General features: G+C 43.6%; 1 protein-coding gene and 3 pseudogenes across 1 annotated transcript; all 4 read right to left on the reverse strand.

The window, feature by feature from the left end:
- Positions 1–21928: 21928 nt before the first annotated feature.
- LOC147702714 (protocadherin gamma-A1-like) lies at positions 21929–25931 on the reverse strand. The gene is made up of 2 exons (XM_086929437.1): positions 23628–25931; positions 21929–22018 (listed from the first exon to the last, which is right to left on the reverse strand). Exons 1-2 carry the CDS (start codon positions 25929–25931, stop codon positions 21929–21931), a joined length of 2394 nt encoding a protein of 797 aa, XP_086785563.1.
- A 626-nt stretch (positions 25932–26557) lies between these two features.
- LOC147702715 (protocadherin gamma-A1 pseudogene) lies at positions 26558–35739 on the reverse strand (annotated as a pseudogene).
- Positions 35740–64573: 28834 nt separating this feature from the next.
- Positions 64574–67080, reverse strand: LOC147702716 (protocadherin gamma-B5 pseudogene; annotated as a pseudogene).
- A 1651-nt stretch (positions 67081–68731) lies between these two features.
- Positions 68732–71095, reverse strand: LOC147702717 (protocadherin gamma-A12 pseudogene; annotated as a pseudogene).
- Between the last annotated feature and the right edge of the window lie 994 nt (positions 71096–72089).

Raw genomic sequence — 72089 nt, forward strand, 5'->3', positions numbered from 1 at the left:
ATCACAAGACTGAATATAAGAAAGGTGCTGAGGAGATCAGACGCGGGCACGCCTGCCTGTGTTACGCCATTGGCACGGTCCCTGCTTTAATCCACCTCCATGTGGGACCTGGAACTGTTGAATCTCCTGCATACATGGGGGTTCTCATTTTAATCTGGCGGTACAATGAGGAAACCAAAAATCACGCAGAACCTGACTATACCCGAGACTGCTCCGGAGAACCAGCCGAATACCTGCACATTGGCTAAGCTGGGAACTATAGCCCACCAGATCCATGGGAACTTCTTGCCGATCTACCTTCCCCCTACCCCTCCTCGCTCAACTCCTCTCCACTTTCCTGCTATTGACCTCTGCCGTCACCTGTCCTGGCCCTTAGTCCCCACCCTGTCTATCTGTGAATTTCCCCTCATCATTTGAGATCTAGCTATTTTGTCCGATGCCCGGTGGAGCTACCTGGTTTAGCTATAGGGGAGACAGGTCGGGGATTCCCTCCTTGGACGTCACCTACCCAGTCGGTCTTCAGCCAGACTTCCTTTTCATCCCTCCTGTCGTCTCGTCCCACACCCTCCCTCTATTTTTGTCTCTCCTTCTCTCCTCTCTCAATGTATTGAGACTGAACTTTTTTGTCGAAAGCCCGATGGTTTAGCTATAGGGGAGATGGGCCGTGGACTCCCTCCTTGGTCGTCACCTACCCAGTCGGCCATTAGACAGATTTCATTTTGTCTCTCCCCGTTGTCTCTTCCTCCATCCCCCCCCTTCACTCCTTCCATGCCTCCTCCTTTCTACGCTCCATTTATTTTGCCCCCCCATGTTTCTTTAATTGTTTTTCCCATTGAGACCGAGCTATTTGGCCAATGCCCGGTGGAGCTACCTAACAGCTATAGAGGAGATGGATTTTGGGACTTCCCCTCGACCGTCACCTACCCAGCCGGACTTTGGACAGACTTTCCTTTCATCTCTCGGCCGTATCTCCCTACTATCCCTTTACCCTTATCCCTTCCCCTCTACACTTCAATCATCTCGTCTTCTATGCTCTTGCATTTGTTTGTCTAGCAACTGATGTTAATTGGAACTGATGTAATCTTGTAATGTAACTTTTGTGGAACCTCATGTAAAGCGCTCTGAAAACTCTGGGTGTAGCCAGATCTATATAAAACTCCTGAATAAATAAATAAATAAATTTCTTCATGCGCACACTTAAGAACTTGAACAGCATCCCCATTGACATCAGAAATGCAGTCACTCTCCTGCAAGTCATACAGAAACTAAAAACACATCTCATCAAAGAGCACTATCTCCCAACATGTTTGTTCAGCTCTGTTACTTCTCAGCGATGTTCACGCATACAAAATACCACTACATTCACTTGCATAAATAAGAATGCCACTTACCACTAAAAATAGTCAAGTCAAACCAGCTGCGGCAGGGGGCACAACCAAGAATACATGTTGAAGAGACAGTCAACAAGTGACGCCAAATGCAAGTCTACCCCAATTTGAAGCACACTAGTCCCAGTAACGAGTATAGGTAACAAACCTTATATTCAATACCACATAATTTTCGAGTGACCCACATTTGATATTGTCTTAAGCTTTCACAGTGGTACTCGGCAGCACAAATCCTATGGAGGAGGGGACGAAACACCACGATCTGACTTTCACAATAGGAGACCACACATTTGCCTGTTTCTAAACACGATTAATGTTACAGTCCTATGAATAAGCAGACCAGAACAGTAAAATGCATACGCAAAAAAGGATAAGGCAGACACTGCAGGTCTAGATGACCCTTTGATGATACATGCAGTCACAGAAGAGGAATGAGTACTCAGAGAAGAGTGGAAAGACCAGACAACTGTTTGAGAGGTAGCATTTGTGGAATTCCAAGAGGTACTACAGGAAGATGGGACAGTTTGGATGAAAAAGAACAGTGAGCAAGCTTTATACACTACCAGGACATAATAGAAGACAGGGCCTTGGTCCAGTTATTGGTTGTTTTTTATGCTTTTGAACTTCGTGCACGATTAATAAAACCCATTGCAAAGTGACCTTAGAAAACAAAGACAGATTCCTGTGGTCCAATAAATACAAAAGGTAAAGTTAGTCCAGTCCTTGAAAGAAAAGGAATACAAGGACAGAAAACGCAGAAGAAACATCAGATTCACCACCTGCCTCCTGAATAGTTTAGTGAGTAGATCTTCCAGAAAGAAGCTGGTATCTGAGAAAACCCCACTCTACTTGATGTGCAATCAATCACACAGAACCATGGAAATAAGCACAAGCAATGACGCACATAACTACAGAGTGAATTCAATTAATACAATTTGAATGCTTGAATACATTAGCACATTTGAAGGAAATAAAGAAACATCACAAAGATAAAAAATATATATACCTCTTACTAAAATCTGGAGGGATGACAAACAGAAAAAATGTGAGAACATTTAGGGGGAATGTCAGAATCACAAAGGTTAGGATTAACAAATCCAAACTATAAAATGATGCAAGGCCAGACTGATTTGAGCCAATAAACTGGAGACTTGGTATCCCTATACAGTCAGAAAGGAGGGGAGATAACGTCAGCTCCATCACAGAACTGTTCTTCTCTTAATGGGTTTGATATGTGAAGGGTAGCCATTATAAACAATGGGGTATTCCCAAATGGTTCCTGGGCATGGGTATCAGTTATTATAAAGAAACAATGGTCCTGGACCAATTATTCAAGGAGGAATTAGATTAACAGAATTATCAACGTATTTGAGCTTACATTATTCAGCTCACAAACGTCTGTAAATCGTGACGTCCATTGTGGAGTAATGACATTGATCAGATCATCTCCAGTCGTATTAATTACGCTGTACCCCGGATTGCCTGATTCGTTCAGCAAACTCTTGCCACACATATATACGGGCCTGAATATTACGTTCCATGGATGGTCTGGGCAGGACTCCAATGGAGCACTGCAAGATTGATGAGGGTCACTTCACCTGTCCCCTTGTCTTGAGGAAGATCCGAATGGCTGAGGTATTGAAGTTCCTCGGTTGCCAATAAGCCAGATCGAAATGTCGACGCTACCCCCTACCGCACCTGGACCAATTCCCCGTCCCCATTACCCCTGTTTACAGCCTTAAGGTAACTCCCCTTATAGCTTTAGAAAATATAATTCAAAGGAATAATTTGCATGTGGCCAGGTTGCATCTAACTGTTTATTGGATTTCAGTTTTTTACAGTCTTGTAAATACATGCGCTTTACTTTTCTACACACTTTGAGCTCTCTTGACTCCTATATATATATATATACACTTGAGCACTCTTTCTTACACGTTCCCTATAACATTCTCCTACCTTCTTGACCCTCTAATGATTGTTCCTTTAAATGACTAAATAAATATATTGTAATAATACTTAGTGGTTTTTCTGCACATCTGTTTGTTTTAATTATTTTCATGATTTACAGACGTGACGTTTGGGAGCTGATTTATGTAAGCTCAAATAAGTTGATAATTCTGTTAATCTAACTATTCCTTGAATAATTGGTCCAGGACTATCGTTTCTTTATAATAATATGTAAAGGGGGCATAATAGGATGAATATAACAGAGGAGAAAATAATTAAACTACCTTGGTCCCAAAAAGATGCACAATACACCGTGGCGTAGTGAGGTGGGGGAAGGACTGCCCCAGGCAGCACGAGTTTTTGAGGTGGCGGTATACCCCTCTCCCATGCATTTCCAACCAGTCAATTTAAAATTCTGTGTATAGAAGGGTTTTATGGTTTTAATTAACCAAATAAAAAACTTTTTGACTGACTGACTGGCCACCAGACAGCAATCTGGGGATATTGCCAGCATCCCCCACCCCACTCTTACGGCGGCTGCCGTGGGGCGGATAAGGAAGGGACTGCCATGGGCAGCAAAGTGGCTAGCTATGCCACTGACAATACAGTGTTTAATCATCTTATATGCCAAATTTCATACATCTATTTGACAAGTCAGCTGCATTAGGTCCACAGCTTGATTGGTGCAGTATAGTCTCAAGATCCCAGTAGCCCTACCAATCTTTTGAAAGACAAATTTCTCGCATACTCCTTCACAGCTGCATCAAACGTAAGCACTCACCGTGTTCCAAGCTTGACATGTACATAGACATTGCTTTGACATCACTCCTATGCTTACCAGTGAGTCTTCCATAACTCAATAAATGGCAGATGTATACATGAGCATACGTCTTCTAAAATTCAAGGGTTGTACTCAACTTTAGTTTTGCCAGGATGTGCATTTAAACTGAAGGTATTAAACCCACCGTCTGAGATACTGCTGAAAGAGTGTGTGATGTTTTTATTTGAACATTCATCTTTCTCTGTGGATTTCATATGAAGCACCACTGACTTATTCCTGTCCCTTCAGTACTGACGCCTCTAAGTTTCCTGATGAAACACTGACATTCTCATTTACACCAAGAATGTTACTACTAAAGTCTACAGTGATGGATGTGAGTGGATCCAGAGCTGTCAGGACCACATGATTGTGGCTTTGTATTTCACAATCTAAAACATTTCCTAGAACTCTGCAGATGTGTTATCTTATACGTTCAGTTTCTGAGATCAGCATTGTGTTTCGGGTAGCCAGGTTCTTACAAGCTTAGGCCTCAAACATCAGAACTGTCCCCCAGATTACTCAGCTCTCATGCTCTCAGGCTTTTGTCAACAGAACAGTTACTAGGCTAACACATATAGTAAAAGCTTTCCATTTCTGTACCCTGGTTTACCAAGGACCGGATACAAATAAAACGGCTAGCCCTCAGATTGCACAAAATGCATGGGCCAAATACTCAGATACTAAACCCTTTACTCATGTTTCACAGATCTCACAAGTGCTTGATAGAAACAGCATAGTCATCTACCAATTTACACAAACCCTACAATGAGAACATCAGGGTTATTTTCCCGGTTATGAATATTGTAGTGACTTGGGCAGCAGGGCACACAGTTTGCAGATTATAGCAACAGATATATCTCAGGTTACGCAGTAATCATCAGAAATAGAATCAAAAGATCTAACCTTATGTTACATAGACTTCCCGGAGCCATGGTTAGAACTTGGGAGTGTGTAGTTTTACAGGCAGAAGAGCTACTCTATCCAAGAATGAATGAAGGAATAATTTAATGAACATACTTTGAAGAGTGTAAAAATGTAATGCTACAAGAGGGTATGATTCATGAAACACAAAGTTACAGCAGATAAAAAAGGCCAGGTACATCATCCTGGTAGGAAAAATATATGTGGGACCTTCCTCAAAAACACCTTTACACCAACAAATAAGGTTCTAATTTCTGCATCAAAATAGCCCTAATAATAGTCACAAATACCAAACACACACTTTTCTCTGATTAGAACTTCAAATTCATAATCAGCCCTGATAAATAGAGGAGTGATGGGGAGTGTCTTGCCTCCAGGAAAGCTTCCAATCTGTTAGGCACCATTACAGAATAATGTAGTGTATAGGATGCACAGGCCATAGACATCCTGTATACTGCATAGTCTTTTAAAGCACCCAACTTTTCTGTATCCATTGTTCCGTGAGGCTCAATATGCATAGTAAGCTTGACACAATCATTCTTCTGAATATCGACTTACATTCAAATATAAAAAAACACATATCTACGAATCGAAGAATCAACATTATCTGGCCATGTGCTAATGGCTATGTGACCAAGCGACATTATCGCACCATAGGTATCAAAGGCACTTTGACTAAATCTAACACTATAGCTCAATCATTAGGGGCAAGAAGGAGATGGGGAATAGGAGGAATTAAGGGATGATGGGTGGAAGGGTCGCTGAGGGGAGAAAGGCAGACACTCTACGAGACTAGGTCTGAATAGGTGCCAGCATTTCATATGAGAGAGGACGCTAAAAACTCGGCCTGTGATTATTGGCAGGGGAACATGATAAATATGTAAGTGAAAGGAGTCCTAACTGTGGTTTAACAATGGCCTTGCTAACAACTTGGGACTAAATTAAGAGAAAATGTCTGGCAGGTTTAGGTAACAGGGGAAATCGTTTCATTCTCCTAGAGACTCAGTGAAGGTAGTAGAGAGAGGGAATCTAGTGTCTGGGGTTAGTCAGGAGAGAATTCAACAGAAGATCAACATTAACAAAAATAGACACTGTGCAAATTTAAAGAAACCTGACTCATATCAAGTAGAAATACAACAGGCCTGGTGAAAGAGCTATCAGACCCCGGGGCTTAAAGGTCAGGCACAAACAAATCACTGACAAAGTTAAAATACACAATCTAAAATAGCAACACAGAATTACCTCACAAGTTGCCAATAATTTTAGTGGAACAGACACACACAAGTACCTGCAAGTGTAATGCACAACCAAATATAATACAGGAGCGTGACCAGAGAAATAGAGTGAAAACAGACAAAGGGGAAAAAAGGGGAAAGAAGGAGATTGAAAAGATGGAAAACCTGCCTCAAAAGGATAAAGAGTGAGAGTATAAGGCAGCGAGCGTCAAGAAGTGCACTAGAGAGTCACAAGATAGATTGAAGACTGCTTAGCCTTGGAAATGGCTGTGCTGACATTTAATAGTACCAGCCGGGGGCTTCTGAGCAGCGCTTTGGGCACCCACACTCATCATTTTACACATTAAGCACTGATCTATAACATTTGAAGTATTACATCAAATCAACAACGGTGATGGGTGGAATGCTCGCAAAAGTCTCATCCATTAGCAATAGCTCAGGCTGCATCAAAGGGTCTCATTTTTTGCCCACGTTTTCAATAGCACTACTGGCACCAAACACTTTACAAAACGATTTACATAATGCATTTGGACAAAACAACTAATCACTGGTACAGGTAAACTGGACGACATCTAGGCCATTCACAATCATGTGAAGCAGTGTTGTTATCTCGTCTCCATGTTTGTAATCTAGGTCCTAACAGAATCTACTTTCTAGAGGAAAGATATCAATGCTGGGAATATAGATATCAGAATTTCCTCACTGTGCAGACATCCCGCTACACTCAATTCACAACCAGGCACAATTTAAATTAAATTGGCACAATTTGCATGCATTTGGGAAGTTTGTGTTATACTGGTAACACAAAATTCCTGAAATCATGCTATTAAGTGTAATTTAGCTTCTATTTGCAGTATGCTGTTATTGTGGAAGTATCAGAACAATGCAGCAAGAGGCTGTTGTTCATGAGAATTGAGTTTTTTTTTCCATTTTTTAGCACAAAAAGCATCCTTGTGTAAAAAATGTATGCCCTGGTTCATTTTGTGATAAAATATACTGCATTTCACATAATTAAATGTAAAGCTGCATTTTTTCAAGAAATTTCATTTAGTTACACAAAAGCAAAGTATGACAATTTCACAAATCCGCCGTCAAGACCACAGAATATCAAAGATTTCTATCATCACTGCCTGTACAGCAGACACATTATACAAACTAAATGCTGTCAAAAATATAATTAAAATGCATGGTAAAAGCCGGCAATTGCCTGAAAACTGAAATAATCAAAATTGACAACAAATAATATGCTACGTTATTTATTTTAGATATTTAGGCACAATCATCATGCCAAAGTCAATAGCTGTTCGCTCCAGAAAGAAACAGATGTACGTTTAAATGGATCACATGAAGACTTTACTGCTCTAGAGAGAAATTACAGTGGGTTTATATGGATTAACTAAGCACAACAACGCAGAAGTCATTATTGAAATGCCATTGTTTCCTGGAAGTGAGGTACCTATGGATTTCAGTCCTAAGGAAGGGTAGCCGCCTTTAAATGCAGCCGAGGCCTGCCCACACGTGCCTGCGTTAACACCCATTGGCTAATACATTCAGCTGAAGCTATCAGCTGAGGCAGGCACCTTAGACTGTGTCCCAAGTCTTGATCTGCCAGCGCACTTGCTAATGCTCTGCTCTCTGTGCCACCATACACCCCAGACTGGCTTGTACCAGTGCCTCTGGCACACCCAACCTGCATCCCATCGAAGCAGCAGGTTGTGCATGCACCACTGAAGGCTGCTTTAGCTCTGCCCACGTCCATTTCTGGCCTCAACAAAGTAAGATGGCAGCCATGACGAACAATGCCTGACCCCATGGAAATGAGTGAATCACTTTGCCTCCGAGTGTGCAATATTATGGACATGTGCGGAGAGGCAGACAAGCTTTTAGAATGTGCACTGACAGTGTGCCACATGAAGGTAGTGGACCCCTGGAGAGTAGCACTCTAAAAGGTGGCCGGAGGTCCCAGAGACTCCTCCACCCCACACCCCACTGCCAGCAGGTGCAGTCACTCACTGCACTCACCTGCAGGAGGATCTCTGACCCCTGAATAAAGTGCAGGCAGGTTGCCGCCTGCACAGAGAAAAGTACAGAGCAGCTCTGAAACAGTCGCTCTGTGTTTCACTGAATTTGCTGATCGGAGAGAAGCACATGTTCACGGCTGCCCTGTGGGCAGCACATTTATCATAGGGTAACTTTCCTTGTTTGAGGACCGGTTAAAGGTGTGCCCGGAGCATACAATGATATTGTGTCTTGGCTGTTATATGGTACCAAGCAGCTTTGTCAACAAGTTTTATAGACATTTAGCCAAGCGTGACACCTCATCTTCTTGCATGTAGCTGACAAGGGTTGGGGGATTAAAGTGTGTCTTTTTCAAAACTGTTGAAATTTCATGACCGTTTAAGGGGTTCCATCATAATGCCATTTTCAAAGGGTTTACATAAAATCTCTGCTACTATAAGAACAAATAGCCCTGAATTGCATGACTATATGCTAGATTGAATAGGATCCCTTTAGCAAGCAGCTGGCTTGCATCCATGAATAATGTTTACAAGGAATTCGACTGACTGCTTCCTTGAAGCTTTTACAGGCCTTTTTAGTTAATAGTATTTTAAATTATGTTTTAAGAAAATTTGTGTCTCAGAACCACAAGGAAATAAATGCCAATTCTTGAATACATCAGATAATTTCTTTTAATTACTTTTCAGTTTAGCTTACAATCCTTATTTTTTATGTTCGTCAACAGAGGATGAGGCATCTGGTTCAATCTTGTAGGGGGAACTCAATCAAGTCATTTTTTCTGTCTCCTGTATTCATATAGACGATATTATTTTGTTGCCTGCAGATGATTTGGTTTAACATATACCGTAGAAAAGGGACTATGAAGAAATGCACAGAGGTATATAAAACCTTCACATTTTTCAAACACAAGCATTCTCACTGATTTTGGATGGGTCAGGTGACACAAATCTACTTAAATGGCTGAGTCAAAGGAAAGATTGTAACGTAAACATGTCTCACCTGATTCAATGTGTCATTTTCAAGTGTTCCTGCAAGGGAATCATTTCCTATTCCAGAATCATTTGCAGAAAAAAGAACATCCGTGGAAACCTCATGACCTGACTTGAGAAAAGTGAACTCATTGTTCCCAGAATCCAGGGCTACCGCAACCTCGTAAGAGTAGGGTAGGGGCAGGGTTCCATTTTGGTAGTTGGAAGAAATTCTTGGATCCATGTGTGAATAAAGAGCAGGAGTCAAAGTCTCAAACATCTTGGGTTTCTTTGAATTTTTGCATCTAAAAATCACAGCGAGCATCAAGGTGAAAATAAATAAAAATGAAATTAAAGTTAAGGCTACTACTAAATATATCTTTAAGTTTGATTCTAAGTCCGAGTCACCTGGTTGGTTTGTTTTCTCAGGAAGTGCTTCCACTAGGTACTCTGCAAAAACCATGGTTAGAGAAACCGTAGCTGAAAGAGGTGGCTGTCCATTGTCCTTCACTAATATGGCCACTTTTTGTCTGATAGGATCTTTCTCCAAGAAAGCCCTTGATGTCCTGATTTCTCCAGAGTGGAGGCCTATTTTTAAAAGGGAAGGTTCCTGGGTCTGAAGTAGATGATAGGAGAGCCAAGCATTGTGTCCAGAATCAGCATCCACAGCCACCACTTTTGATATCAGGTAACCTGGATTTGAGGAAGGAGAAACCATTTCGAACAACACAGAACCATCTGGACTGAGTGCAGGGTACAGAATTTCAGGAGGGTTGTCATTCTGATCCACAATAAATACCCTCACTGTGACATTACTGCTGAGAGGAGGCGATCCAGAGTCCTGAGCCTTCACCTGGAACTGAAACTCCCTGAGCTGCTCATAGTCATAGGAGCGCTGGGCGTAGATCACACCGGTCTGGGCGTTAATTGAGATGTAGGACGACAGAGGAATGGACTCCTTGTTATTGTTTAGTATGGAATATGTGATACGTGCATTTTTTTCAAAATCAAGATCAGATGCTTTTACGCGGTAAATGGAGGCACCAGATGGATTGTTTTCTTGAACAAAGACCAGGTAGGAAGATGCGTCAAAAACGGGTGGGCAGTCATTTGTGTCGGAGAGCTCTAACCTAATAGTTCTGCTTGTAGTAAGAGGTGTAGAGCCTTTGTCTGTGGCTGTAACTGTGATATTGTATCCTGACAATGTTTCCCTATCTAGGGCACCTGCTGTCACAAGTTTATAATACTTTCCAGATGATGACATTAATTTAAAAGGCACATTTTCTTGAATGCTGCATTCAACCTTGCCATTATCTCCTGAATCTAGATCTTGAACATTGATTAATGCTAACACCGTCCCTGGAGCGGAGTCCTCTGGAACAGGACTGGAGACAGATGCAAAAGTTATCTCTGGAGCATTATCGTTTTCATCAGTAATATCTATAAGTACACGGGACTGTGCAACATGCCCCCCTCCATCCTTGGCTTCCACCACCATTTTGTAAGAACTGGTCTTCTCAAAATCCAGGGTCCTCTTAACTTTAATTTCTCCACTCTCTGCATCCAGGCTGAAGGTTTCAAAGGCACTGTCTTCTATGCTGCTGAAAGTGTAGGTGATTTTTGAATTTGAACCTTCATCGAGATCTGTGGCTTTCACCTGAAGCACCACTGTGTTGCTCGGTGCTCCTTCACTGATGCTGGCTCTGTAGCTTTGTTGACTAAACAATGGAAAATTGTCATTAGCATCAAGAACATTAATATTAATGTCCACGGTGCTGGATCTGATTGGATCGCCTCCATCTGATGCAGTGAGGATTAAGTGGTGGTGGTGTTCCTTTTCACGGTCTAAAACGTTCTCCAGCACCAGTGCAGCATATTTAAAGCCATCGCTGCTTTCCGTTTCTTCTAGGATAAAATGTGGGTTTGGGCTCAGCTTATACCCTTGAAGGGCATTGATGCCAATATCAGGATCTCGAGCGTTTCCAAGTGCAATGTGCGTTCCTGGCAATGCGGCTTCAGTAATGTCTAGATCGATTGACTTCTTTGAAAAACTCGGCGCATTGTCATTAATATCCTGGATAAGGATTTCTACGTGAAAAACATTCAGTGGGTTTTCTACAAGAGCCTCGAGTTTGATGGGACAGCTGGGTGAAGACCCGCACATGTCTTCTCTGTCTATTCTGTCACGTATGTGCAGGTTCCCAGTTTCGGGGTTTAAAGTAAAATACTTGTTCTCAGAAACAAAGCGCAGATTCCTGTTAGTCAAATGCTTGATAGTTAACCCCAAATCCTTCGCTATGTTCCCAACAACGGAGCCCCTTTTCATCTCCTCAGAGATTGAATATTGTACCTGTCCAAAGACTCCCTCGCAGACCCAGAGAAACAACAAAGACGCCAGTACTTGCCGTCCGCCTCTCGGCGCTCCTGCTCCGCGGTAGGCGCTCATCCTGTCCGTACTCCGGTATTATTCTTCAGAAAACTCGAGTTTTTCGCGCGTATTCCAGTATCAGGGGCATAAAAGAGCCAAATGCGAATCCACGTCTTGGTCGAAGAGGGTGCTTCCCTTGTAGGCAGACAGTCACTGTTCAGCCGGTTTCTGTGAAGAGCACATACCCGCGAGAATGCTTTCCTGACGAGATTCCGCTTCTCTTTAAAGTGACTGTGCAATGAGATAGCAGGAACCTCCTCTGGAGCTCCGACTACTCCAGCACATTTGACAACAGCGGCACCGTGTGGCACAATCCAGAACTATGGCAGACTGCGTCGAACATTCTGAATCATTCCAAACATCCCAAAAGCACCAAGCAAGAAACAAAGATAAAGAACATAAGTATTCATCAATACATGAAAGAAGACAGTAAGGTCCCGCTGCATGACATCACACATAATATATATTTATTTCTGTTGCCTTTTGAATGAATAAAACGAAACAGGGTGACAGTCTTTTTGATCTGCGCTGTTTCACACGCCAGCAGTGCATACGGATAAACCATTCAGTGAAAGTAGGCATATGCAGAGTGAGAAAACTGGTGCAGTTGTGGTAGCAGACCCCAGGTGACATCTAACTGTACAAACAAGCACGCACCTCCGTGCTGTGGTGTCCTCAAAGGCGAGCGGGTAGGCAAACAGAGGCAGGATCTCGTGAGAACAGCCTGCGGGGGTTCTTCATTGAGAATGCAGTCAGCGGCTGCAGGGACTCGCCATGCCTTAACATCCTGACCCAGATACAATTATCAGCAGTTGCCCATTGAGGAACAAACATCTTTTAATTGAAAGGCATTGGTGTCGTTAACCTCAGTAGAGGTCGGCGTTTACGTTTAACTAAAGGTAGGGTCTACAAACAGTGACCCTACTAACAGAGTTACACTACCCCCCCCCCCCGCACCCCATATCAACGTAACTCGGGGTAAATGTGTGAGGTGGAGTCTTGGAAATATATTCAATTCGGTAAAGCTAATGCATCGTTCGATCACTTTCGAAAAACAATCTAAAAGAAAAAAACTCGAACTTTGGTTTTATTGAGCAAAATTAACTCCTACCTGATAGGTGATGGTGCATAAACACATGTTTGGGGTGACTGCCACTGCAATCTAGGTCGAGTTTCAGCATGCGATTTAGAGAGATTTTACAACTATAAAGTTCATATTAAAACAACTGTGACTGAATGTGGTATTTCGACTAAGCATGAATCCGAGGTTGAAAACACTACCACTATAGGGGACAATACCTGCAATGCTTACACTTGAATATTAGAATGGCTTCCTCCCAATTTACTTTCTCTGATCCTCGTCAATTGGAGCTAGAGTACGCATATTAGCCTATCTAAATGCTATCATTTCAAGTCCAAGCCCCAAATAGTGTACAATTTCCGACGCATATTAAAGTTTAAATCTTCTCGTATTCTGCGAGTTGGCACATTATAGTAAGTTAACTGTGTAAGGAATGACAAGAGCCTGATATTGACAACCGAAATACAAGAAGAGTCGCTGTAGCATGCATTAAAAAAAAAAACAGGTAAACAGATTAATAAATAATATAAATGTACCTGAATGCATAGATTTTCTTCTTTATCAATATTTAAAAAATCTTCAATGAGGAGGGGTCCTTGTTTTTCAACATTGTGTTCTTCTGAAAGGGTATTTGAGTGGCTAGGATTGTTGAACTGAAAATGGCTTTTCTCTGATTTTGCAGTTAAACATACATCATGAGTATATGGTTGAAGAAAAGCTCTAACACCGTCAATGCCCACAAATTGAGAGGCAGGAATTGAACTGAAGTTACTCCCGGATGACTCACAGAGCTGAGATTCCCTCCAGTGTTGAATCCTGATGGCCAAAACAAGAATGATCAGGAAAAGGAACAAGAAGGAAACAACAGCAACAGCGATCACCAAATACAGTGTGAGGTTAGACTCCATGTCTGCGGGAGCTGAAGTGTTACTGATATCATGAAGCATTTCTGGCAAACTGTCTGCCAACACTATGGTGACTGTAACAGAAGATGAGAGAGGTGGATCCCCATTGTCCTTCACGAAGACCACCAGCAAATGTTTTATTACATCTCTTTCCATAATGGGACGGGCTGTTCTGATTTCTCCAGTGTGAAGACCTACAGTAAATAGTCCCTGGTCTGTGGACCTCAGCAGCTGGTAGGAGAGCCACGAATTCTGCCCGGAGTCAGCATCGACCGCTACCACTTTAGTGATTAGATAACCTGGCTCAGAGTTGCGAGGAGCTACTTCCACCCCATTGGAACCATCTGTAGGGACTGATGGGTATAATATTTCGGGAGAGTTGTCATTCTGATCCTGTATGTAGAAGGTCACAGTGACATTACACATGAGAGATGGGGATCCACCATCATGAGCCTGCACTTGGATTTCAAATTCTTTCAACTCCTCAAAGTCGAAAGCATGAAGTGCATAAATAACACCAGATTCAGAATTAATGGAAACGTAAGAAGACAAAGGTACATCCACAATGCGTCCATCCATGATAGAGTAACTAATCTTGGCATTCGTATCCAAATCTAAATCAGTTGCCTCGGCTGTAAAAAGGGAAGTGCCTTGAGCCATATTTTCCATTATATATGCGCTGTATGACAACTGCTGAAATACTGGTGGGTTGTCATTTTCATCTGTAATCCAAAGGTGGATGGTTTTGGTTTTAGACAGTGGCGGAGTTCCTTTGTCTGTGGCTGTAATTGTTATATTATATTGGGGAATGTGTTCCCTGTCCAGAGTACTATCAGTAATCAAGCTGTAATAACTTCCAACTGATTTATGCAACTGGAAGGGAAGATGTGGCGAGAGAAAACAAACAACCTTCCCATGCTCTCCTGAATCCTTGTCATATACCTCCAGAAGAGCAATGACTGTACCTAGCGGGCTGCTTTCTGGTACTTGCTCGGTCAGAGATGATATAAAAATCTCTGGGCTATTATCATTGATGTTGATTACTTCCACCAAAACTCTGCAGAGTGAGGAATGACTTCCATCACTTCCTCGGACTTCAAATTCATAAAATTCTGACTCTTCAAAATCCAGATTATCAAGCAAATATATTTCTCCAGTTTTAGAATCCAGTTTGAATTTTTTCATAATATTTTCGTTTATTTTGTTAAAAGAATATTTTACTTCTGAGTTTGATCCCTTGTCAATATCAACAGCTCGGACACTGCCCACAACAGTCCCATTGGGCACATTTTCAAACGCATTGAATTTATAGATAGACTGACTAAAAACGGGTGCATTGTCGTTGAAATCCTGCACATTGATCTGTATCTGCAGTGAACCTGATCTGACCGGATTCCCTCCGTCCGTGGCTGTGAGGATCAAGCTGTGAACTTCCTGTTCCTCCCGGTCCAGTGCTGTTTCTAATATCAGTTCTGCATACTTTGTGCCATCGGTTCTATTACTAACATGCAGAGTGAAGTGTTTATTGTTACTGAGGTCATAGTTCTGCAGAGTATTTATCCCCACATCCACATCATTCGCCTCAGGGAGCATAAAGCGAGTTCCTGGTGCAATAATTTCAGGCACCTGCAACATTACATGATCATCAGTAAACACGGGGGAATTGTCATTAATATCTTGAATCTCTACTTCAACGGCAAATACTTTCATAATGTTCTTGGAAATAATCTCTACATTTAATACGCAGAGGCCGACAGGTCCACATATATTTTCTCTGTCAATCCTTTCATTAATATATAAATGCCCGTTGTTTGGATTAAGAGCAAAATGCTGCTTCCTACCTCTGGACACAATCCGGGCTCCGCCTTCTGATAACTCCTTTATATCCATCCCCAGATCCAGAGCCACATTCCCAACAAAAGCGCCTTTCCTAGTTTCCTCGGGAATGGAATAACGCAGCTGCCCAGAAGCGGCTCCACAGACTGACAGCAGAGCAACAAGAAGCAGCAGAGGAGCCCCGGGGTAACAGCGCCTCGAAGCCTGAGCCCCGGAGGAACAGCGCCTCGATGCCTGAGCCCCGGAGGAACAGCGCCTCGATGACTGAGCTCCGGAGGAACAGCGCCTCGATGAGTGATCTTCGGAGTAAGAGCGCCTTGGTGAGGGAGTCCCGGGGTAACATCGCATCTGGGTGTTCGCCATGCCCGTCATGTGGGATTGGCAGGAACAATGTTCTGTGCTCGTCTGTGAAGAACTCTCAGTTTTGGACGTCACCGGGTGAGAGCTTGCAATGCACTGCGGTTTTCGGAGATCTTCCCCTCTGCCTTCCACCGCCTGAGCTATGCTATAACATGTGGTTTATCTTTTTGTAATGTTCTATTTCGGATTGGTGAACAGCGGCGCTCAGCGTCCTAATCAGTAACTACAGCTGTTCAGATACAACAGAACACCACTGCAGAATGTATGGAAGAGCGGCTTTTGCTTTTACTTTGTGAAGAATCGGTGTTTGAGCAGAAAGCAGGAAATACGAGACGATGCGCCTCTCATTAACTTTTACTCACCATTAGTTTTTTCGCGGAAAGTGTTGACAATGAACACCTTGATGCAAATCTGTCTAAAGAAATAAACTTCTTGGCGGCCGTATTTTAGGCAACGTTCTAGTGGCTAACTCAGAGATCTCTGGCCTATTCAAGGTCAGGACGAGTAAGCAGATAGACGAAAACGTAAAAATAAATATCCCCTTCTATTGTTAAGGCAGTGATTTCTGCTTGTACTCAGAATGTACCAACCATGGCTTCATGGACAGGCCTCACATGTTCCGGGCCAAGACAGTGAATCCCCTTCCACCACAATCACACACACATTGTTAATTACGGACTGCAGATCGAATCTAAACTGTGAATAAGCCACAGGTAAATTGCCGGACCTCTGATGTTATACAGTGTTTATACTTTTGGAACTTGCACTTAACAGTAATCTGTTTAAGATTTCGCATTAACTTACTGAAGTGCCATGACCAATACACGCATATCTAGAATACTGCCTCTTATTAGATTACAATACTTGTTCTGCTAGGGCCCCCCCCCCCCAAAACCAAATACAACACACAAAAAAAACGATAACGTGTGCAGTTGGTGCACAGACCTTCATAGGCTATTAAGGACGTGTCTCAAGAAACCTTAGTATTCTTCCTTAGAGAATGACTTAATAAACTAAGGCATTCATATATCTAGCAAGAACCAAGGTTTTGAAATCCCTGGTCTGGTGTTGCAGAGAGATGGCAAACACTTTTGATTAGGCAGGATCGATCAAATACTGTCAAAACAACTTTAGTAATGTTCTGAATGTAGACAAACTCACTGTTGAATTTGCCTCCGTAGTCATAACATTTTCATGACCTGTATCAATGCTAGGTTAGATTAATTCGGACATTGTGAAAAAGGGAGAAAAGTTTATCCTAGGTCCATTGTACTTGTTTTTCATGGAAGACATTAAGTTTCATATGACAATCAATGAGAAGTTCTCGAGTAGACCATCTCAGGATGGTATTTGGTGCTGGACTTTAGATAACAGTTTAAAGTTACGCAGCCATGATTTTAGTTTGCCCTAGACATTGGCACATTGTTGTGCATACATTATCATACAAATAGTTCAGAAGCATAGACGAAGTCTAGGAAGCAGTGGAGTGACACGTAGTAGAACAGAAAGCAGGTTTGTTACAGTTTAAATGCTGACCAAGGTGTGTTTGAGATATGTGAGCGTTTATTCCTGTCAACGGATTAACTTTGTTGTCATTCACAGTAGTCATCGTACAAATGCTGAAATGCTGCTCCCTGAAAACACTAAACAGAAAAAGAACAGTTCATCCCAGAACACTCAGAATCATCAAACTTATATCCTAAAACCCCACTACACCAGGACACTCTAAAAGCAGCAACGCCATATTTAAACCAAAAACAGCACAGCACAATGGATAACATTCTCTTCTACAGTGCCATCCTCAAAGGCAGATCCTCAGTGCCTACAATACACTCTGTGATCCAACTGAGCCAGCTAAACATACTACATTGAACATACCATCACAAACATCAGTGGCGGTTCTTCCTTGGGGGCGTTTGGGCGCCGACTCCCCTGCTTTCTCGCCGTTATTTGTTTCTGCCTTCTCGCACGGTGAGAAAGCAGAACTAACTTCCTGGTTTAGAGTGGGTGGTGTTCGAGGGCAGGGGGAGTGGCTTGGGGGAGTGGCTTGCCCACTGTTGTTAATACTGACTGTTTGGGCAGCCTGAGGCCGCCTAAACAGACAATATTAACAATAGTGGGAAAGCCACTCCCCCAAGCCACTCCCCCTGCCCTCGAGTAACACCACCCACTCACTCTCCCTGTTCTCTCTGTATGCTGCAGGGGCAGCATACAGAGAGAAAATGACGTAGCCTGGGGCAGTCGGCCGCATCAATCAAAAACGCGGCGGTGGAGAGGGAGGCTGGCTGCCTGCCGCGCCGCCTTCCTGATGACGTGCTGCAGGACTTGAAATCGAGGACGGCGGGATTCGGGACGGAGTCTCCGGACTGTAAGTTTACTTTATTCTATTTTATATATTTGTTTTGTTTTCGTTTCCAAACCCCTCCCGCCTCCCCCCTCATCCTCTCAGGTTGTTGCGAGTGGGACCCCATTTCCAAACCCCCCCACCCGCCTGTAATGCCGGCCGCGACTGCATATAAATAACTTGGGGTGTGGAACGGTGCGAGGAAGCACTGGTTGACACCGTAGTTGGTGCCACCATCGTTTTGGCAGAAATGCAGCGTTAACGAGACATTTTGGAAGAGGGACCAGAACACCAGTCTTTTCGGCATTCTAAAATCATGATTCCAGGTCAATTTGGGGAACTTTTGCAGGGTTTTCTTTGCCGTTGAATATGCCTTGTTAATTGTAAACTCTTTGCTTTGTATCTGGCTCGCATAATGGGCTGCTGTTCATCGAGAAAGGCAGGAAGATGTGACGAAAAACAGCGGCTTCTAACTGAATTGTCATAGTCTTTGAACCAGTGGCGGTTCTTCCTTGGGGGCGTTTGGCCGCCGCCCCCCCCCTGCTTTCTCGCTGAGCGAGAAGGCAGAAACAAATGGTAGTTATTTATAACTACCATTTGTTTCTGCCTTCTTGCACGGCGAGAAAGCAGAACTAACTTCCTGGTTTAGAGTGGGTGGTGTTCGAGGGCAGGGGGAGTGGCTTGGGGGAGTGGCTTGCCCACTGTTGTTAATACTGACTGTTTGGGCAGCCTGAGGCCGCCCAAACAGACAGTATAACAATAGTGGGAAAGCCATTCCCCCTGCCCTCGAGTAACACCACCCACTCACTCTCCCTGTTCTCTCTGTATGCTGCAGCAGAAGCATACAGGAAGAAAATGACGTAGCCTGGGGCAGCCGGCCGCACCAATCAAAAACGCGGCGGTGGAGAGGGAGGCTGGCTGCCTGCCGCGCACCTTCCTGATGACGTGCTGCAGGACTTGAAATCGAGGACGCCGGGATTCGGGACGGAGTCTCCGGACTGTAAGTTTACATTACTCTATTTTATATATTTGTTTTGTTTTCGTTTCCAAACCCCTCCAGCCTCCCCCCTCATCCCCTCAGGTTGTCGCGAGTGGGACCCCATTTCCAACCCCCCCCCACCCACCCGTAATGCCGGCCGCGACTGCACATAAATAACTTGGGGTGTGGAACGGTGCGAGGATGCACTGGTTGACACCGTAGTTGGTGCCACCATCGTTTTGGCAGAAATGCAGTGTTAACGAGACATTTTGGAAGAGGGACCTGAACACTAGTCTTTTCGGCATTCTAAAATCATGATTCGAGTTCAATTTGGGGAACTTTTGCAGGGTTTTCTTAGCCGTTGAATATGCCTTGTTAATTGTAAACTCTTTGCTTTGTATCTGGCTCGCATAATGGGCTGCTGTTCATCGAGAAAGAAAGGAAGATGTGAAGAAAAACAGCGGCTACTAACTGAATTGTCATTGTCTTTGAACTATCAGGCCATTGAGTGAACCGGGGGCCACTCGCACCGCACCTCTGAAGGCACCCGCCGGACATCGAGGGTGCTCTCACCCACCTTTTCAAGTCCACATTTGAGATGTCAAGATGCAGCAGAAGCCTGGGGGATCTGAAGTTTGCCCGGCGGTCACCAGGTAGGCCACAGGGGCAGACTCTTGACCGAGCGAACCACGCTGGTCGTGCCACCCTGAGGTAGGCTAGCCGGCTTTGGAAAAACAAATGGATAATATTTCTGAAATATTATCACGTTTCTGGCTGGTGACACAAAACGGCGCAACTTGTGTTTTGGATCAAAAAAGTACAACTAAAGCAAAACGTTAATGAGAAAGACAGAGACAAACTAATATTCTTGAAGCAGTTGGAAGGCGCCCCCAGGTCAGAACGTGTCTAAAGACACCATCGCAGCAATTGGTATTGGCTGAGCTATACTCACACCTGCATGAAAGTCACGCTCTCTTCCAAGCATTTACCATTGCTCGTTTGAGCTCTATCCGGAACCCTTGACATTAACAGCGATTAAAGGAATACCACAAAACAGCTACATTTCCCACATACAACAGAAAACTGAAAATACCGTACATAAGCTGACGGCACAAAGGAAACAAATATTCGCATTTTCCAAATGCACTTATCACACAGCCTTCTGTAGCACTCGAGGGGCTTGTTCAACAATGCTCTTTTAAGAGCTGGATTGCCCCAAATTCAGTTGGCAGAGAGGGCATAAATCGGTGCAAGTAATATGAACGTTTAAATAGAATATGGATACCGTGGCAAGTGAGAGAGTGTCAGACCAAGTCTCTGTTTCCATTGCAGCCACTTTCCGTACCTTGTACCACACGGTGTGTATTTTGTATTGTGTGCTTGCGAGCTTGTCAGGCTGCTTTCAGTTTTTTCTTTCGGCTTTGATGCTCATGAATCCGTTTATTCTGCGGTGCTGGACCCACATTCTGTAAGTGTGCAGAGTAAATCATGAACCTGGCTGTGCAGGCTTTCCAGTGAGTGCTTGAAATCACTAGACCTGCCGTTTGTTATCTTCACCGGCCTCTGCCTGCATGTTTCCCTGAAATGAAAATGAATCGCAGAAGAGGAGGCTGGGCGCGAGCGGCTTGTTGGTAATGTACAGAGATGGGAATCAGACGCTTCATTTTCTGCTTTCATGCTCGTGGTCAGGCTTGTTTTCCTCCATGTTCCATGTGTACGATGTTTGCATTGCTAATTCCGTGCACGCTCCTGCACCTTTCCAACTTGCCAGACCAAATGAGATGCCATTGTCTATGGCCATGCAGGGCAGTGCAATAGAAAGCCAGTTTTATGCCAGCGCCTAGCACATAGTTGAATTTCAGTTGTTTCTCTTGGCTAACGTTTTGGACTGCTGAGTAGTTGAGCCCTGGTAAAGTGCTTGGGTGAGATGTGAGGTGTGGGGTAGCAGAAAGCGGATTCTTTGAAAATGAATGATACCAAATGGCAGTGCTATGTACTAATAACTGACCTCATCCACCAAATTCTGCAAGCTTCAAACAAATGCCCCTCCTTCCTTGCTTAGTTTGACAACAGTTCAGAATGGCTACACTGATTGATGCTCGTGAATAATAATTCAGAATATGTTTAATTGCGTAGAAGCATGGAGAATTCTACCTATTCCAGCGCTATCCACATTGAAATTGAATTAGCAATGTATATATAGTATCTGAACTGCGCATGGACAAATTGAATAAAGGATTTGAGTACGGCTATTGTTTTACGCCCTACCACTTTCAAATGTCACCAGCCACCACTGACAACATATATACATCGAGCACAGCACCAAAAGTAATATATATTTCATTCTGGAACAGAGACAAACACAGAGACATCAACATCTTAAATAGAACTCAAACGATTCAACTGAACACGCTAGACAAACCATCCAACACCCAGATGCATCCAACGCTGAACAAAAAGCCATATATATTGCAATTAAGTGCTCTCCTACAGCACAATCCACAAATAGACCTCATCACCCAATCAAACTACGAAATAGCGTGCAAAGTTTTAAAGATTCACCTCTGCGAACTTTAAGACTTTTTTCGAAAACTTTGCAAAATCGGTAAAGTTTTACTTATGTTTCAAAGTTTTATTTTAGGAGAGCAAGTCACAAACAGTAGATTTTGAAGAATTTCTAGAATTTTTCCTCAAAGTTCAAGTGTTGCCAAGTTTATCTTTGTGAGGCTGGAGCTTGTCGTCCTCACAAAAGTTTGGGGCCAAAATGTATATTCCATGTAACTGTAACTATAAGAACACAAGGTAACATAATAAACCCACATCAGGATGCAAGCATTGTTCAGCACCCAGACACATCAACAATATATTTCAAGGCACTTATATTTGGCCCTAAAACAATTATAAGATGTCACACAATGCAGCAAATTCCCTTATGGAGTTACTTAAAAGGTTACTAATTCTGGGCCTATGCCGGAATGTCTCACTATGGTCCAGCCTTGTCCCACATGAAAATAATGTTGTCAAAAACACAAAGTACGGTACCTCTCATACTGTAAATACAGGCCAGCTGAGCAGTGTTAACAAATCTTAAAGTATGCTGTTCTGCATTAAAACGCTTCAGAGAACCTGGAGTTCAAATAAAGTGGCAGAATATGTTGCTCCTTCACTAATGCTAGTTCGGTACATCTGTTGAGTGCACACTGGGACATTGCCATTGGCATCAAGAACATTAATATTCAAAGCATTCGATGTGACAGGATTTCCTCCATGAGAAGCAGTGAGAACCAAGTGATGGTGACTTTCTTTTTCACAGTTTATTGGGTGTTTCTAGCACAAATTCTGTATATTTAAAGCCATCAACGCTCGCTCTTTCTTCGAGGAGAAAGTGTGGATTTGGACTCGGCTTGTATCTCTGCAGGACCCTGATGCCAAGATCATCATCATCTGGGGCACTGTCGAGCGCAAACACCAGCTCCTCGCAATGCGCTCAACAATTTCTAAATGAGCTGCATGCTCTGAAAGCTCAGGCGGCTGTGGTAGATCTCCACAATAAACTCTGTGTAACTTCTACCACTGCTTTGAGTTGATAAAAGAGCTGGGTGATTCCCTGCAGGCAATTACCCGCACATTTCCTTCAGTCTATCCTGTCACTCATGTGCAGGTTCCCATTTTGGGCTAAACGCAAAATAAAATGTCTCAGTGTTGGAGGAGACGGGTAGATTCCTTCCAGTAAAAAGCTTGAAATGAAAGCCTATATCTGATGCAAGTGTTCCCACAGAAGAACCACTTTCAATTTCTTCTGCAATTGCATACTGTATCTGTCCGTACATGGTCCCACAGAGTTCATGTGAAATGAAACCTGCTGCTTCTCATGCATTTTAAATTCTCCCTAATCGGGAACAACTGGCTAAAGCACATAGCTGTGAAGAAGCACTTTCTGTTGAGTCTCGGTTTCACAACAACAGGCTGTTAAGTGAGACTGCAGCACCCTGTGGCTCAACCCGGGAACTCCAAGCAGACTGCACAGAACAGCAGAGACATTGAACGTTAAGACTCCTGTGAATACAGCGATCATTCCTGTAATATTTGAAGTCAAATATTTAAATGACTTCGCTTCAAAATTCTCCCCCCATTTTAATTTCCAAAATAGCTGAAGTTATGCAAAATGCTTCAACACCAGCCACTTCTTTTAAATTCTAAATGGCGAGGCATGTATTAACACGATGCATGGTTTAACTATTTTTATTTTCTGACATTTGGGCTTATTTTAAGAAAGAGTGAAGCATAATGAAAACAGAACTTTCCTTCTCTGCTATTTGAAAACTGACAGAAAAAAAATATTTTTTAAATTTACTTGAAACATTAAAACAACAGAATGCAACATAAGTAAACTTACTTGAATGAATGGCTGGTCCTCTTTGTCAATGCTTAAAAAATCATCTATGAGGAGTGGCGGTCCTCGAGCCTCAATATTTTGACTTCCTGAAAGAGTATTTGAGTCGCCTGAACTTGGGAAGTTAAGTTGTTTTTCCCCTGAATCTGTTAAACAGACATCATGGGAATACGCCTGTAGAAAAGCTCTGATGCCATCGATGCCCACAAACTGAGAGGCAGGAAGTGAACTGAAGTTAACACTTGATGACTCACAGAGCTGAGATTCCCTCCAGTGGTGAAGCCTGATGGCCAAAAGAAGAATGATCAAGAAAAGAAACAAAAAGGAAACAACAGCAACAGCGATCACCAGGTATAGTGTAAGGTTTGATTCCGTGTCTGCGGGAGCTGAAGGGTTACTTATATCATGAAACATTTCTGGCATACTGTCTGCCAACACTATGGTGACTGTAACTGTAGAAGAGAGAGGGGACTGCCCATTGTCCTTCACTAAGACCACAAGGAATTGTTTTATGGCATCTTTTTCCGTAATGGGGCGAGCTGTCCTGATTTCTCCAGTGTGAACACCTACTGTAAACAGTCCCTGGTCTGTGGACCTCAGCAGCTGGTAGGACAGCCATGCGTTCTGCCCCGAGTCCGCATCGACAGCTAACACCTTAGTAATCAGATAACCTGGCTCAGAAGAACGAGGAGCCATCTCTACCCCAGAGGAGCCATCGGTGGGGGTTGATGGGTATAATATTTCTGGGGTGTTGTCATTCTGATCTTGTATAAGGAATGTTACAGTGACATTACTCATAAGAGATGGAGAACCACCATCTTGTGCCTTCACTTGAATTTGAAATTCTCTGAACTCTTCAAAGTCAAAAGACTGTAGTGCATAAATGACACCAGATTCAGAATTAATGGAAATGTAAGAAGACAATGGTGCATCTCCTATAAAGTCATCAACAATAGAGTAACTGACTTTGGCATTCTTGCCCCAATCCAGATCTGTTGCCCTGGCTGCAAAAATGGAAGTTCCTTGAGCTATATTTTCCATTACGTAGGCGCTGTATGACTTTTGCTGAAATATTGGTGGGTTGTCATTTTCATCTGTAATCTGAAGGGTTATGGTTTTGGTGTTAGATAACGATGGAGTTCCATTATCTGAGGCTGTTATTGTTATGTTATATTCTGGAATCTGTTCCCTATCTAAAACACTATCAGTTACCAAACTGTAATAACTCCCAACTGATTTATGCAACTGGAAAGGGAGGTTAGGCGGCACAAAGCAAGTAACCTTCCCGTATTCTCCTGTGTCCCGATCATATACTTCTAGACGAGCAATCACAGTTCCTGGTGGACTGTTTTCTGGTACTTGATTGAGGAGAGATGAGAACACGATTTCTGGGCTATTGTCATTCACGTTAACGACCTGTATAAAAACCTTGCATCGTGATGATAGACTTCCATCACTTCCACGGACTTCAAATTCATAAGATTCAGTCTCTTCAAAATCAAGATTTTCAATTAAAGATACTTCCCCAGTTTGAGAATCTAATCTGAAGTTCTGCACAACAGTTTCCTTCATTTTGCTAAAGGAATAGGTTACTTCTGAGTTTGATCCCTTGTCATTATCTATGGCTGTGACGCTGCCCACAACAGTCCCCTTGGCTGTGTTTTCGGGCACACTGATCTTATAGACAGACTGACTAAAAACGGGTGCATTGTCATTCACATCCTGCACATTGACCTGTATCCGCATGGTGCCTGATCTGACCGGTTCCCCTCCGTCCGTGGCTGTGAGGATCAAGCTGTGAACTTCCTGTTCCTCTCGATCCAGTGGCTTATGCACGACCAGCTCTGCATACTTTGAGCCATCACTTATGTTATTTACATCCACAGTAAAATGTTTATTGTCACTGAGCTGATAGTTCTGCAGAGAGTACACGCCCACATCTGCATCGTGCGCCTCGGGCAGCACAAACCGGGTGCCGGGGACAGTGTTTTCAGGCACCTGCAGAACTACATGGTCATCGGTAAATGCGGGGGAATTGTCATTAATATCTTTAATATCTACTTCGACCGCATACACTTTCATAAAGTTCTCTGAAATCATTTCTAAATGTAATAAACAGTGATTGTTGTTGCCGCAAATAACTTCTCGGTCAATCCTTTCATTAATATACAAATGCCCGTCGTTTATATTGAGAGCAAAGTACTGCTTCCTACCTCTGGATACAATCCGGGCTCCTCCCTCTGATAACTCCTTTGTATCCATCCCCAGATCCAGAGCCACATTCCCAACAAAAGATCCTTTCCTCATTTCCTCGGGGATGGAATAACGCAGCTGCCCGGAAGCGGCTCCGCAGACTGTCAGCAGAGCAACAAGAAGCAGCAGAGGAGCCCCGGAGTCACAGCGCCTCGATGCCTGAGCAGCGGAATAACAGTGCCTCGATGCCAGAGCCCCGGAGTAACAGCGCCTCGATGCCAGAGCCCCGGAGTAACAGCGCCTCGGTGACTGAGCCCCGGAGTAACATTTCATTGTCCGAGCCCCCGAACAACAACCTCTCGGTGTCTGGCCCATGGCAGGCTCAGCGGTCCCTCGGATTTCCAGATTCTAATTTAAAGGTTTTGTGCGAATCTCCAACGCAGGACAGCCAGACGTGTGCTGAGGTTTCAGAGACTGTCTCAGACCGGTTATCTCGGCTGTATTTATACCACACCGTCTCTCCCGGGTTCGGTTTACTTGGTGGGGGAACAGCGGCGCTCAGTGTCCTAATCAATAACTGCAGCAACCCATACACCGGGACTACAGAGCCGATACTTTCACTTTCATTAGTTAACTCCTCACTCGGCGGCACAGAAACAGGATGCAGAGACATGCACTTCTCTTCGAGCCTGATGCGTTGTTAAGTTGGATGCAGGCTGCGGGAATGGCGTTTGCTAATTTTACAAAGCAATAGCATTAACTAAAATGTTCTTGGTCATATTCATATGAAGAGTTTCCCGCACACGAATTGAGCTCACGTACAGCACAGCAAACACCTTTGGTTTTAAGGAACAAGCGATGGGACCCTGGCGCATCTTCGTCTTTGGTCGTCCATGGAGAACCTTCAATAGTTACAGGAATAATTTAAGGCTTTGGGCGCTGACGATAGTGACTGCCCTTTCTGGGTGTTGTTGCATTGCTGGAAGGACTGGCAACAGGCGGGCACCTCAGCTAAAGCACCTGCAACATGCATGGGGACCATGTGCAGTGGATCTTTGAAAAGAGATTAGACACTGCGTTTGACACCACATAGGGACAGTGAACAGGGCTAGAGACAGAAGGACTGCTTTAGATTTTCAAATTATTCCACAGCTATTTATGCAGGAGACAGACTATACAAGCACAGGGGCACATCTCTCGCACAGCTGGACTGTGATTCCTAAGTGTTATTCATCACAGACATGGCTTGGCTCGAGAGAGAGTGCAGAAAGAGTCGCAGGAAAGAGGTCCAAGAACCACTGCTCTAACAAGTGGCATCTGACAGTTGTGACATATTTATAACAGCTTATAAAAAACAATCAGTTTTCATATGTAGTCATTTACCGTGATGCCACTGGCATTTTCCATGTTAGAAGATGAGGTATACATTAGCACTTAGGTCTTTGTATTGGGTAATGCCTTGTTTGTGTTTGATGTTCCAGGGCACAATCTACCTAGAGAGGAAGCCATCTAAAAAAAACTGTTTTTCGTCAATGGACAAGACACTAGTAAGAAGAGGTTCAATAAGGTAAACATTCATGCAGAAGAAGATGCTAAAACTATTGGGCTTACATCTGAACCCTGGGACTGAGTGAAGGAAAGGTAAAAATACAATCTAGAGTCCCCCTATAACAACTCGTTTTAGAGGCCCAACAGAGAGGTAAAGCGGACATAGCATAGTTTTCTGTTGGTCCCTACAATGAAATTATTTGAGACGAAGCTCACTTCAATAGAAAAAAGTGTTCAAGAATTCTAGGCATATAAATTCAATTTTTTCAGTTTATATAGTGTAAAATCTCACCACCCACATAGTATAATACTATTTCTTCGACATTACTAGAGTAATACAAAAAAAGATTGGGACATACAACACTTGTTTGAGGCAACACAGATTCTTCTTTTACCTAATTTGTCAGATAACAGCTGAACTCTGCCTTAGATCTCAAACACTGAAGAATGTTTGAACATGAGGCCAGAAAATATCTACATTAAATTCCTGGAGGGGCGACACACAATTCTTTACACAGATTCCGGAAGACCTATAGGTATATATGACCAAGGTTTGTTTGGTTGGCTTCCTTAGCAATGAAACTCCATTAGAACGATAGTGAAAATATCAACCGGAACTCCCCAAAGGGCAAAGCCACCCCATACAAAGCAACTCATGAACTCCCACCTCTATAAACAGCAACATAAGTTCTAAAACGGGTTATCCCAAGGGAGCAAATGCGCCACTCAGGGAAGAGCATCCAGATGACCAAAGTGGGGGACTACATGAAGCAGGATATATGTCAACGTTAAATCAAATAAATGGCAGTACCTTCAAAGAAGAGCGGGACCACACGGTGTGGGCAGGACACTCCATCTAGTGTGCATGATAGATGCAACAGAACATACTGGCTGTATGTGAATTAAGAGAGCATACTGAAGATCGAGGGACTGCTTTGTGCATGTGACAACAAATGTGAGGCTCAAAAGTGTCCAGTAAAAGAGTGAGGCCACCATTACCTCAGAATGACACAACTGGTGGCTCAGCAGCAATCACTACCAGGAGACATTACTTCGATCCCTGACGCCAAAGAACAGGAGGCCCTAAAGGCATCTCTATAATGGCGGGGAAAGCAAGACTATAGTAATATAAATGCAGATATTGAACTGTCTTCACATTTCCTAAATTAGCTGATTTTAAAGTGGTCTAAGTCACGGACATGGAAAGGATAGGCTTGTGCATCCACCACAGTCGCATCACGTCATATCAAATGTATTTACAGAGTGGCTAAACCCAGGAGTATCCAGGCATTGGAAGCAGCAGGCCACTCAATGAGATTCCTAATTTTAAAAAAATATATACATATACTATTTCCAATCAGCTTCTAAATTGGAGAAGGGCATGCACTTTTGAAGGTCAAAAGGCAATTCATTACACAGTTGGTTCCCACTATTCGAAAAAGTCCTCCTCCTATGTTAAACACTAGAGAGAGAACCTGAATTTAGAAAAATCCAGACATCTCTTACTAGACAACCTCAATTTTCTACTGGTAATGTAATGTCAAAGTCTAGTCCGAGAGGTTTACCAATAATTGCCTGCATGTACCAGTGCCTCAAAGCAATGTAACTGCGCATAGTGGAGCGGTTCATGGAAGCTCTATGCTATTGCAGTTCAGTAACGAACTTGCAGTTTTGTTGCTAATTGAAGACATCATGAATTCTGATGAGTTTATTTTAGAACACTATTTGAAATGGTACAACACAAAACGCCATACTTAATGTAAAGCGTACTCGTTTGTTGTACGTAGGACTTCATAATCGCACAACTAGCATTTTTACACACATTTTGTTTTGCTTCTGTGGCTTATACATAGGCACCTCGTGTGCAATGACTTTTCTAGCAAGCATGTTACAACTTTTTAGATTTGGAACCTGAAAAACATGTTGAGCATACACACAGTGTTATAAAGAAAAAGCACAACCATGGGAATTTGTTGACATAGCCTGCTTTACACGGATGTACATGGTGTCTTGATTGGCTAGTTTAGCCAGGCAAGAGTGCCCATACACATTCAGTAGAACGCTGATCGTTCTGAAGCAATGACCCAGGTGAAGTGAATGTAAGGTGTGAGGATGCTGTACTGTTTTGTTATCAGTGGCTAGTGGTTAGAGAACTCATGGATAGTTAAAGTCAAGTACGAGTGTGAGGACTGCACACTGTCGGGTTGTGAGTGACAATGCGTATGTACATTCTTGGCCAGATTAAGTATGGTTCAGGTGACAGGAAACTGCACCATTGTATTTTGAGTGGTTGTGTGTGTGTGAGGGCACATGACCAATGGTACTGTGGTAAGGGTGAGGAACCTTTGTACCAGTTTATAGTGCATCATAGAAGGCATCACGATGAGGTGGATGGCAGTTGAGGAGAGTGAATTCCATTCGGGCTGTTTGGCATGGGGTATATACCTCTTGTGGGTATGTATGTTGATATTTCCTGCTGTGTGCGGAGTGTAAATATGAAATATGTGTCCAGATGTGTTAGTATGTCTGTTGCTTGATTAAAATTGAAGTCAGTGGTGTTCCCTTTTCCCTTCTATCCTCGATTGTAAGTTTGTATCACTTACTTCCTGCTGCTCCCATAGAGATGTTGTCATAGAGGGGGTGCCTACCACTTAGATTAGAGGTGGAGGAGACTCCTCAGGAATTGCATCTGTTTAGTCCTTGTTGGGCACAGCTGCCATCTTTTCGAGTTCCATGCATGACTTGTTCCGCAATCCAGGTTATCCTTTGCATTCTGGGACATGGAATGCTTTTTTTTTTAAAACAATGCGACAAACATATCTACAAACCTCATGATGCATAGAAAGAAACCTCGAGTGGAGAAGCAAGTCATGCTTAGATCTGAGAAACTTGTCTGGGATGGTAAGATTGTTGTGTGTATTATATGAGCTACATCTTCCTTAAGGCAGAACAATATAAAACAGCCTAAGCTATGTGTTATTCATTTGACCGAGGCTTTATAGACAAACATTACAACAATTTCACTCTTTCAGTTTCAGAATATCACAAAAATTACTTTGCAGGCCTGTAACCCAGTTGCTTTCTGGCTTCTGAAAATATACCAAAAGAACACAGTGCATATAGTTACCAACTGGTGCACACTCATTTATTTCTGTGCCTTTTCCTTAAATAGTCATTAATAAGAATGCTCATTTCTACTTAAGGGGTAGAGCTATAAGAATATTAGATTCTCAGATGCTTGTTCCCGGTCCAGGAAGGACTTGGCCTGGCAGTTCGGGCTCGACTGCTCCCATGAGGACCAAGGTCAAGGCTGATTTGCATGTGGTGGGGTCCAAACTGGGGTGGCATAGGGAGCAGAAGAACAACAGATTTAACCCAGATCTCTTGACTGGGGGTGAGTAGTTGATCAAGTGTCAGCACTCTGTTCATCATCTTGCTGTGTTTGTTATGTTCGCCCTTAGTGGCCAAGGGTATGCCCAGACGTGGGTCCCTTGCTCGCTGTACCACTGGATTCAAGCTAGCCAGGCTGATGAGGGGTGATACCCGCAACCAATTCCAGGATGCTTGTTTCCGGTCCCGGGAGGACCTGGCTTGGAAGTTCCGGCTGGACGATTCCCATGAGGAGCAGATTCTTGGGCATAGCCAAGTGCAACCGGGTCCCTGGTGAAGACGTTTCAACAGTTTCTAGATTAATTAACATCTTTGAAAAACTCAGGGGTGGGGGTGTCATTATTGTCCTGAATAAAGACGTCTATGTGAAAAAATGAAGTGGATTTTCCACAATAGCTTCGAAGTTGAGGGAGCTGGTGGGTGATTCCCCTAACATCTCCTCTCTGTCGTTCCTTTCAATCATGGGCAGGTTCCCAGTTTCCGGGTTCATTGATAAAGACTGCTCCTCTGCATTGGAGGCAATATGCAGGTTCCTGTCTTGCAAATGCCCGATATTTAACCCCAAATCCTTCGCTATGTACTTAACAACAGAGCCCCTCTTCATTTCTTCTGTAATTAAATATTGTATCTGTGCACACACCGCCTCACAGACCCAGAGAAACAACAAAAACGTCAGTACTTGCTGCCTGCATCGGAGTCCTCCTCTTCCCGTTCAAACCATAGTCGGCGCTGCCTGTGTGCGCGCTTCATTGACGATCGCAGAGACTTTCACAAGTATTCCAATAAAAAGAAGACTTTCAAAACCGCAAAAGGGAATCCAAAAACTAATTTGCATCCAGGAATGAACCAGAGCCTCCCCTTCTTCAATGTGCCAAGTCTAGGCGTCTTGTGTGAAGAGTAGGTTTCAGCCCTTCTGGGTCCTGCTTCTCTAGACAATGATTGCGCGCTCCGAGAGCAGGAGACCATGCCTGCTGTTACCCAGTATTTGACAACAGCGCCCTCAGTGGGCGTGGGGGTAACTGCAGCCAGGCTGCAAGGAACTCTTGGAACCAACTGGAAACTTCCAAACCATTAAAAAAAGGAATTTTGTCTCGTCAAAATAAACGTATTACTTAAGAATACATTACAAATGTAAAACGTGTCTGCTTCATATCAACATACTGAACGTATGGAACCAAACTGAGTGCACTCCCTTGTTTGAATGTACCCACGGGATATGTAACTGAAATTAATTAAAGGAGAATTATAATTGTACTTTATCTGTGATCAACGTTTTTTTAAACGCTGATGATGCAGACAACCAAAATCATAACAGTAAACGAAAACACATGCTGAGGGTGACAAATACAAACGTGTTAAAAAACAGACCAACTGTAGTATCTGAGAAAGAAAGAAGTAAGCAGATTTACTGCAACAGTAAATTAGACACATCTTCTGAAATTAATTTAATGTACTCAGGGGAAAAGGCCTCGGGTTCGGCTGGCTCTGTTTTTGTTTTTTACTTAAAATCAGTAAAGCTTCGGGAGCTGTAAAGGGGTGTGGTATTTTAAGCTAAAGGCAATGAATATCTGTGAGATATGGAAAACTTCGGTGTCCCTCAATACATTCTGTGGGTGGGGGTGGCATATTCTTTTTCTTATGAAAACAAGGCTGTATAGCCGATTTTATCCCCCATAGACTACTGTATCCGGCTTTTTATCAATCCTGATGAATCCAAATAGCCAGTTTGGGCTGCTGTATGTAAACATTCAACGTCATTTGGAAGGAATAAAATAAAGTGTGGTGTGGGTGGGTGGGGGCTCAGGCAGTGGTACAGATAGTGGGCTACAATCAGACGATAGAGGTTGATATTCCATTGTGTTAGCGGTTACTTCTGTAAACAGCTTCCTAATAACAGAAAGGCCAAAATGATCATGCATTACATAAATAACTATGAAGTAACATGAAGCAATATTTCGAAAAACATATTTCCTTTTTGACTCCTGCTATACAGAAAATATCAAACTTCCACTGAAAATGTTACCAAGAAAAATGGATGCACAATTTAGCTGTCAGGCCCAAATAATGAATGCGTTGCCCAAACACACATACCCATACAGATATTTGTGTGTGCAATACATTTGCAAAATATTTTACCACATTGCCAAATGAATAAGGCTGAGCTTGAATCAAGGGTGGGAATCACCAATGATATTTGGAAGAGTGATGTTCTTTTTCACAATCGAATATTTGAAAATCAGCTTCCAAATCACTCTGTTTTTTCTGCTACACATGAACTACTCAGAGCACTATAAAATGGAAGCCCATTATTGCAAACCATTTCTGAATAATGTGAAGATTATGACGTAGCTCTAACATTTAAAATAGATCATTTTCTGCTAGTTGAGCTTGCTTTAGTTAGCAAAAAACTTATCGAAGTGTAAATATACCATTGCTTGTTATTCTCAGCTGGCATTGTAGAGCAGTTAATGTGACCGATATTTTAATAGATATAAAAACATAAAATAAGTAAACTTACTTCAATTAACAGCTTGTCCTCTTTGCCTATACTTAAAAAATCATCAATGAGGAGTGGAGGTCCTCGACTCTCAAGATTCTGATTAGCTGACAGAGTATTTGAGTCCTGTGAACTTTGGAAATGGCACTGTTTTTTCTCAGAATCTGTTGTTAAACATACATCATGAGAATACGTCTGCAGAAAAGCTCTGACTCCATCAATGCCCACAAACTGAGAGGTAGGAAGTGCAGCGAAGTTAACCCCGGATGTCTCACAGCGCTGAGATTCCCTCCAGTGGTGAAACCTGATGGCCAAAAGAAGAATGATCAGGAAAAGGAACAAGAAGGAAACAACACCAACAGCAATGACCAGATACAGTGTGAGGTTCGACTGCAAATCTGTAGATGTTGAAGGTTTATTTATATCGTGAAGCATTTCTGGCAGACTGTCTGCCAAAACTATGGTCACTGTAACTGAGGAAGAGAGAGGGCTTTGCCCATTGTCCTTCACTAAGACTACAAGGAACTGTTTTATTGCATCTTTTTCCATAACGGGGCGAGCTGTCCTGATTTCCCCAGAGTGAACACCTATTGTAAAAAGTCCTTGGTCTGTGGACCTCAGCAGCTGGAAGGACAGCCATGCGTTCTGCCCCGAGTCCGCATCGACAGCTATCACTTTAGTGATCAGATAACCCGGTTCAGATGAACGAGGAGCCATCTCTACCCCAGAGGAGCCATCGGTGGGGGTTGATGGGTATAATATTTCAGGGGTGTTGTCATTCTGATCTTGTATAAGAAATTTCACAGTGACATTACTCATAAGAGATGGAGAACCACCATCTTGCGCCTTCACTTGAATTTGAAATTCTCTGAACTCTTCAAAGTCAAAAGACTGTAGCGCATACATGACACCAGATTCAGAATTGATAGATATGTAAGAAGATAATGGTGCATTTCCTATGAATCCATCAACAACTGAGTAACTGATTTTGGCATTCTTGCCCCAATCCAGATCCGTTGCCCTGGCTGCAAAAATGGAAGTTCCTTGAGCTACATTTTCCATTATGTAGGCGCTGTACGATATTTGTTGAAATACTGGTGGGTTGTCATTTTCATCTGTAATCTGAAGGGTTACAGTTTTGGTTTTAGATAACGACGGAGTTCCGTTATCTGAGGCTGTTATTGTTATGTTATATTCTGGAACCTGTTCCCTATCTAAAACACTGTCCGTTACCAAACTGTAATAACTTCCAACTGATTTATGCAACTGGAAAGGGAGGTTAGGTGGCACAAAGCAAGTAACCTTCCCATATTCTCCTGTGTCGCGATCGTATACTTCCAGACGAGCAATCACGGTTCCTGGTGGGCTGTTTTCTGCTACTTGATTGAGGAGAGATGAGAACACGATTTCTGGGCTATTGTCATTCACGTTAACGACCTGTATAAAAACCTTGCATCGTGATGATAAACTTCCATCACTTCCACGGACTTCAAATTCATAAGATTCAGTCTCTTCAAAATCAAGATCTTCAATCAAAGATACTTCCCCAGTTTGAGAATCCAGTCTGAATTTCTGCACAACAGTTTCCTTCATTTTGTTGAATGAATATGTTACTTCTGAGTTTGACCCCTTGTCACTATCAACGGCTCTGATGGTACCAACAACAGTCCCCTTGGGAGCATTTTCCAGCACACTGATCTTATAGACAGACTGCTGAAAAACGGGTGCATTGTCGTTAAAATCCTGCACATTGATCTGTATCCGCATGGTGCCTGATCTGACCGGATCCCCTCCGTCCGTGGCTGTGAGGATCAAGCTGTGAACTTCCTGTTCCTCCCGGTCCAGTGGTTTCTCCAGGATCAGCTCAGCATACTTTGAGCCATCGCTTCTGTTATTTACATCTAAAGTGAAATGTTGATTGTCACTGAGCTGATAGTTCTGAAGAGAGTACACGCCCACATCTGCGTCGTGTGCCTCGGGCAGCATAAAACGCATTCCGGGTGCAATAATTTCAAGCACCTGTAATACTACATGCTCATCAGTGAAGGTGGGGGAATTGTCATTAATATCTATAATCTCAACTTCGACCGCATACACTTTCATAAAGTTCTCAGAAATAATCTCTAAATGTAATAAACAGGGATTAATGTTGCCGCAGATAATTTCTCTGTCAATCCTCTCATTAATGTATAAATGTCCATCGTTTACATTGAGAATAAAATGCTGCTTCCTACCTCTGGACACAATCCGGGCTCCTCCCTCTGATAACTCCTTTATATCCATCCCCAGATCGAGAGCCACATTCCCAACAAAAGCGCCTTTCCTCATTTCCTCGGCAATGGAATAACGCAGCTGCCCGGAAGCGGCTCCACAGACTGTCAGCAGAGCAACAAGAAGCAGCAGAGGAGCCCCGGAGTAACAGCGCCTCGATGACCGAGCCCCGGAGTAACAGCGCCTCGATGCCTGAGCCCCGGAGTAACATATCATGGTCCGAGCCCGCAAGCAACAACCTCTCGGAGTCTGACCCATGGCAGGCTCTGCGGTCCCTCGGATTTCCAGAGACTCTAAGAGAAAGGTTGTGTGCGAATCTCCAACGCAGGACAGCCAGACGTGCGCTGAGGTTTCAGAGATCTTCCCTTCTTTTTCCCAGACTGTCTCAGACCGGTTATCTCGGCTGTATATATACCACACGGTGCTCCCGGTTTCTGTTTCCTTGGTGGGGGAACAGCGGCGCTCAGTGTCCTAATCAACAACTGCAGCAGCCCATACGCCGGGACTACAGAGCTTCTCCTACTTTCACTAGTTAACTCCTCACTCCTCGGCACAGAAAAAGGATGCAGAGACAAGCACACCTCTTCTTGGCCAATGCGTGGGTAGAGGGAAGGCAGGCTACGAGAGTGGCGTGTGTTAATGTTACAAAGAAATAGCCTTAACTAAAATGTTCTTGGTCATATTCATATTTTTCCTCCTCTTACATATGAAGAGTTTCCCACACACGAGTTGAGTTCACGTGCTGCACAGCAAACACCTTTGGTTTTAAGGAACAAGCGATGGGACCCTGGCGAATCTTCGGCTTTGGACGTCCATGGCGAACCTTCAAAAGTTACAGGCATGATTTGAGGCTTTGGGCGCTGGAGAAAGTGACTGACATTACTAGGTGTTGTTGCATTGCCGCCTGTGACCAGAGGGAGTCTTCTTTTGCCGGGACCATCTCTGCCTCCAAAGCTGGGTCAGCGGTGAGACGTTCAGCTGTCAGCGGGGGCGGGGACAGTGACGGGCACTTAGGTGCAGTTCGCCCGGTCCGTGAGACAGGCTTGGAACCAGAGTGGCACCGGCGCAGCCGCGGCCCAGAGCATCGAGTGGGAAAGCAGCAGCAGGAGTTCAGAAAGGGTTGTAGGTCTCCGTGAGCCCGAGAAACGCGATATTACAGTCACAGCTTAGATGAACACCTGTTCTCTATTTACAGCGGTAATAACGACCGCAGATAACCCGAAACCAATGTTTAGTGTCAATGCGACAAGACCAACCCATCCCTTTCTTAACTGACCCGCAACAGCCGAGGCTGAAGGGCTTATGAGGCCGCGGGTGAAGTTCAGGGGAACAATCCCACTGCAGAAACATCTATCTGCACTCACCCTCCTGTGCTCCATGAGGCGTTTAATTTGCCTCCACTGCTGGGGACATTTGGAGCTCGTATCCAACACCCGATGGTGTTGTAGAGAAAGGTCAACACAGCTATCTCTGATTCGGCTTTGGGGGGAGAAGAACTTTAAGTTCTTTGACTCAGACTGCAGCACGCTCACCTCTGCAAGACCCCAAAAGGAACTAGCAAGAGGTGCCCCCACCACCCTCAGCTAAAGCACCTGCCACATGCATAGGGAAAATGAGCAGTACATCTTGGAAAAGGGATTTTTACTGGGTTTTGTACCACATAGGACAGACCGGCTCAAGCACAATCGCTGGTTTAGACTTTCAAATGATTCCACAGGTATCTCTGAACGAGGGAGACTAGACATGCACAGGGGCACATCTCTCGCACTGCTGGACTGGGACTCCTAAGTGTTATTCAGCACAGACGTTTCTTGGCTTGAGACTGTGTAGAAATAGTCGCAGTAGAGAGGCCCGAGAACGACTGCTCAAATAAGTTGTATCTGGCAGCGACTAGAAGTCGTGACATATTTATACCATCTTATTAAACCATCCGATATTCATATGGGAGTTAATTACCGTGATGTCACTCGGCATTTTCCAAGTTAGAACATGAGGTCCACATTAGCACACTGGAATTTGTAGAGGGTGTTTCTTTGTTTGTGTTTGATGTTCCTGGGCATCATGTACCTAGAGAGGAAGCCATCTGAACTGATGACTCAAAACTGCTTTTCGTCAATGAACCCGAACCTCGGATGAAGAGGTCCAGTAAGGTAAACATGCATGCTGAAGAAGATGCTAAAATTACTAAGCGTGAATCTGAACCCAGGGACCACAGGGAAGGAAAGGCTAAGACACTAAAACTAACAATCTAGATCCCCCCTATAACAGCTTATTTTAGAGGCACAACAGAGAGGTAAACCGGAAATAGCATCGTTTTCTGTTGGTCCTTAAAACCACATTTTTTGAGACCAAGATAACTTCAATCGAAAAAAAGAGTAAGAAATTCTGAGCATATAAATTCAATTTTTCAGAATATATAATGTAAAATCTTACCACCCAAATATTACAATCCTATTTCGTCAAACATTGCTAGAGTTATACAAAAAAAGAATGGGACACTTCGCACTTGTTTCAGGCAACACAGATGCTTCTTTTCCCTCAATTTATCAGATAACAGTTGAACTCTGCCTTAGACCTCAAACAATGTCCGGACAATGTTTGAACATGAGACCAGATAATATCCCATTCAAATTCCTGGATGGGCGACACACCCTTCTTTACGCAGTCTCCGAAAGAATAATAGGTATGTATGAACTAAGTTTGCTTGGTTGGCTTGATTAGCAATTAAATTCCATTAGAACGTTAGTGAAAATAAAGACCGGAACTCCCCAAAGGGCAAAGCCACCCCATATAATGCAACCCATGAACTCCCATCTCTAAAACAGCAAAATAAGTTCTATTACTGGTTTTCCCAAGGATGCAAATGCAACACTCGAGGAAGAGCATTCAGATGACCAAAGTCGGGGCCTAGATTAAGCAGTATATGTGCAAGTTAAATCAAATAAATGGCAGTACCTTCAAAGAAGAGCGGGACCACCCGGTGTGGGCAGGACACTCCAACTAGTGGGCATGACAGATGCAACTGAACATACTGGCTGTATGTGAATTAAGAGAGCATACTAAAGATCGAGGGACTACTTTGTGCATGTGACAACAAATGTGAGGCTCAAAAGTGTCCAGTAAAAGAGTGAGGCCACCAGTACCTCAGCATGACACAACTGGTGGCTCAGCAGCAATCACTACCAGGAGACAGTACTTAGATCCCTGACGCCAAAGAACAGGAGGCTCTAATGGCATCTCTATAATGGCGACTAAAGCAAGTCTATAGTAATATAAATGCAGATATTGAACTGTCTTCACATTTCCTAAATTAACTGATTTTAAAGTTGTCTAAGTCACGTAAATGGGAAGGATAGGCTTGTGCTGCCACCACAGTCACATCATGTCAAAGGCATTTACAGAGTGGCTAAAACAGGGGGTTTCTAGGCACTGGGAGCAGCAGGCGACTCAACAAGATTCATAATTTAAAAAAAAGATAATATTTCCAATCAGCTTATGCATTGGATAGGATCAGGCACGTTTGAAGGTCAAAAGGCTATTCATTACAATATTTTATTCCGAATACTTGAAAAAGCCATCCTCATAGGTTAAACACTAGGGTACACAACCTGAATTTGGGAAAATCCAGACATCTCTTACCGGACACCAGGCCCGATTCTAGCGGGTGGTCCAGGTGGGCCAGGCCCACCCAAACATGGGCCTGGCCCACCCAAACATGAGACTGGCCCACCCAAACATGAGCCAGGCCCACCCAAACATGACCCAGGCCCACCCAAACATGAGCCAGGCCCTCCCAAACACGAGCCTGGCCCTCCCAAACACGAGCCTGGCCCACCCACATGAGCCTTGGCCCTCGCAGTAAATCTGCCACCAATGTACAACAATAAAAAGTGTTCAGATAACTGGTGATTTATGATCCTGCTGCACAGCAACCATTTTTCTGTTGGTAGTTTTCAAATGCAGATAAACTGAATCTTGTGGGGATAGCTCAGTGGGTTCCTGCCTTTATCACAGATATATCTGTGTTACTTGCAGTTCAGAAGTTACTATCCTAAAATAGGACAGTGACCTATGAACTGTCATCAAAGAGCTGCAAACAAACTTTGCTTTTTTGTGTTGTGATATAGTTAGAACGTCTCCAGTCTTTCATTATTTTAATGTTGCTAAAAAGAGTTTCTTCGGGCAGTTATATATTTTTATCAGTAAAGCCAACCCCCAACCACTATAGTACTCTTTAAATCCTAAGTGTGTGCTTCTCCAGACCAAACACTTGTAAAATATATTGCCCACTAGTATGGATGACATGTGATTTCTAATCCTTGTAATCCTCTTTGGTTTATGTGACATTCCCTGTAGACTGATTTATTGTCTCTGTATAATGTGTGCTGTGATGTAAAGTATTGTGACCCCCTACACTGATATGAGTAGCGCTATACAACAAATGAAATGCATACAAGAGAGGGCAACAGAGAGATGAGGGTCACTAGTGGAGAGTGGCAGTAAGGATATCCGAGGAGGTCGTCATGGGGTGGGGGGGCTACGGAGAGATGAGGGGCACTGGTGGAGGGTGGCAGTGAGGGCATCCAAGGAGGAGGTCGTGGGGTGGGGGGACTACAGAGAGATGAGGTGCACTGTTGGAGGGTGGCAGTGAGGGAGTCAGGTCATGGGGTGGGGAAGGAACTACAGAAAGGTGAGGGGCACCAGTAGAGGGTGGCAGTTAGGGAATCGGAGAAGGAGGTCATGGAATCGGGGGGGCTACGGAGAGATGAGGGGTACTAGTGGAAGATGGCAGTGAGGGTAGCCGTGGAGGAAGTCATGGGGTGGGGGGGGACTACAGGGAGATGAGGGGCACAAGTGGAGGGTGGCAGTGAGGGAATCGATGAGGGGGTCATGGGGTGGGGGGAAATATAGCGAGATGAGGGGCACTGGTGGAGGGTAGCAGTCAGGAAATCCGAGGAGGAGGTCATGGGGTGGGGTGAACTACAGAGAGAGGAGGGCCACTGGTGGAGGGTGGCAGTCAGGAAATCAGAGGAGGAGGTCATGGGGTGGGGAAGAACTACGGAGAGATGAGAGGCGCTGGTGGAGGGTGTCAGTGAGGGAATTTGTGGAGGATGTCGTGGGGTGAGGGGAGCTACAGAGAGATGAGGGGCACTGATGGAGGGTGGCAGTCAGGAAATCTAAGGAGTTCATGGGGTGGGGGGACTACAGAAAGGGTGGCAGTAAGCAAATCAGAGTAGGAGGTCATGGGGTGGGGGGGAACTACAGAGAGATGACGGGCACTGGTGGAGCATGGCAGTCAGGAAATCCGAGGAGGTGGTCATAGGGTGGGGGGGAACTATGGAGAGATGAGAGGCGTTGGTGGAGGGTGGCAGTGAGGGAATCTGAGGAGGATCTCATGGGGTGGGGGGACTACAGAAAGGGTGGCAGTAAGCAAATCAGAGTAGGAGGTCATGGGGTGGGGGGGAACTACAGAGAGATGACGGGCACTGGTGGAGCATGGCAGTCAGGAAATCCGAGGAGGTGGTCATAGGGTGGGGGGGAACTATGGAGAGATGAGGGGCACTGGTGGAGGGTGGTAGTTAGGGAGTCTGAGGAGGTCATGAGGGGGAGGGGCTATGGAGAGATGAAGGGCACTGTTGGAGGGTGGTAGTGAAGTTATCTACAGAGAAAGAGGTAATTGGTGGAGCGCCAAAATAGACTATCGCACCAGTACTAAAGCCGGCCCTGTCATGGCCTTTCTGTTTTCGTTTATTTCGTTAACAGTCGGGTGATTAGGACAACTGTGGAGCATACTTTTAAGTGCATGCTAATTACATTTACTGCTATATTCAATGTTTCAAGTTTGAAGGTGATAATGGTGGCTGATATGGGGCTGGGGCCCAAGGTCAGCTGTGAGATAAGGTGCGCTGGAGAGGGGTTTTAGAAAAGTGGATAATCAAGCCTGTAAGGGAGTGTGCTGCAGAGTTAGGGGTCAGATGGAGGTAGTAATGATGAGGGTTTTGCCCTGAAGGCTCCCACAGAGGGAGGCTGAGTAGTGCCACCTGCCTGATACTCCCACATTTGAAACCTCCTCTTCCCTTCAAAGGGACATTACATGGGAAAAAAACAACTTTTTGAGAGTGATAACATCTAAAAAGAGACGTGTAAAAAAGTGTGTTAGACTAAGGAGAGATAAAGGAGGGCCTAGAAGCAGGCCTGGCTAGATATATAAGTGACAAATCGGGCCAGTAGTGGCCCACTCGAATTCACCCTTGGCCCACCCAAACAAACATTCCTGGAGCTGGGCCTGTCGGACACCCTCAATTTTCTACTGGGAATGTAATGTCAAAGTCTAGTTCAGAGGTCTTCAAACTTTTGGATGCCGAGACCCCCCTGTCAACATTTTCAAGCGTAAGGACCCCCTCCTGACAAAAATTTCTAAACCTCTAGGTTATGAGGAAGGTGAGGACCAAATTATGTGACAGGCTTCACTAAATTGTGTGAGTAGAAAATGTAAATAATGTTCTGTGATGCTGCGTATTTTGGAGTAGCATTGCTTTATTATTTAGAATTTTTTTAAAACACAGTAATACTGAGGAAAGATTTCAACCCTTCAGTACCAGTGTATAACCAAAATACAACAATTAACATCACAAAGATGTCTAGTCAACCTCTGTGAAGGGCCTCCCAATCCGCAGGAATACGCGCTGCCACATTAGAAGCTCACCTGGCCATGGCCGGGAGCAGCAAGGGTGCATTCAAACCGTGGTGGTCTTGTGCAGAGTTAAGCAGTTTACCCATGCCCCTTTCCTCTCACCCCCTTCCTTCCATCCCTCTCTTCTCTCCTCTCCCAACCCCGGATCCCTCTCTCACATTGCAGGCAGATAGTTATTAGCCCCAGGACACCTTTTGGTAACAGTAGCGCACTACAAATGTAAATAATAGGCAGAAGCAGGGGATCCACTAGACCCGAACTTCGGGAGGGGGGTTAACACTCCCAGCCAGGGCTTGTCCAAGCACTGGTCGCACACGGTGCAACAGTCTTTCCACCTTCTCCATGAATTCCCTCATTACCACTCACCAACAATACACCTCATCTCTCTATAGCACCTGTCTGACAAACATTTAATTTTTTTATATAGCGCTACTCATAGTTTACTCACACTCAGTTCTGTGATGTGCATGGAACATCTTCGTACCAGGCACTTTAACCTTCTGCACTGTGTGGGTGACAAGAGTGCCCATGTGACTGCACGATGAGCAATGCAACAGTGTGAGAGTACGGTAAAAGGAGTGACTGCAGGGTGAGTGAGGTGACCATATGGATTTGGGTACAGCTGTAAGTGCAGAGTGGGACGAATTAGTGCATGGTTAGTGATGGCCTTGTTGGAGTGAGCTACAGATTGAGCAGTAAGGGGGGGACAGGTGAGTGGAGTGTCACATGAGTGCAGGGTGAGAAGTGTGCTTGTGTGACTGCAGGGTGAGGTACAGAGTGAACAATGCAAGCGTATTGTTAGTGCAGAGTGAGAGCAGGGTGAGCGGGTGAATGTTGTGAATGCATGGTGATCAGTGTGAGTGCATGGTGATCAGTGTGAGTGCAGGGTGAGAGGGTGAATAGTGTGAGTGCATGGTGATCAATGTGAGTGCATTGTGATCAGTGTGAGTACATTGTGATCGCTATGAGTAGATGGTGATCAGTGTGAGTGCATTGTGATCGCTGGGAGTGCAGGGTGAACGTGAAAGTGAAGGTGAGAATGAGAAGTGAGTAGTTTGAAAGCAAGGTGCATTCCCAGAAACTTGAAGCATAGGGTTTCAGATCTAAGTTAAACTATTGCGATAATGACATTAATCAGGGATCGAGGGTGGAGGAAATAAATAATGTGCTGATCCTGCAACAAACTTCCAGTCTAATGATTAGGGTTACCAGCTCATTATTTTGATGGCCCAGAAATAAGCAGTCACCTACAGCTGTATTTTTTGCACTTATCTGCGAACACTTAGAACAGCAAATATACATAGAAATCACTTTTAATTGTGTTCTAGGGATGCCTCAATGATCCATGACTAATAATTAAAGAAAATAAAGACAGAAAAGTCACATCACTAATTAATACATACTTTTTTATTTATAACTCAATTTAGTGTCAAGAGCAGGTCTCTGCAGGACCTTTAAACAACACATAGCAGGAGTGTTGCTTTTGACGACCCAACTTTATATTTCTTTTCATTAAATGCATTCTCACACTACAGCAGTAAGTGTAAAAATACAAATGTAAGGAATAGGCAGAGTGGGGGCCCAGGGGGTACTGGAACCATAACAAAAACTAAGCTTTGGTAATCAGTTAACAAAGGCATGTAAATATGCTAATGGTCTTTAAAGACCTGTGAAAAACTCGGCCAGAGATAAGACTCCAGACACTGCCCAGCCGAGGCCCCAGGAGCGCGAGCTGCACTGCAGCAGCCTGGCCTGAGCCACAGGATGGGGGCTGAAGCCCTGGAGGCCAGGACAGAAGTGACACTGTGAAGGCGCGACCCCCTTTGCATCGCTCCACGGCCCCCCTGGGGGTCGCGCCCCACAGTTTGAAGACCCCTGGTCTAGTTCAAGAGGTTCATCAACAATTGCATGTACCAGTGCCTCAAAGCAATGTAATTGCGCATAGTGAAGTGGTTCAGGGAAGGTTTTTGCTATTGCAATTCAGTAACGAAAATGCGGCATATTTGTATTTGAGGACATCATGAATTCTGATGAGCTTATTTTAGAACACTATTTAAATTAGACAACACATCAACGCTATACTTAATGTAAAGCATACTCGTTCGTTGTCCGTAGGATTTCATGATCGCACAACTAGCTTTTTTACACAAAAAATGTTTTTACGTGGCTTATCCATAGGCAATTTTTTTTTTATTTAGAACCTTGAAACATTTTGTGTATACACACTGCATTATAAAGAAGCAACACAACCATGGGAATGTGTTAACATAGTCTACTTTACAGGGAGGTGCATGGTGATGTGATTGGCTAGTTTAGCTAGGCAAAAGTGCCCATATTCATACACTAGAACCATGATCGTCAGGTAGCAATGAGACCGGTGAAATGAATTTAAAGTGTGAGGATGCTGTATTGCTTTGTTATCAGTGGCTGGTGGTGTGAGTACTCATGTCTAGTTGAGGTATAGTAGGGGTGAGAAGAGGACTGCGCACTGACTGGTTGTGAATGACAGAGGGTATGTATAATCATAGCCAGTTAACCCATTCACTGCGGCGGCTATTCCGCCGCAGCGCTAACGGGGCGGCCGCATGCTGGTGACAGAATTGCTGCGTCACCAGCCGCGGTTGAGCTGTGCTGGTGACGGAGCGGTTCCGTCATGACCCGCCCCGATCAATACAACGGCCGCGCAGGCGCGAAATCAGCGCCGCGCAGGCGCGACGGCCGGGCCATGACGGAACCGCTCCGTCATCAGCACAGCCCAACCATAGCTGATGACGGAGCGGTTCCGTCATCAGCAGGGGAGGGGTTAAAGTATGGTTGAAGTGACAAGAAACAGCAACCTTGTATTTTGAGTGGTTATGTCAAGACACTTTACCACTGGTGCTGCAGTAGGGGTGAGGAACCTTTGTACCAGTCTTTAGTGCAGCACATAGGACATACAGTTCAGGTGGCCGGCAGTTTAAGAGAGGGAATTCCATTTGGACTGTTGTTTAGCATTGGGTTCCGACTTCTTGTGTGTATGTTTGTTGATATTTCCTGTAGTGTGGGTCTGCTTTATGGTGAGTGTAGAGAGGGAAGATGTGTCCAGATGTGTTAGTATGTCTGTTGCTTGATTAACATGGAAGTGAGTGGTGTTCCCTACTCCCTTGTGTCTTCGGTTGTTAGTTTGTATCATTAACCTCCTTGCTGTTGCCCTAGATATGTAGTAATACTGGAGATATGGATGTCATAGAAGGTGTGCCTACCTAGAGGTGGAGTAGACTCCTCAAGGAATTAATCTGTTCGGTCCTTGTTGGGCACAGCTGACATGTTTTTAGGTCCATGTAGGACTTGCTCCTCGAATTCAGATTTTCCTTTGCATTCTCGGACATGTAATGCTTTTTTTGTTACAATGGGCGAAACAGGTCTACAAAACCCAGGATGCAAAGAAAGAAACCTGCAGGGGAGAAGCAAGAAATGCACAGATCTGAGAAACTTGGCTGGGTCGGTTAGGGTGTTGGGTGCATTTATTGAGCTGCATCTTCCTTAAGGCAGAGCAATAGAAAACAGTCTAAGCTCTGTGTGATTCCTATAACCGAGGCCATATAGGCAAATATTACAACAAAATCACTATTTCAGCTTAAGAATATCACAGAAACTACTTTGCATGCCTGCAACCCAGCTACTTTCTGGCTTATGAAAATATACCAATAGAACACAATACATATTGTTGTTAACTGGTACACACTCATGACTGATTTCTGTGCCTTTTCCTTAAATAGCCATTAATATAAATGCTCGCTTCTACTTAAGGAGTATAGCTATCAGTATATTAGGTCAACATTAAGCCTGTAGCAGGATAATTACACAACTTTTGATTTTATATGTGTTCTTATCAGATTGTGAGTCCTATATTTGGTTTAATATAGAAAACCATCCTTCTTCAATTTTCCAAATGTCATTATTAAAATACTACCTCTTACAATCAACATCTATTTTCCATCTGAAAAAGCATCCTTTTGAGAGTGCAAACAAATGTAAAGCGCAAAGACATCGCACCTTAAGGTTTTAAGGTACTTGGGTTTGTTGGGAAGATTAAGTAAGTCATTGTTCGAATTGTGAGCCCCGGGCTCCGGATTCCGCCATTCTGGCCACTGCGCCACACCTCTCCCTCCCACAAAACTTTCAGTGTAGTTAATACCGATATCTAATCACAGAGGAGGTACTATTATCATGGTCTGGCAGCCAGTTTAACATAGCAGTTTTAAACCACCTGTTCAAATGAACTTTTATGTCAAAAAATTCTTGATGTCGGGAAAAAGAATGTCCACATAAATTAATGACCCTCGATTATATAACTGTTCCTACATTGCCGAAGAAATTACATAACAACCAATAATGTAATCATTCATTAAATGAGGTGAAGAGACATACCCAAGGCTGTGCAAGAAAACACCTTCCATCCCTTGCTTCAATAACTATTTATAGGAATCAATCTTCTCAAAATACAGGTCTCTCTCAACTTTAATTTATCTAATACATGCATCCAAATCAAAAAAAATTGTAGAAATCGTCCTGTATGCTGGTGAAAGAGATGGTGATTTTTTTTTATTTGAACTTTCACCGTTGTCGGTGACTTTTGTATGAAACACCACAAAAGGCCAGACATATGCAACACTCCTTATCAGAACTAATTTAATTGATGAAAAGATGAAAGAGATCATCCATCAATTCTAAATTTTGTAGACATTTAAAAGAACACAGTTGTGCTACATTATTCCACAAACAGTTTTAATGCAAATTCTGGAGCACCAGCACACACTCCCCATGTCAGCAAAATTGTCAATAGCATCATTAGTAGCCCATTCCTACTTTAGTGAACGAACACACACATACATACACAAGAATGCTAAAGCAAGTACGTGGGTTGTGATAGCAAATCTAATGGCGTACAATAGTAACTGATACATTTTACTTGATCATTTTAATGCAGGGCATTTTATGACATGCTGATTTTTCACTGTTTTATTTCAATGTTATTCTATTTATACATGTTACATATTCAGGAAAATGAAATACATCAGTTATGAGAAAGCAACGTAATTAAATCGGAGAGAAATCAGAGAGAAATGTTATCAGAAATAAGCAAGTGATCATTTTCAATTTACATAAATGGAGAACTAACATATTGAGCATCTGTCTATGAACAACATAACAGTATCATAGTAAAAATTACATCTTTTAGCACACTGAAATCACTGACAAGGGTAAAGTCAACTTGTTCTCCACAAGCCACTTTAAAACAGTCCCAACATTTTTATTCATTCTTGGTTGAAGTATAGGTAGACAACGCTGCTCCGCTTATGGAATCTGAACTCATCCCCTGTAGCTAAGATATAAGTCAGCCACCAGCAGCCACCTTACAATACTGTGCTCGCAAGGCATTCTTCATTAGAATAAAACACAAACAAATACCATACTGTAGACTAACCTTGCTGGCCAATCACCATCGTAACTTCCATCTGAACAACGTAAATACAATGCCAGAGACCACTCTACCACCAGCTGATGAGTATCTCAGATGTAGCAACTAATATCTAGGTTCTATAAATGTAAACAGTGGTAGAGCATTATTTACATGCACGTAACATAACATTGATAGCCAGACATCTACTGAATGCAAGTAAATCCCGGTGCATCAGATTAAAGAGTATGCAGGATAATAACATACTTCGCTATCTATTTAGCCTCATTAGCAAACAATAACAACTTAGAACATGTGTATGTAAATATTTATATATACATACACATATATAGACATAGGACCAAAGGTTAAAAGTGACATCACACTTAGGTGCTTGAATGAGACAAGAACTAATGTTAAAAAAAAAACATACAATGAAGTACACTCGCTATGGTTTAGTCTAAAAATCATAACTTTGGACCCCATCATGCACTATTCCTCAGTAAAAAGAGTGATCTCAAATTATATGAATTACATTGGAGTAATTTAAGTTTCCCTCAGGCCTACTCTAAATACATTTCAATAAATGCCTCACCTGATTGAGGTTTTCGTATTCAATGTTTCCATTAACAGACTCGTTTCCAATCCCAGAATCATTTGCAGAAAGCAGACTATCCGTAGGAACCTCTGGGTTTGGTTGGAGAAAAGTGTACTTATTGTTCCCAGAATCCAGGGCTACAGCGACCTCGTAGGAGTAAGGCAGCGGCAGAGTCCCATGCTGGTAGTTAGTTGTGAATCGTGGGTCAATGTGTGAGTAAAGAGCTGGAGTTAAAGACTCAAACATCTTTGGTTGCTTGAGTTTTCTGCATTTCAAGACCACAACAAGGATCAGCGTTAAAATAAATAAACATGAAATGAATGCCAATGCTAAAATTAGATAAATCTTTAAATCTGGTTGGACGACTGGGTCAAGAGGAGGGTTGCTCAGTTCAGGAAGTGCCTCCTGCATGTTTTCTGCAAACACTATGTTTGAGAAACTCTGGCTGTCACTGGTGGCTGCCCGTTGTCCTGGACTACGACAACCACTTTCTGCTTAACAAGATCCTTCTCCAGGAAGACTCTTTGTGTTCTTATTTCTCCAGTGTGAAGACCAATTGTAAACAGTGAGGGGTCGGGGGATACCAGCAGATGAAAGGAGAGCCATGCGTTGTGTCCAGAATCAGCATCCACAGCCACAACTTTTGTGATCAGGGAACCCGGATCAGAGGAAGGAGGGGCCATTTCAAATAACACAGAACCATCAGGTTCGAGTGCAGGGTAGAGGATTTCCGGAGGGTTATCATTCTGATCCATAATAAATACCCTCACAGTGACACTAGTACTGAGAGGAGGAGACCCAGAGTCCTGGGCCTTCACCTGGAAGTGAAGCTCCCTGAGCTGCTCATAGTCATAAGAGCGCTGGGCGTAGATCACACCGGTCTGGGCGTTAATGGAGATGTAGGAAGACAGTGGTGTATTCTCCTGGCCATTATCTCTAATAGAATAAGTGACATGGGCATTTTGATCCAAGTCCAGATCAGAAGCCTTTAGATGGTAAAGGGAAGCACCTGGGGCATTGTTCTCTGGCACATAGATTTGGTAGGAAGACTTCTCAAACACAGGAGGGCAGTCATTTACATCAGATATTTGTAATCGGAGTGTTCTGCTCGTGGTTAGAGGAGGAGATCCCCTGTCCGTGACAGTAACTGATATTATATTCTGGGACAGTGTCCCTGTCCAAGGCACTATCAGTCACAAGTTTATAATATTTTGCAGATGATGATATTAATTTAAAAGGTACACTTTCCTTAATATGACATACAACTTTTTCGTTGTCTCCAGAATCTCGGTCATGAGCAACAATGAGCGCTACCACAGTACCCGGGGAGGAGTCCTCAGGAAGGGAACTGGAGACAGATCTGAAAGTTACCTCGGGGGCATTGTCGTTCTCATCAGTAACTTCTATAAGTACCCGAGACTGTGCCACATGCCCCCCTCCAACCCTGGCTTCTACGACCATTTTGTATGAATTTATCTTTTCACAATCCAGGGCTCTCCTAACAAAAATTTCTCCAGTATCTGCATTCAAATCAAATGTATTGTGGACATTAGCGGGCATGCCAATGAAAGAGTACGAGATTTTTGCATTTGACCCTTCATCCTGGTCTGTGGCCTTCACCAGAAGCAGCAGTGAGTTAATTGCTGCCCCTTCACTGACCCTCGCACTATAAACCTCATGACTGAACACAGGTGAATTATCATTGACATCAAGGACATTAATATTGATGTCTACGGTGCTCGATCTGATTGCATCCCCTCCGTCATAAGCCGTTAACACCATGTGAAGGTGACTTTCTTTTTCACGGTCTAAGACAGCTTCCAGAACCAATTCGGCATATTTAAAGTCATCTCTGCTCACTCTTTCTTCCAAGACAAAATTAGGGTTATTGCTCAGCGTGTAGCCCTGCAGGGCATTGATGCCAATATCAGGATCTTGGGCATAGCCAAGGGCAAACCGGGTCCCTGGCGAAGACGTTTCAACAATTTCTAGACTAATTGATGTCTTTGAAAAACTCGGGGGGTTGTCATTAATGTCCTGAATAAAGACGTCTATGTGAAAAAAATTAAGTGGGTTTTACACAACAGCCTCGAAGGTGAGGGAGCAGTTCAGTGATTCCCCGCACATCTCCTCTCTGTCGATCCTGTCAATCACGTACAGGTTCCCATTTTCCGGGTTTATTGATAAATACTGCTTCTCGGCATCGGAGGCAATATGCAGGTTCATGTCTTGCAAACGCCCGATATTTAAACCCAAATCTTTCGCCATGTTCTCAACAACGGAGCCCCGCTTCAGTTCCTCTGAGATTGAATATTGTATCTGTGCAACGACCGCCTCACAGACCCAGAGAAACAACAAAGACGCCAGTACTTGCCGCCTGCATCGGGGTCCTCCTCTTCCCGTCCAAGCTATAGTCGGCGCTGCCTGCGTGTGCGCTTCGATTGACGATCGTAGAGACTTTCACACGTATTCCAATAAAAAAGAAGACTATCAAAATCGCAGAAGAGAATCCAGAAATTAATCTGTATCCAGGAATGAACCGGAGCCTCCGCTTCTTCAATGTGCCAACTCTCGCTGCCTAGGCGTCTTCTGTGAAGAGTTTGTTACAGCACTTCGGGGTCCTGCTTCTTTCCACACTGACTGTGCGCTCCGAGAGCAGGAGACTCCACGCCTGCTGTCACCCTGTATATGACAACAGCGGCCCTCAGTGGGCCTGAGGGTAACTGCAGCCAGGCTGCACGAAACTCTCAGAACCACCGAAAACTTCCAAACCCTCGACTATGTGCCTCCGCATCATATGTAACTATGTAACTGAAACTAATTGAAGGAGACAGAGACTAATACTTTATCTGTGATGAACATTTTTTTCCAGGCCCGATGATGCAAGCAACCAAAACCAAAACCAGGTGTGCAACACCCATTGGAATTAAAGGGCTTCAGCCCCCCACCCTTTGTGTGGCAGCCCGGTCTCAGACAGCTCCCGGGCACACACACAGCCGCACCCAAGCACTTCAGAGGTCTTTAAAAGACCGTGTGCATATTAAAGAGGCTTTGTTGATGTTTCACCCCTTCGAAGAGCCCCTGCAGCGCCACTCTATTTACTGCTTAATGTTTCAGCCCCCGCAAAATTTTTTCCTAGCCCCCCCCCCCGAAATGTGGCTCTAGTTGCGCCTCTCACCAAAACACACCAGTAAACGAAAACACATGCTGTTGGTGACAAATACAAACATATTAAAAAGACCAACTGTGATATCTAAGCCAGAAAGCAGCAGGCAGATTACTGCAACAAACAAATATATCTTGTGAAAATAAACTCATGTAATCATGGAAAACGTCATAGTGTGTGGGTAGCTGGCTCGGTTTTTTTTCTTCTTAAAAATGGTAGAGCTTCGGGGGGTGTAAAGGGGCGTTTTAATAGGAAGGCAATTATTATCTGTGATATGGGAGACTTCAGAGCCCATCATTACATTCTGTGGATGGTGGGGGGGGTGTTTACTTTTTTTGTTATAAAAATGAGGTGGTATAGCTGATTTTCCCCCATATACCACTCTATCTGCGATTTCATCAATCCTGATGAATCCATATAGCCACATTGTGTTGCTGTATAAAAACATTCAGCCTTATTTGAAAGGAATTACAAAAGTGTGTGGAAGGGGGATGGGAGTTCAGTCAGTGGTACAGACAGAGGGCTTTGCTCGGGAGATAGAGGTTGATATTGCATTGTGTTAGCAGTTCCTTCTGCAAACAGCTTCCAAACAACAGAAAGGCCAAAATGATAATCCATTACATAAATAAATAACTACAAAGTGATATTTAGCTGTATTTCAAATAACACATTTCCTTTTGGCGTCCTGCTATTACAGAAAATATCGAACTTCCACTCAAAATGTTAACCAAAAGAATGAATGCACAATTTAGCTGTCACAGCCAACTAATTAATGTGCTGCCCGAAAACACATACCCATACAAATATTTGCGTGTGTAATAAATTTTTGGGGTACCCAGATAGAAATCGTTATTACCCCCCCTCAGTATAACTGGGTCAGTGTTTCTGCCACCTCCTCTATTTTGTCTGTCACTATATGGTCACATGGGGCGATTATGAGGACAAAAAAAATAATAATAATAATTTGAAATATTTTAACACATTGGCAAGTGAATAAGGCTGAGCTTACATCACGGGCGGAAATCACCAAAGGTATTTGGAAGAGTGATGTTCTCTTTCTCACTTGAAAAATCAAAAATCAGCTTCCAAGTTTCTGTGTTTGTATCTACTACACCTGTGCTACTGAAAGCACTCTAGAACGGGATACCATTAATGCACACCGTTCCTGAATAATGTCAACATTATGAAGTAACTCTATAATTTAAAATGGTTTGTTTTCTGCGAGTTGAGCATTCTTTAGTTAGCAAAGTACACAAACTAAAAAATATATATTTGTTATTCACAGCTGGCATTGTAGAGGAGCTAATGTGACCGATATTTTTAATAAATATAAAAAAGAATGTAGAATAAGTAAACTTACTTCCATAAACAGCTTGTCCTCTTTGCCTATACTTAAAAAATCATCAATGAGGAGTGGTGGTCCTCGACCCTCAAGATTCTGATTTGCAGAAAGAGTATTTGAATCCTTTGAACTTTGGAAATGGCACTGTTTTTTCTCAGAATCTGTTGTTAAACATACATCATGAGAATACGTCTGCAGAAAAGCTCTGACTCCATCAATGCCCACAAACTGAGAAGCAGGAAGAGCACTGAAATTAACCCCGGATGACTCACAGAGCTGAGATTCCCTCCAGCGATGAATCCTGACGGCCAAAAGAAGAATGATCAGGAAAAGAAAAAGGAATGAAACAACAGCAACAGCGATTACCAGATACAGTGTAAGAGTAGATTCCAACTCTGTGGATGTCGAAGGGTTACTTATATCGTGAAACATTTCTGGCACACTGTCTGCCAAAACTATGGTGACTGTAACTGAGGAAGAAAGAGAAGTCTGTCCATTGTCCTTCACTAAGACCACAAGGAATTGTTTAATGTTATCTTTTTCCATAATGGGGCGGGCTGTCCTGATTTCGCCAGTATGAAAACCTACAGTAAACAGCCCCTGATCTGTGGACCTCAGCAGCTGGAAGGAGAGCCAAGCATTCTGGCCAGAGTCGGCATCGACAGCGACCACCTTTGTAATCAGATAACCTGGTTCAGTTGAACGAGGTGCCATCTCCACACCAGAGGACCCATCCATGGGTGTTGATGGATATAATATTTCAGGGGTATTGTCATTCTGATCTTGTATAAAGAATGTCACAGTGACATTACTCATGAGAGATGGAGAACCACCATCTTGAGCCTTCACTTGAATTTGAAATTCTTTAAATTCTTCAAAGTCAAAGGGTCGAAGTGCATATATAACACCAGATTCAGAATTAATTGATACATAAGACGTCAATGGTGTTTTCTCTATGAGTCCATCAATAATAGAATAACTGATTTTGGCATTCTTGTCCCAGTCCATATCTGTTGCTCTGATAGAAAAAATGGAAGTGCCAAGAGGTATATTTTCCATTATGTAGGCACTGTATGATGTTTGCTGAAATGATGGCGCATTATCATTTTCATCTGTAATCTGCAGGTTTATGGTTTTGGTTATAGACAACGGGGGAATTCCATTGTCTGTGGCTGTAATAGTTATGTTAAACTGTGGGACCTGTTCCCTGTCCAAAATATTATCAGTTACCAAACTGTAGTAACTTCCAACTGATTTATGCAACTGAAAGGGGAGGTATGGCTGCAGAAAGCAAGTGACCTTTCCATGCTCTCCCGAATCTTTGTCGTACACTTCCAGAATTGCAATGACTGTACCCAGTGGGCTGTTTTCTGGAACCTGCTTGAGCACAGAAGACAATAAGATCTCTGGGCTATTATCATTCACATTAATGACCTCTATCAAAACTTTACATCGTGATGATAAAATCCCATCACTTCCTCGAACTTCAAACTCATAAAATTCGTGATTTTCAAAGTCCAGAGTTTCAATCAAAGACATCTCTCCAGTATGAGCATCTAGTTTGAATTTGTGTACAATATTTTCTTTCATTTTGTTAAAAGAATATGTTACTTCGGAATTCGATCCTTTATCCAAATCAACAGCTGTGACGCTGCCCACAACAGTTCCCTTGGGTACATTTTCCAACACACTGAACTTGTAGAGGGACTGCTGGAAAACGGGTGCATTGTCATTCACATCCTGCACATTGATCTGTATCCGCATGGTGCCTGATCTGACCGGATCCCCTCCGTCCGTGGCTGTGAGGATCAAGCTGTGAGCTTCCTGTTCCTCCCGGTCCAGGGGTTTCTCTAGGACCAGCTCTGCGTACTTTGAGCCGTCGCTTCTGTTATTTACATCCAGAGTGAAATATTTGTCGTCACTGAGCTGGTAGTTCTGCAGAGAGTACACGCCCACATCTGCATCGTGTGCCTCGGGCAGCACAAATCGGGTGCCGGGGGCAGTGTTTTCAGGCACCTGCAGTACTACATGGTCATCAGTAAATGCGGGGGAATTGTCATTAATATCCCGAATCTCTATTTCGACCTCATACACTTTCATAATGTTCTTTGAAATAATCTGTACATTTAAGAGACAGCGAACGACGTTCCCGCAAATATTTTCTCTGTCAATCCTTTCATTAACGAATAAAGATCCACTGTTTAAATTAAGGGCAAAATACTGCTTCCTACCTCTGGTCACAATCCGGGCTCCTCCCTCTGATAACTCCTTTGTATCCATCCCCAGATCCAGAGCCACATTCCCAACAAAAGCGCCTTTCCTCATCTCCTCGGGAATGGAATAGCGCAGCTGCCCGGAAGCGGCTCCACAGACTGTCAGCAGAGCCAAAAGAAGCAGCAAAGGAGCCCCGGAGTAACAGCGCCTCGAAGCCAGAGCCCCGGAGTAAGAGCGCCTCGATGCCCGAGCCCCGGAGTAACAGCTCCTCGGTTCCTGGGCACCGGCAGAACGGATTCCCGTCGGCTGAGATCCAGAGATGCGTCGCCTCGGCGTCGGTGCCATTCCAGACACAGAATCACCCCAGATTACCAGTGACAATGCGCGGCTTCTTTTGAGGTGCAGGGAACGCTCGTTAGCGGACTCCACCGAAGCAGACCTTGCACTCACTGAAATCTTCCGAGGTTTCCTCGTCTATTAAACTGCTGCCCCAGTCCCGTCTCTGCTGTACTACACACCACGTGGTCCGATGTGTCTTTCCGTTCTTCTTTCCCTGGTTGAACAGCGGCGCTCGGTGTCCTAGCAAGTAACTGCACACGCTGCAAGCACTGCTGGTGAAAAGGGATACAAGATGCTTTTGTTTTCACTTTGGCCGAAGTTTGTAGACTAACAACCAGAAACAAGAGACACCCATACCTCATTCTGACGGACCAACATGGCGTTAGAATTCCGGGGACTTCAAGGGAGGTGCTGTGTACGCATCCACAGAAACAAAGCGCCCATGGAAGTGTTCAAAGCACATTTTAGCCCCCCGCTGCAGATGTGTGCTGCATTAACGGCTCTTCGAGCAGCTCATGCATTGGTTTTTCATTCAGGTTTATATGAATCATGTTACTATGTATTACAAACATATATAGCAATAGCATTTATAACCACAAATGCCCATATTTTAATGAAAAAACACATATAAGCATTATCAAATGAACATCTTTGGACACTGGTCTAATTAAGCGGATACCTCAAATCAGCTGTGTGAGGGTTATGGAACACAGACTACTGCCGCCCTAGGGAGCTTCATTCACGAGCGGATCCATCAGGGATACCAAGGAGAGAAGCGCACGTCAGCTAATGACGTGTGTTTTTTACTCTAAAAAGGCACAATCTAACGGTGTTAACACTTTTGAGACTTAACAAGATCAACTGCACTGTAAGCTCGTTGCCTGTTCCTTTAATCGAGGACCATCACTGGATATGAACCTGGGTCAGAGCAGAGACTTTGAACTGAACCCGACACTCTCGCGATATTTCCCTCAGTATCACCTCGAAGCCATTCACACGGGTGGACACTGAACTATCTCGGTAATGATAAAAGCGTTTGTTGTGCTATGGCGCAGCCCATCTCCAGGATGTCTGCGAGGAATGGAAAGGAAGTTTAGGCGTTGACAGAGCGATCTCTATCTCTGCGGCCAGAACAGCACGGGACAGCAAAGCGCTGGCATTAGAAGGGCACCTCTTCTATCTTCCAGGGGTAATAGCATCAACTCATGGTTGGTGACAAGCTGATAATATGAAGCCTTCACTACCCCAAGGTGGCCTCTAGGCGCTGAGCTGGGAGCAGGCAGGAGGATGGGGTAAAGATGTGCACACCAGAGAGTGGCAGGAAGCAGGAATACACCGAAAGCAGTAAAGCCTGCCTGTCCCTCTCTCAAAGGCTCATAAACAACATCTGCTTTTACTCCAGTGCTTGCAGAATTGCCAGGATATACCATGGAACAGAAGCTGTGCAAGAGTTATAAAATATAGGCAGAGTTGCTCCACCTCTGGAGAAGTGTGGTTCACCGGTTAGAGGCGGCAGACCCAGAAGCAGGGGTCGGCCCGGGACCAGGGTTCAATTCCCGACGCGGCAGGGTACGGAACCAATGTCAGCGGGCTCGACAAATCTCACCTCGGTGCCTCCCTAACCATGGGTCCCACGCTGCAACTCTGGGCAATAGCTTGCTTAATCTCCACAACGGCCCCCTCGCTGCCGGGGATGCCTGGCTTCACCTTGGGGATGCCCAATAGGGACCATCTCACAGCGAAAGCCAGGACGGGTTCCCCAGCGGTACACAGCGCCAAGAAACCCTGGGGTGAACGTGCGCTCTACAAATTCATACTAACATAACATAACCTCTAAGTAGAGCAGAACATTCATGGTCACACAGCTGACATTAGTAGACAGTGATTTGCTCGTCCCGGCAAAATCCCCAAATAACCGAAGACAGCTCCGATACCACGTCTTTCAGTACATTAGTGGACGTGTAATGTGTGGAAAGGACCTCACAGGAGTGCAATGCACGAGAGCATGCCAGGCTGGAACAAGACTGTTGACTTGGGTTCACGTACGATTCAACAGCTACTCCAGCAAGAGGCTGGCTGAACTTGCACCACGTTTCTGCAGGGCTTTATGTGAGCGTAGACACCCCAAGTACAGGAGATTAAGAAGTGATATTTGCTAGTCAGTGGAAACTCTGCCATCCAAGTTACTCTAATAATCCCACCAGTGAACAAAGGGAGTAAATTAACTAGTGGTGCCAATAAAGAGTCCAGCACAACACAGTGGTCTAGGCAGAGGATGCTGACAAGGGCATATAGATGTGGTATTCTTGAACAGTATGCGGTTAGAGAGAAAAAATAAAGCTAGTAATGGAACTTGTCCATCGTTCATTAGGACTGACACAAAGATGTAGCGAAAGGGGGAAAGTGAAGCTAACACAAGGAGATGATGGACGGAGCACTTAAACTTTTCAGACATTCACCCCCAGTCACATATCTGGGTTAAATCCAGTTTCAGACACTCACCCCCAGTCACAGATCTGGGCTGAATCCATCATCGTTCTTTAACTCACTTCACCACCCCAGTTCAGACCCAGCTATATGCTAATCAGTCTTGACACTGTGCCTCATTGGAACTTGTCCATCATTCATTGGGACTGATACCAATATGTAGAGCCCAGTGATAACAGTTCAAGTTGAAGATGTCAACAGGAATACCAGCAGCGGATACATTAGAATTTGGTGGGATAAAAAAAGCCATAAGCTTTTTCTTGGGTGACGCCTCACCTAAGTCAGTGAGCCTAGCCTCCTGCTGCTCAGATGCCCAGAACGACATTTGTAGAGCACATCAAGGCTGCACATCAAGGCTGCACAACACTCTTCAACACCTACTTGATATCACTTGCCAGCATAGTCTGCACTGATAGAACCAGTGTTATCTTCTGCTGACGACACACAGCTGACACACTACCTCTCCGACAAAAAGCCAATAACCCAGATCTAGTTTTTCTTGGGTGATGCCTTACCCAAGTCAGTCCGATACAAAAGGCGATGATGGACTGAGCGTTTGAGCAAATCAAACACTCACCTCCAGTCAACTGATCTGGGTTTAATCCATCACCATTCTTTAGCTACTCAGCCACCCCAGTTCAGACATGGCCATATGCAAATCAGTCTGACCCTGTGCCTCATGGGAACAGTCAAGCCCGAACTGCCAAGCCATGTCTTCCCTGGACCGGAAACAAGCATCCTGGGACCGGTTTCGGATTCATAATCCTCATCAGCCAGGCTATCTTGAATCCAGTGGCCAGGTGAGCAAGGGACTCACGTCTGAGCATACCCTGCCAACTTAGGGTGAACAAAGCGATACAAAAGGGGATGATGGACAGAGCGTTTGAGCAAATCAAACACTCACCCCCAGTCAACTGATCTGGGTTTAATCCATCACCATTCTTTAGCTCACTCATCCACCCCAGTTCCGACATGGCCATATGCAAATCAGTCTGACCCTGTGCCTTCATTTTGAATCCGAAACCTGTCCCAGGATGCCTGTTTCCAGACCAGGTAAGACATGGCTTGGCAGTTCGGGCTGGACTGTTCCCATGAGGCACGGGGTCAGACTGATTTGCATATGGCCATGTCGGAACTGGGGTGACATGTGATTTCTAAACCTTGTAATCCTCATTGGCTTATGTGACATTCCCTGTAGATTGATTTATTGTCTCTGTATAATGTGTGCTGTGATGTAAAGTACTGTGACCCCCTACATGATTAGAGTAGCTTTATATAACAAATGAAATTCATACAAGAGAGGGTAACAGAGAGGTGAGGGTCACTGTTGGAGGGTGGCAGTGAGGGAGTCAGGTCATGGGGTGGGGAAGGAACTACAGAGAGGTGAGGGGCACCAGTAGAGGGTGGCAGTGAGGGGATCAGAGAAGGAGGTCATGGAATGGGGGGGCTAAGGAGAGATGAGGGGTACTAGTGAAAGATGGCAGTGAGGGAAGCCGTGAAGGTCATGGGGTGGGGGGGAACTACAGGGAGATGAGGGGCACAAGTGGAGGGTGGCAGTGAGGGAATCGATGAGGGGGTCATGGGGTGGGGGGAACTACAGAGAGATGAGGGGCACTGGTGGAGGGTGGCAGTCAAGGAGGAGGGGCTATGGAGAGATGAAGGGCACTGTTGGAGGGTGGTGGTGAAGTTATCTTTTTTTAGGAAAAATTGGGGGCCCCTTCCTTAAAGGATAAACCCTAGCAAGGAAAGAACTATTTTTTAGAAAAAGGGAGAATTAGCACCGGGTTTTGAGCATATTTTAGCACATTCTATAGACGCCTGTATGTATATAATATAATTCAACTGACACTAATTCTTTCTGTTAAAATTTATTTTATTAAAAATATTTTTTCTTTTTTCTTATATCTTTTATACTTTTGTTTTATCTGTGCAAATTATCAAATCTTAAGTACATATCCAAATCCACAATTTATTAGATACAATTTTCTTATTCACAATTATATACAGAAAAAATTTGAAGTGAAGTTATCTACAGAGAAAGAGGTAATTGGTGGAGCGCCAAAATAGACTTTCGAACCAGCACTAAAGCCTGCCCTGTCATGGCCTTTCTGTTTTCGTTTAGTTCGTTAACAGTCGGGTGATTAGGACAACTATGGAGCATACTTTTAAGTGCATGCTAATTACATTTACTGCTATATTCAATGTTTCACGTTTGAAGGTGATTTTACTATTGTTTTTTACAGGGAATATTGAAAGTAGAAATTAATGGTGGCTGATATCGGGCTAGGGCCCAAGGTCAGCTGTGAGATAAGGTGCGCTGGAGAGGGGTGGTAGAAAAGTGGATAATCAAGCCTGTAAGGGAGTGCGCTGCAGAGTTAGGGATCAGATGGACGTAGTAACGAAGAGGGTTTTTCCCTGAAGGCTCCCACAGAGGGAGGCTGAGTAGTGCCACTTGCCTGATACTCCCACCTTAGAAACCTCCTCTTCCCTTCAAAGGGACATTACATGGGGAAAAAAAACTTTTTGAGAGTGATAACATCTAAAAAGAGACTTGTAAAAGAGTGTGTAAGACTAAGGAGAGATAAAGGAGGGCCCAGAAGCAGGCCTGGCTAGATATAAGTGACAAATCGGGCCAGCAGTGGCCCACTCGAAGTCACCCTTGGCCCACCCGAACAAAAATTCCTGGAGCCGGACACCCTCAATTTTCTACTGGGAATGTAATGTCAAAGTCTAGTTCAAGAGGTTCATCAACAATTGCATGTACCAGCGCCTCAAAACAATGTAATTGCGCATAGTAAAGTGGTTCAGGGAAGGTTTTTTCTATTGCAATTCAGTAACAAAATTGCAGCATATTTGTATTTGAGGACATCATGAATTCTGATGAGCTTATTTTAGAACACTATTTAAATTAGACAGCACATCAACGCTATACTTAATGTAAAGCATACTCGTTTGTTGTCCGTAGGATTTCATTATCGCACAAGTAGCTTTTTTAAGCAAAAAATGTTTTTACGTGGCTTATCCATAGGCAATTTTTTTTTTATTTAGAACCTTAAAACATTTTGTGTATACACACTGCATTATAAAGAAACAGCACAACCATGGGAATGTGTTAACATAGTCTACTTTACAGTGATGTACATGGTGATGTGATTGGCTAGTTTAGCTGGGCAAAAGTGCCCATATTCATACACTAGAACCATGATCGTCAGGTAGCAATAAGACCGGTGAAATGAATTTAAAGTGTGAGGATGCTGTACTGCTTTGTTATCAGTGGCTGGTGGTGTGAGTACTCATGGTTAGTTGAGGTATAGTAGGGGTGAGAAGAGGACTGCACACTGTTTGGTTGGGAGTGACAGAGGGTATGTATATTCATGGCCAGTTAAAGTATGGTTGAGGGGACAAGAAACTGCAACCTTGTATTTTGAGTGGGTATGTCAGGACACTTTACCACTGGTGCTGCAGTAGGGGCGAGGAACCTTTGTACCAGTCTTTAGAGCAGCACATAGGGCATACAGTTCAGGTGGCCGGCAGTTTAAGAGAGGGAATTCCATTTGGACTGTTGTTTGGCATTGGGTTCCTACTTCTTGTGTGTATGTTTGTTGATATTTCCTGTAGTGTGGGTCTGCTTTATGGTGAGTGTAGAGAGGGAAGATGTGTCCAGATGTGTTAGTATGTCTGTTGCTTGATTAACATGGAAGTGAGTGGTGTTCCCTACTCCCTTGTGTCTTCGGTTGTTAGTTTGTATCACTAACCTCCTTGCTGTTGCCCTAGATATGTAGTGATACTGGAGATATGGATGTCATAGAGGGTGTGCCTACCTAGAGGTGGAGTAGACTCCTCAAGGAATGAATCTGTTCAGTCCTTGTTGGGCACAGCTGACATGTTTTTTAGGTCCATGTATGACTTTCTCCTCCAATTCAGATTTTCCTTTGCATTCTCAGACATGTAATGCTTTTTTTTGTAACCATGGGCGAACCAGGTCTACAAATCCCAGGATGCAAAGAAAGAAACCTGTAGGGGAGCAGCAAGAAATGCACAGATCTGAGAAACTTGGCTGGGTCGGTTAGGGTGTTGTGTACATTTATTGAGCTACATCTTCCTTAAGGCAGAGCAATATAAAACAGTCTAAGCTCTGTGAGATTCCTATAACGGAGGCCATATAGGCAAATATTACAACAATATCACTATTTCAGCTTAAGAATATCACAGAAACTACTTTGCATGCCTGCAACCTAGCTACTTTCTGGCTTATGAAAATATACCAAAAGAACACAAAACATATTGTCGTTAACTGGTACACACTCATGACTGATTTATGTGCCTTTTCCTTACATAGCCATTAATAAACATGCTTGCTTCTACTTAAGGAGTAGAGCTATCAGTATATTAGGTCAACATTAAGCCTGTAGCAGGATAATTACACCATTTTTTTAATTTTATAGGTGTTCTTATCAGATTTTGAGTCCTATATTTGGTTTAATATAGAAAACCATCCTTCTTCAATTTTCCAAATGTCATCATTAAAATACTGCCCCTTACAATCAACGTCTATTTGTCATCTGAAAAAGCATCCTATTGAGAGTGCAAACTAATGTTAAGCGCAAAGATATCACATCTTAAGGTTTTAAGGTGCTTGGGCCTGTTGGGAAGATTAAGTGAGTCATTGTTCGAATTGTGATCACTGGGCTCCGGAGTCAGCTGTTCTGGCCACTGCACCACACCTCTCCCTCCCACAAAACTTTCAGTGTAGGTAATACCGATATCTAATCACAGAGGAGGTACAATTTTCATGGTCCGGCATCCAGTTTAAGATAGCAGTTTTAAACCACCTGTTCAAATTAACTTATGTCAAAAACTTCTTGATGTCTGAAAAAAGAATGTCCACATAAATTAATGACCCTCAATGATATAACTGTTCCAACATTGCCGCAGATATTACATAACAAGCAATGATGTAATCATTCATTAAATGAGGTGAAGAGAAATACCCGATGCTGTGCAAGAAGACCCCTTCCATCCCTTGCTTCAATAACTATTTATAGGAATCAATCTTCTCAAAATCCAGGTCTCTCTCAACTTTAATCTCTCTAATACCTGCATCCAAATCCAATAAATTGTAGAAATCGTCCTGTATGCTGGTGAAAGAGATGGTGTTTTATTTTAATTTGAACTTTCCCCGTTGTCGGTGACTTTTGTATGAAACACCACAAAAGGTCCTTATCAGAACTAATTTAATAGATGAAAGAGTTCATCCATTAATTCTAAATTTTGTAGACATTGAAAAGAAAATATTTGTGCTACATTATTCCACAAACAGTTTTAATGCAAATTCTGGAGCACCAGCACACAATCCCCATGTCAACTGGATTAGAACTCTAACAACATAATGAATGATAAAGGGTTCATGTCAAGGGGATAGTATTTGAAGTACATTCCTGTAGATTTGCACTCCTCAGACATATATGCCTTACTCAAATATATATTTACATACATCTATGTAATAATGTGTGCGAGACCAAAGATATGTTTGTATGAGGAAGACTTGAAAATGTTCAAGAAAGTTAGGCTTGTCAATAGCATTATTAGTAACCCATTCTTACTTTAGTGAACAAACACACACACACACACACGAGCCTCTGAATGCTAAAGCAAGTATGTGGGTTGTGATAGCAAATCTAATGGCGTACAATAGTAACTGATACATTTTACTTGATCATTTTAATGCAGGGCATTTTATGACATCCTGATTTTTCACTGTTTTATTTCGATTTTATTCTACTTATACATGTTACATATTCAGGAAAATGAAAAACATCAGTTATGAGAAAGCAATGTAACTAACTCGTTATCAGAGAGAAATTTATAAGTAATAAGCAAGTGATAATTTTTAATTTACATAAATGGAGAACTGACATATTGAGCATCTGTCTATGAACAACATAAAGTATAATAGTAAAAATTACATCTTTTAGCACACTGAAATCACTGACAAAGGTAAAGTCAACTTGTTCTCCACGAGCCACTTCAAAACAGTCCCAACATCTTTATTCATTCTTAGTTGAAGTGTAGGCAGACCACGTTGCTTTGCTTATGGAAACTGAACTTCATCCCCTGTAGCTAAGATATAAGTCAGCCACCAGCAGCCACCTTACAATACTGTGCTAGCAAGGCATTCATTCTTCAATATATTAAAACACAAACAAATACCATACTCTAGACTAACCCTGCTGGCCAATCACCATCGTAAGTTACTTCTGAACATTGTAAATACAATGCCACAGACCACTCTACCACCAGCTGATGAGTATCTCAGAAGTAGCAACTAATATCTAGGTTCTATAAAGGTAAACAGTGGTAGAGCATTATATACATGCACGTAACATAACATTGATAGCCAGACAGCTACTGAATGCAAGTAAATCCCGGTGCGTCAGATTAAAGAGTATGCAGGAAAATAACATACTTCGCTATTTAATTAGCCTCATTAGCAAACAATAGCAACTAAGAACATATATATGTAAATATTTATATATACATACACATATATAGACACACACAAGACCAAAGGTTAAAGTGACATCATACTTAGGTGCTTGAATGAGACAAGAACTAATGTTTAAAAAAAAAAATACAATGAAGTACACTCGCTATGGTTTAGTCTAAAAATCATAACTTTGGACCCCATCATGCACTATTCCTCAGTAAAAAGAGTGATGTCAAATGATATGAATTACATTGGAGTAATTTAAGTTTCCCTCAGGCCTACTCTAAATACATTTCAATAAATGCCTCACCTGGTTGAGGTTTTGATATTCAATTTTTCCATCAACAGACTCGTTTCCAATCCCAGAATCATTTGCAGAAAGAAGACTATCCGTAGGAACCTCTGGGTTTGGTTGGAGAAAAGTGTACTTATTGTTCCCAGAATCCAGGGCTACAGCGACCTCGTAGGAGTAAGGCAGCGGCAGAGTCCCGTGCTGGTAGTTAGTTGTGAACCGTGGGTCAATGTGTGAGTAAAGAGCTGGAGTTAAAGACTCAAACATCTTGGGTTGCTTTAGCTTTCTGCATTTCAAGACCACAACAAGGATCAGCGTTAAAATAAATAAAAATGAAATGAATGCCAATGCTAAAATTAGATAAATCTTTAAATCTGGTTGGACGACTGGGTCAAGAGGAGGGTTGCTCAGTTCAGGAAGTGCCTCCTGCATGCTTTCTGCAAACACTATGTTTAGAGAAACTGTGGCTGTCAGTAGTGGCTGTCCGTTGTCCTGGACTACGACAACCACTTTCTGCTTAACAAGATCTTTCTCCAGGAAGACTCTTTGTGTTCTTATTTCTCCAGTGTGAAGACCAATTGTAAACAGTGAGGGGTCGGGGGATACCAGCAGATGAAAGGAGAGCCATGCGTTGTGTCCAGAATCAGCATCCACAGCCACAACTTTTGTGATCAGGTAACCCGGATCAGAGGAAGGAGGGGCCATTTCAAACAACACAGAACCATCAGGTTCGAGTGCAGGGTAGAGGATTTCCGGAGGGTTATCATTCTGATCCACAATAAATACCCTCACAGTGACACTAGTACTGAGAGGAGGAGACCCAGAGTCCTGGGCCTTCACCTGGAAGTGAAACTCCCTGAGCTGCTCATAGTCATAAGAGCGCTGGGCGTAGATCACACCGGTCTGGGCGTTAATGGAGATGTAGGAAGACAGTGGTGTATTCTCCTGGCCATTATCTCTAATATAATAAGTGATATGGGCATTTTGATCCAAGTCCAGATCAGAAGCCTTTAGATGGTAAAGGGAAGCACCTGGGGCATTGTTCTCTGGCACATAGATTTGGTAGGAAGACTTCTCAAACACAGGAGGGCAGTCATTTACGTCAGATATTTGTAATCGGAGTGTTCTGCTCGTGGTTAGAGGAGGAGATCCCCTGTCCGTGACAGTAACTGTGATATTATATTCCGGGACAGTGTCCCTGTCCAAGGCACTATCAGTCACAAGTTTGTAATATTTTGCAGATGATGATATTAATTTAAAAGGTACACTTTCTTCAATATGACATACAACTTTTCCGTTGTCTCCAGAATCTCGGTCATGAACAACAATGAGCGCTACCACAGTACCCGGGGAGGAGTCCTCAGGAAGGGAACTGGAGACAGATCTAAAAGTTACCTCGGGGGCATTGTCGTTCTCATCAGTAACTTCTATAAGTACCCGAGACTGTGCCACATGCCCCCCTCCATCCCTGGCTTCTACGACCATTTTGTATGAATTCATCTTTTCACAATCCAGGGCTCTCCTAACAAAAATTTCTCCGGTATCTGCATTCAAATCAAATGTATTGGGGAAATTAGCGGACATGCCAGTGAAAGAGTAAGAGATTTTTGCATTTGACCCTTCATCCTGGTCTGTGGCCTTCACCAGAAGCACCAGTGAGTTAATTGCTGCCCCTTCACTAACCCTCGCACTGTAAACCTCGTGACTGAACACAGGGAAATTGTCATTGGCATCAAGGACATTAATCTTAATGTCCACGGTGCTTGATCTGATTGGATCTCCCCCGTCATAAGCCGTTAACACCATGTGAAGGTGACCTTCTTTTTCACGGTCTAAGACAGCTTCCAGAACCAATTCGGCATATTTAAAGCCATCTCTGCTCACTCTTTCTTCCAAAACAAAATTAGGATTATTGCTCAGTTTATAGCCCTGCAGGGCATTGATGCCAATATCAGGATCTTGGGCATAGTCAAGGGCAAACCGGGTCCCTGGCGAAGACGTCTCAACAATTTCTAGACTAATTGACGTCTTTGAAAAACTCGGGGGGTTGTCATTAATGTCCCGAATAAAGACGTCTATGTGAAAAAAATTAAGTGGGTTTTCCACAACAGCCTCGAAGGTGAGGGAGCAGTTCGGTGATTCCCCGCACATCTCCTCTCGGTCGATCCTTTCAATAACGTACAGGTTCCCATTTTCCGGGTTTATTGATAAATACTGCTTCTCGGCATCGGAGGCAATATGCAGGTTCCTGTCTTGCAAACGCCCGATATTTAAACCCAAATCTTTCGCCATGTTCCCAACAACGGAGCCCCGCTTCAGTTCCTCTGAGATTGAATATTGTATCTGTGCACAGACCGCCTCACAGACCCACAGAAACAACAAAGACGCCAGTACTTGCCGCCTGCCTCGGGGTCCTCCTCTTCCCGTCCAAGCCATAGTCGGCGCTGCCTGCGTGTGCGCTTCGATTGACGATCGCAGAGACCTTCACAAGTATTCCAATAAAAAAGAAGACTATCAAAATCGCAGAAGAGAATCCAGAAATTAATCTGTATCCAGGAATGAACCGGAGCCTCCGCTTCTTCAATGTGCCAACTCTCGCTGCCTAGGCGTCTTGTGTGAAGAGTTCGTTTCAGCACTTCTGGGTCCTGCTTCTCTCCACACTGACTGCGCACTCCGAGAGCAGGAGACTCCACGCCTGCTGTCACCCAGTATATGACAACAGCGGCCCTCAGTGGGCCAGAGGGTGACTGCAGCCAGGCTGCACGAAACTCTCAGAACCACCGAAAACTTCCAAACCATTATTAAAATGAATTACAAATGAAAAACGTGTCTGCTTCATATCAACTCAATGAATGAATGGAACGAAACAGAGCGCAAGCGCAAGCCCTTGTTTGTGTGCCTCCACATCATATGTAACTGAAATTAATCAAAGGAGACAGAGAATAATACTATATCTGTGATTAACATTTCTTTCCAGGCCCCGAGGAGGCAAGCGACCAAAACACACCAGAAAACGAAACACATGCTGGGGGTGACAAATACAAACGTGATAAAAAGTCCAACTGTGGCATCTAAGCCAGAAAGAAGCAGGTAGGATGACTGCATCAGTCAATTAGACATATCTTGTGAAATTAAACACATGTAATCATGTAAAACGTCATATTGTGTAGCTAGCTGTCTCCTGATCTTTTTCTTAAAAATGATAAAGCTTCGGGGGCTATAAGGGGGTGTTTTAATAGAAAGGCAATGAATATCTGTGATATATGGAAGACTTTGGGGCCCATCATTACATTATGTGTGTGTGTGTGGGGCGGGGGTGGGGGGAGCATATTTTTTTTACAAAAATTTGGGGTTATAGCTGATTTTCCCCCATATACCTCTATCTGCCATTTCATCAATCCTATGAATCCATGTAGCCACATGGTGTTGCTGTATAAACATTCAACCTTACTTGAAAGGAATTACAACATTGTGTGATGGGGAGGGGGATGCGAGTTCGGTCAGTGGTACAGACAGTGGGCTTTGTTCGGGAGATAGAGGTTGATATTGCAGTGTGTTAGCAGTTTCTTCTGCAAACATCTTCCTAATAACAGAAAGGCCTAAATGATAATCCATTACATCAATAAATATCTATGAAGTGATATTTAGCTGTATTTCAAAGAACACATTTCCTTTTGGAGTCCTCCTATATAGAAAATATCGAACTTCCACTAAAAATGTTACCCAGACGAATGGATGCACACTTTAGCTGTCACAGCAAACGAATTAATATGTTGGCCGAAAACACATACACATACAAATATTTGTATGTGTAACATATTTGCGCAATATTTTAACACATTGGCAAGTAAATAAGGCTGAGCTTACATCACGGGCAGGAATCACCAAAGCCATTTTGAAGAGTGATGTTATCTTTCACACTTTAATATTTGAACACCAGCTTCCAAGTTTCTGTGTTTGTCACTGCTAAACCTGAGCTACTGAAAGTACTGTAGAACGGAAGACCATTAATGAGAACCATTTCAGAGTAATGTGATTATGAAGTAGCTAATTTAAAATGGTTTGTTTTCTGTTAAGCATGCATTAGTTAGCAAAGAACACAAACTAATGAAAATATATTCATTATTCACAGCTGGCACTGTAGAGCGGTCAATGTGACCGATTTTTTAAATAAGTATAAAAAGAATGTAGAATAAGTAAACTTACTTCCATAAACAGCTTGTCCTCTTTGCCTATACTCAAAAAATCATCAATGAGGAGTGGTGGTCCTCGACCCTCAAGATTCTGATTTGCAGAAAGAGTATTTGAATCCTTTGAACTTTGGAAATGGCACTGTTTTTTCTCAGAATCTGTTGTTAAACACACATCACGAGAATAGGTCTGCAGAAAAGCTTTGACTCCATCAATGCCCACAAACTGAGAAGCAGGAAGAGCACTAAAGTTAACCCCGGATGTCTCACAGAGCTGAGATTCCCTCCAGTGATGAATCCTGATTGCCAAAAGAAGAATGATCAGGAAAAGAAACAGGAATGAAACAACAGCAACAGCGATCACCAGATACAATGTGAGATTGGATTCCAAATCTGTGGATGTCGAAGGGTTACTTAGATCGTGAAGAATTTCTGGTAGACTGTCTGCCAAAACTATGGTGACTGTAACTGAGGAAGAGAGAGGGGTCTGCCCATTGTCCTTGACTAAGACCACCAGGAATTGTTTTATTGCATCTTTTTCCATAACAGGGCGAGCTGTCATGATTTCGCCAGTATGAAGACCTACAGTAAACAGCCCCTGATCAGTGGACCTCAGCAGCTGGTAGGAGAGCCAAGCATTCTGGCCAGAATCTGCATCGACAGCGACTACCTTTGTAATCAGATAACCTGGTTCAGATGAACGAGGTGCCATCTCCACACCAGAGGACTCATCCATGGGTGTTGAAGGGTATAATATTTCAGGGGTGTTGTCATTCTGATCTTGTATAAAGAATGTCACAGTGACATTACTCATGAGAGATGGAGAACCACCATCTTGTGCCTTCACTTGAATTTGAAATTCTTTAAATTCTTCAAAGTCAAAGGATCGAAGTGCATATATAACACCAGATTCAGTATTAATTGATATATAGGATGACAATGGTGTTTTCTCTATGGGTCCCTCAATAATAGAATAACTGATTTTGGCATTCTTGTCCCAGTCCATATCTGTTGCTCTGATTGAAAAAATGGAAGTGCCAAGAGGTATATTTTCCATTATGTAGGCACTGTATGACGTTTGCTGAAATGTTGGTGGATTATCATTTTCATCTGTAATCTGCAGGTTTATGGTTTTGGTTATAGACAACGGGGGAATTCCATTGTCCGTGGCTGTAATAGTTATGTTGAATTGTGGGACCTGTTCCCTGTCCAGAATATTATCAGTTACCAAACTGTAGTAACTTCCAACTGATTTATGCAACTGAAAGGGGAGGTATGGCTGCAGAAAGCAAGTAACTTTTCCATGCTCTCCCGAATCTTTGTCGTACACTTCCAGAATTGCAATGACTGTACCCTGCGGGCTGTTTTCTGGAACCTGCTTGAGCACAGAAGACATTAGGATCTCTGGGCTATTATCATTCACATTAATGACCTCTATCAAAACTTTGCAGCGTGATGATAAAATCCCATCACTTCCTCGAACTTCAAACTCGTAAAATGCGTTCTTTTCAAAGTCCAGAGTTTCAATCAACGATATCTCTCCAGTATGAGCATCTAGTTTGAATTTTTGTACAATATTTTCTTTCATTTTTTTAAAAGAATATGTTACTTCGGAATTCGATCCTTTATCCAAATCAATAGCTCTGACGCTGCCCACAACAGTCCCCTTAGGTACATTTTCCAACACACTGAACTTATAGACAGACTGCTGAAAAACGGGTGCGTTGTCATTCACATCCTGCACATTGATCTGTATCCGCATGGTGCCTGATCTGACCGGATCCCCTCCGTCCGTGGCTGTGAGGATCAAGCTGTGAACTTCCTGCTCCTCTCTGTCTAGTGGTTTCTCCAGGACCAGCTCTGCATACTTTGTGCCATCTGTACTGCTTTTTATGTCCAGTGTGAAGTGTTTATTTTCACTGAGTCGATAGTTCTGCAGAGAGTACACGCCCACATCTGCATCGTGCGCCTCGGGCAGCACAAATCGGGTGCCGGGGACAGTGTTTTCAAGGATTTGTAATGTTATTTGATCATCAGTAAACGAGGGGGAATTGTCATTAATATCCTGAATCTCCACTTCCACTGCATACACTTTCATAATGTTCTTTGAAATAATCTCTACATTTAAGAGACATCTAACGTCGTTCCCGCAAATATTTTCTCTGTCAATCCTTTCATTAACGAATAAAGATCCACTGTTTAAATTAAGGGCAAAATACGGCATCGTACCTCGGTCATGGATCCGAGCTCCTCCCTCTGATAACTCCTTTGTATCCATTCCCAGATCCAGAGCCACATTCCCAACAAAAGCGCCTTTCCTCATCTCCTCGGGAATGGAATAACGCAGCTGCCCGGAAGCGGCTCCACAGACTGTCAGCAGAGCCACAATAAGTAGCAGAGGAGCCCCTGAGTAACAGCGCCTCGATGCCCGAGCCCCGGAGTAACAGAGCCTCGATCTCTGAGCCTCGGAGTAACAGCGCCTCAAGGACCGAGCCCAGGAGTCACAGTGCCTCGAAGCCTGAGCCCCTGAGTCACAGCGCCTCGTTGCCTGAGCCCCGGAGTAACAGCTCCTCGATGCCTGAGCCCCGGAGTAACAGCGCCTCGGTTCCTGAGCACCGGCAGAACGGATTCCCGTCGGCTGAGATCCAGAGATGCGTCGCCTCGGCGTCGGTGCCATTCCAGACACAGAATCACCCCAGATTACCAGTACAATGCGCGGCTTCTTTTGAGGTGCAGGGAACGCTCGTTTGCGGACTCCACCGAAGCAGATGCTTGGACTCACTGAAATCTTCGGAGGTTTTCCCGTCTATTAAACTGCTGCCCTAGTCCCGTCTCTGCTGCACTACACACCACGTGGTCCGATGTGTCTTTCCGTTCTTCTTTCCCTGGTTGAACAGCGGCGCTCGGTGTCCTAGCAAGTAACTGCACACGCTGCAAGCACTGCTGGTGAAAAGTGTTAGATGCTACTTTTGTTTTCACTTTGGCCGAAGTTTGTAGACTAACAGCCAGAAACAAGAGACACCCATACCTCATTCTGACGGACTAACATGGCGTTAGAATTCCCAGGTGGGTGGGAACTTCGAGGGCGGTGCTGTGTATGCAGCTACAGAAATAAAGCGCCCATCGAAGTTTTCAAGGCACATTTTAGCCTCCAGCTGCAGATGTGTGTTGCATTAACGGCTCTTCGAGCAGCTCATGCATTGGTTTTTCAGGGCTATATGAATCATGTTACTATGTATTACAAACATATATAGCAATAGCATTTAGAACCACAAATGCTCATATTTTAAAGAAAAAACACATATAAGCGTCATCAA

This window comes from Lissotriton vulgaris, chromosome 7 (assembly GCF_964263255.1).
Source record: "Lissotriton vulgaris chromosome 7, aLisVul1.2, whole genome shotgun sequence".
NCBI lineage: Eukaryota > Metazoa > Chordata > Amphibia > Caudata > Salamandridae > Lissotriton > Lissotriton vulgaris.

Excerpts from the sequence above, each read along its gene's own strand:
- LOC147702714 (XM_086929437.1), bottom strand. The coding sequence starts at position 25,931 with ATGAGGAAAGGATCTTTTGTTGGGAATGTGGCTCTGGATCTGGGGATG. Across the intron at positions 22,019-23,627 it reads AGGACCAGCCATTCATTCAA|TTACAGTTACATGGAATATA; the intron begins GTAAGTTTACTT and ends GTGTTCTTATAG.